Source organism: Psammomys obesus, unplaced genomic scaffold (assembly GCF_907164565.1).
Source record: "Psammomys obesus unplaced genomic scaffold, mPsaObe1.curated_primary_1811, whole genome shotgun sequence".
Taxonomy (NCBI): Eukaryota; Metazoa; Chordata; class Mammalia; order Rodentia; family Muridae; genus Psammomys; species Psammomys obesus.
In genome coordinates, this window is record NW_026585895.1 from 54,900,872 (window position 1) to 54,969,848 (window position 68,977).

Below are 68,977 nucleotides of genomic sequence, written 5' to 3' on the forward strand. Positions count from 1 at the left end.
TGAGTTTCTGGGTGGTCTGTGTGTGTTTAAACCTCAGGCTCCTCAGCCAACCCGGATGTGGCACATGTGGCAGGGTGATGTTCTGCAGGTGACCCTGGCCAATCAGATTGCAGACGGCAAGCTGGACTCCGGGAGAGCAGAGGCATCTGCTGTGGCTGGGTTAGTGTCCCCGTGGCCTGTCCTGGGGCCCCAGGCTCTGTCTGAACAGTGGTGCTAAGCTGCATTATCATCATCATCATCTGCATTAGTACTTAGCCCCTCATCTTTGACATCACTGTTCCTGTTCAAAGCTTCTTTAAGATGGTCCCTTGAGAGCCTGCTGTGGAAGTACACTGCACTCGGTGACCTCAGCAGCAGACTCGGGGACTGGGAAGAATGGAGGTTTACTTGGCTCTTCTGCTCTGTGGGGTCTGAACTCCTTAGTGTCTTATACTTTTTCAGGGTGCAGGAGCCCCCATGCTGTGCGATGCTGAGTGTAGACCAGAACCAAGCCATGGAGAGAGTGTCAGAGCTGCAGGAGAGACCATCCTCCTGCCCTGGTAAGCTCCAGAGCACACTGCCATTCAGTGAGCCAGGTGTCCTGTGACCTGGAAGTCCTGCTGCCCTTCTCATGCCCAGGGTCTAGAACAGCTGGCTGTCTCACCTCTGCTGAAACAGGGTGACTCCGAGGCCTGCAGCCTTTCCAGCTATACCTCCAGGGTGTGGGGTCTTGTCCCATAATCCACCCCACCCTGTGCCAAGTCCTGGTCAGTAGGTGCCAGTAAGTCACCAGGTGAGGTGCCTCTCATGCCAGTGGGCACTTTGCTTTCTTGACTGTTTTGTCTCCCATCATGTACATTTGCCATGTCTAGAGGTCTCAGCTGGCTGGACAGGGCTTCTAAGCAGCCACATATATAGCTCCATGGGGACAGGCAGCCTGTCTGAGGGAGGAGCTCAAGGTCAGGAGGAACTCCTGGTGTGAGCCCACTCGAGTGACCCAGGGCCTAGGGACTGCCCGTCTCCAGGAACCTGACCTCACTCAGGTTTGGACACTCCCCTGCTTGCTCACCTGTTGCTAAGGACTTCTGGCTTTCATATGTGCACAGTGTAGGACAGAACCTGGCCTACCCCAGGTGGGCTAACTTTCTTCTCCCTGATAGAGCCTTCCAGCATGTGTCCTGGGCTTCCACTCTGGCTTCCTCACCCATGGCAGTCAGCCACCCCCCAGAGCAGCGACACTGTATCTGGTGGGTTGCACCAGGTGGGATCCCTGGCTAGGGACACTGAATCTCCAGGTGTGCTGGCTGAGGAGGCCAGCTTGGTCTTGACATCTGTGCCTGATGCCAGGTGGGTGCTTCTGAGTATGTGTGTCAGTGGTAGCCGTTACCCATCTGCTTTCAGCCCAGCGCTGGTCTGTGCCTTTCTCTACTTCTGGAAGCTTCTGTTCCTGACTTTTACACCACATTGAGAGGAGGCCCAGGCAATAGGCCCAAGCCAGACTCACCATGTGGCTCTCTGATAAGTGTTTCTAAAACATTTTTGTCTCCTAATTGTCTTTTGTTTGGGCTGATGGTGAAATAATTTTGTGTTTGGGGAACACACACCAGCTGGGGTGTGGGAGGCAAAGGGAGGGATGAGGCTGTGGCTGGAGAAGCCAGCATGGATCTCTGTTCATCAGAGCTCTATGGCTATGGCCTGTGCCCTGTGGCTGTGGTTTCTAGACTTGGTCCTGTCGGGGTGAGCCTCCATGGAATTGAGGGTTCCTTGTAGGATTGGGTTTCTGTTGAGTTTCTAGTATCTAGTTTCTTGTGGTCACTAGGGGATCTTCTCATCTCCAGGTATGACACAGGGACAGGGTCTGACGTGGTGGATGGAACATCCTTTCTGCTGACCACCAATCCTGATTGGTGGTTGGGTGAGTGGGGCTGTGAGCCCAGGCTGTCTTTTCCCACACTGGCCCTGGCTCTGGGGCCTGTGTCCAATCTAACAGGACCAGGAAAACTACCTAGACCCAGCTTGCTCTCTGACCCAAGGTCCCCAGGTCATCTCTTCTCCTGTCTGGCAATGATCAGAATGACTGGCAGGGACAGAGGTAAAGTTTGACCACGCATGACTGCATGAGCACATAATGTATGGAAATGGCTCTGTGAGTCCTGGGTGTTTTTGGTAATGTTCCCAGGTCAGCCCCACTGGGGCACCAGGACATCTGGTGAACAAGTCATATGTTGTGTCTCCACAGCCTTTAGGATCCAGGGTTGAGGGAACACTGCTGTGGTTCTGGCATGAAGTGGATCTCCTAAGCATGAGAGCAGGGCCACCAGGGTTGGGTTCATCCTACCTTACTGCTGGCAGAGAAATGGGGTTCACATTCCCTGTGGTAGAAGCATGGGAGACCCCACCACCATGCTGTGACCAGCCTGCTGCCAGCGCCTGGGATACATGCCTGCCTTACTGGTGTTCCCTTTTCTTCCAGGGTCAGTGGAGGGCAGAGGAGGCCCAGCTCTTGCCAGGAGCAGCCCAATGGACGAGGCAGAGCCAAGCTTCATGGGGGATCCTGAGCCCTGCTCCCAAGAGCTCCAGGCTGGTCCCCTAGAGCTGTGGGGCTTAGATTTTGGCAGCCCTGGCCTGGCCCTGAAGGATGAAGCAGACAGCATCTTCCCTGACTTTTTCCCCTGCTAGTTTAGTTATGTCAGTTTGGTGGGGAAGCAGGACAGCATGGAGCACGGGGATAGCTTGTGCCCCTGCCCCTTGCCTGGGTGTTGTATTTTGGGTTTGGTTTGCAGCTGCAGCCTAATTTGAGGGAGGCTGGCAGGGCTGTGAGTGGAGTTTGTATTAAAGAGGAAAGGTTTTTCTGGCAGAAGCACATTTCTCTGGCTTTTGAGTAATTAATCCAATTCATTGGGCACATCACCCTAACACCATTCAGAGCACAGACAGCTGCTGGGATCTTTTCTGAGAGGTTCTCAGCTTGGTGGGATCCCTGAATAACCTAGTTCTATGCCTTGCTCCCAGAGAGGTGCTAGAGACTAGGTGCCTTCCTTTTCCTTGTTCCTGGGATCAGGTGTTTGGATTGGGTGGGACCTTTCTGGGAGAACCCAGTATCCTCTCCCTCTTGGAGGGATGGTCTGGTTCCCTTTTTACTTGCTCTTTGGGACCCTCAGGGTCTGGTGCACACTCTTAAACACTGGGCCGCTGTGGGCAGACTGAAGATTAGTATTAATCTTTCAACTGTTCTAGCCAGGCTGAGTGCTTGTCCTGCTGTCAGCATCTGGAGATGGCCCAGGTTCCTGGGATTCCCTCCCCCACATCAGTCCCTGTTCTGGGGCTAGAGCAGCCTAGCCAGATTCTTCCAAGAACCTTGAGATGAGAGCACCCACCAGGCTGCTCCCACAGTAGTGGAATGTTCCGTTCACTCCCATGAGTCACTGCAGACAAAAGCTCAGGAGCAGGTGGCGTGGGATGAAGCACTTGGGGGCTGTGAGTGCTGAGATCATCACACATCGCAGGAGCTGAGAGGGTCACATGGTCCCAGAGGGCCTGAGCACTGTACCACTGTGGTCCATGTGGGTGATGAGCAGAGCTGTCCACCACCCCAGGACCTTGACACCATGGTTTACAGGACTGAAGACCTTGGTCAGAGGAGGGGCTGACTTCCAGGTTCCTGGCTACCAGTGTGCTAAACCCATATTATTTGAGCACGGGAATAGTCACCTCACTTTGGTTGTCTGATGTTTGAGCTTATCAGTCAACTCCAACTGCCTGAATTCACATGTTTTCTAGAAGATTCCCACGTCTGTATGTGTGCATCTCTATGTTGGAGTGCTTGTGTGCATACTATTTATGCTAAGGTAGGCAGGCGTGTGTTTATACACCCATATAGTTGTGTATGCATTTGTGAGTCCATGAATGTTAGTGTGTGTATGCATATATGTTAGGGTATGCATGTATACTTATGCCCATGTATTGGTGCATGCATGTTGCAGGCCTTAGGAGGGTGGGTATGGAAGGCACAACATCCATACTTACACTGCTGTGTGACTGCTCCCCTGTCCTTGGACATGTCTCCCTGGTCACAAGCATGTGGCCTTAGACTGAGCCAGGGGCCCAGCTTGCTCTTTGTGGTCTTGTCAGGCAGGTCATGGAAGAATTAGAAGCTGTCTTGGTCTTTCTCCTCCCAGCAGGTAGGCTGAGCGTATTCAGTCATCTCTGCAGCTGCCATCCCTAGGACCTCTTAAATCCTGGGTGTCTCTTTGGTCAGGTGTGTGACCTTACCTGTGGCACCTGAGAGGGAGAGGCAGGGAACTTAACTTGGCTCATTCAAAATGAGGCTTAAGTCCTAGTGACATGGAAGAAATGTCCAGAGACATCAGGGGGTAGAGCCTATGCCGGGAGGCAGGTGGCTTGTTCCTGAATCAGTGCTAAGAATGAACCTGGCCTGTGGACAGGAGCAGTAACAGGTCATGGACTGATCAGGTCATAGGAACCCCCAGGGTCCTGAGACTGAGGTCAGTCTTTTCCCAGGAGTACTTCAGTCCAGGAGAAAAGGACTTCAGGCCCTACTCCACATAGAAGCAAAGGAAAAGGGCTGCCTGGCCAGGGCTTGGCCATGGTGTCTGCTCCTGTTAGGCTCTGTGGGTGCAGGTGTGGTTCCTTGGTCTGGCTAGCTGAGATTGCAGTGGGTCCCTGTCCAGCTGAGTTTTGGAGGCTGTAAACAGCTGCTCCAGATACTGGTGGTTATGGGCCTCAGCCCATGTGGACTGCTCCGATGCTGCTCCATGATCCATTTCCCCCTGCAGAACCCTAGAATTTCCCACTCGGCTCCTCCTGGGACACACTGTTTGAGAATCAGCCCCTCCTCTGTGTTGACCACCCTGAAGCCATAACTGCCTGGGGAAAAAAGGGCTCACCTGCCTAAAAGCTGGATTCTGGAATGTTACAGCTGTACTTTCTCCCTACCAGTATTATCTCCCAATACCCTGAAGCTACAGTACCCCAAAGCCTGGGGGCATGCAGTCTAATGGCATGAAGGGCACACAGCAGTGCTGCCTGCTCTGTGGTATTTCCTCAGAGTGGTGTGTCAGGGTGGGAATCCTGGTGGGGTGGGCAGGAGGCCAGCACTGGAATCCCACTTTGCAGGGGAGCCAGGTGTTAATCAGCAGGCACTGTTCATGATCACCCATCAGGCCTTGCATGAGGCTTTCTCTGGAACATTTCAGATTGCTGGATTCTTTTGGAACCCCCAGTGCTCAGGCTATGATTTGAGCAGCAATGCCTAAGTGTGTCCTCTTTTGAGAACTTAATGCCCAGAGATTATGACAGAGGACTGGGGAGGGGTTTTAACCTCTTTGTCCATGGGACCTCAAAAAAAGGTTTTGAAGAAAGCCTATAAGCGTTGTTTCAGGTGAGGGGAACTGGGATATGTGACAGCACTCTGGGTATCAGAGGCTCTTCTGCAGGGTCTTTGCAGTTGTGGCCTTCAGGGATGGTTGTGGGAAGGGGATTTAGGGTAGTTCGAAGTGGGTCTCATTCCTCTCCAAACCTCTCCAGCAACTTCACACAGTTCTGTGACACCGTACACCCATGCTTTCGTGAGGCCAGCGTTCCCCCTGTGCACACATACTGAGTTCATATTGGAGCCCGGAACAAAAGGGATGTTTTGCCTATGTTCCCTACCTTCAGTTTACCCCTGGGGTCATCCTCCAGTGTCCTTGCCCCAGTGCTCCCCATGCTGTTTGCAGATCCTCCAGCAGCCAGGTGGGACTCGGGTTGCTTGAAGAATGTCCAGGGGCTGGTGGCATTCACAGCAGTTTTCAGGGGGCCCTAGCTGAAGTGAAGGATGGCCTCCAGAGGTCAGCAGTCACAGCAGCTCAGGGAATGACACTTCCAGCTGCAGTGTGACTTCCAATGTGGTAACTCTCTGGATTCTTTCTGGTTTTTACAGATAATGGTATCAGGTGATGTGGCCAGCCCTCAGCAAGTCAGTGGTTGTGCCTCTTTTGAGGCCTTGGCCTTCATGGGTTGGGGTCTCCACATCTCTGCCTCTTTCCCCAGTATTCCCCTAGCCTTTTCCTGATATGTGACCCTGTTTTTAGCTCCCCCTGCCAAGGGAGGGCAGCTATAAGTGTGGACAGTGACAGTGATGCCCTGGAGCTCAGCTGGCCTTGGCTCCTTCTTCATTCAGGACTCTTGAGTCAGACTCTGGAAGCTGAATGGTTGCAGTCTGAGGGGAAGCAGGCGGCTGTACTTTGTCCTGACAGATGCAATGGTCCCTGAGTTCTCCATGCACACCAGTAACTCTGGCAAATACTGCACCCCAGAAGGCCCCTCCCTTAGCTTGACTGTCACCACCCACCGTGGACAACAGTAACCAGCACCTTGGCATCTACTTAAATGGGTTTCTGCACCTCCAGCTCCCAAGAACAAAATCTAACAGCTGCTAGAGTGGACAGTCTGTCTAGCCCAGGACTAGCCGGCCACCATCTTATAGCTGGAGCAGAAAATGGCATTGCCGTCCCTGTGTGGATGGACTTTTGTGCTTTGCCACCTAAGTAGGGTTTGCTTCACTTCACCTACCACAAAGTTTCATGGAAACCTCAGGGCAGAAGACAAGAGCTTTAAAGATGGCAAACTTGGTTCTGAAACAGGGAGTGCCTGACCATAGCAGGCGCTCAGTGAGGGCCACCCACACTTGAGGCAAGAGGTCCCCTGGGGTCCAGCCCACATCCTCACTAGCTGTCACTCAAGGCGGATGATTGTTGTAGTGGCCCTGCACTTTTCCCTCAGAGCGCTGGTCCCCCGGCTCCAGCATGGGCTCTTCCTGACACGACTTTGGCTCTTGAAACCCTGCAGCACTGTGATGAACAGCAGGAACATCAGCCTCACACAATAGACTTATGGGCCTTCAGGTGGCTCTTGTCTTACTCTAGATAACGCCAGGGGTGCTCTCCCTCTCATTCCCGCCCCCCCCATGTGTGTTTGCCTGTACACATGTGTCCTAGGCATTTGTACACATGTGTCCTAGGCTCAACTATGAGTGATGTGTGGCCTGAGCCGAGCATCACCAGCCTGTAGGTGGCAGTCACACTTGGCCCTGCAGCTGCTGCGCAAAGGGCAGAGATTTCAGGTCTGCCCAGCCCTCAGCATCTGCAACTCAGCCTGCTCACACAGTACTTGCTGGCAAGTGCAGCCGGGCAGTTTCTGCCACACTCCTGGTCACACCCCTCTTCCTCTATAGGAGCCATAATTTGTGTTCTTAAACACTTTTGTTCTGTTTTTGAAATTACATAAACATCATATGGGGCAAATCTGAATCTGGGATTCCAGCGATTTTCTTGTTTGTCCAGCCCTCCTTCCCTCCCTTACTTTCTCCTTCTATTTGCCTGAATGCTTGCTTTTCCTCTTTTGAGAGTGTTGTCTTATCTTCAAGCTCTCAAGCGCCCTCAAGCTCACTCTATTACTGAGGATGACCTTTGCTGACCTTTCTGCACCCACCCTCTCCATTTCGGAGCTTATACACACTCTACAATGTTGGGAATCAAACCTAGGGCCTTGACAATGCTAGTCAAGAACCTTGCCAACTGAGCGGTCTCCAGCCAGCCTACACTTAAGTTTTCAAGTTTCTGAATTTGGGTTTTGTGAAGGCTGTAATAATGTCTTCAGGCTTTATCCATGTTGGACCATGTGTCAGAATTTTGTTATTTTGGTTTTTGTGTTTTGCCTGCCTGCATGTGTATATGTGGTGGTTGTGATCGGCCACGTGGGTTGTTCTGGGTAGCAACCCTTATCAGATATGATTTGCAAAGAATCTTTCCTATTCTGTGGGTTGTGTTTTAATTTAGTGTGTGTGTGTGTGTGTGTGTGTGTGTGTGAGAGAGAGAGAGAGAGAGAGAGAGAGAGAGAGACCACAGAAGAACTCACAGGAGTTGGTTCTTTCCTTCCACTCGTGGGTCCCAGGGATAGAACTCAAATTGTCAGGTTTGCAGCAAGCTCCTTCATCCACTGAGCCATCGTGGCCCTAGGCTGTTGCCTTTCCTGTGTTGTCAGGATTCTTTGAAGCCCTGAGCTTTCCGTTGTGTGATGCAGCTTGTCTCTCCCATTGCCTGTCCATTTGCTGTCCACCTGCATGAGGGTGTTCACGCCTACATCTACTGACCTGCTGTTTGGAGACAGGGCTTCTCTGTATGGCCCTGGCTGTCCTGGACTCACTTTGTAGACAGGCTGGCCTCAAACTCAGAGATCCACCTCTCCCTGCCTCCCAAGTGCTGGGATTAAAGACATGCACCACTACCACTTGGCATTTACTCACTTTAAATCTAAACTCTACCGTTGTCTACAGGGCTAAATCATGGAGCCAGAGAACCAAGTCTAGATGGATAGCACTCTGAAAATGTGGCTTTGTATGTAAAAGCAGCTGAAGTTGACTAAATCAGGGCCTTGAGATGCTCTCAGATGTCCTGGATGGGTCCTAGATGTGATCAGAGATGTGCCTGTTGGCAAGTGGAGGGTGGGGTTCGTGCTCATAAGTGTGCATATGTTAATTTCTAGAGGCTCATAGTAATACTGAAGAGTATCGAGAGAATAGGCTGGCCCATTTGTTCCCATCTATGAGCCTACATTGGCATGTCATTGTCACCCATGTCTTCGCTCAGTCTTGTACTTCTTGTAGGTTCCACAGATGTGTAGTTAAGACATGCCTGCCATTCTGGTATGATGTAGAGCTGCAAAGGTGCACAGTAACTGCACGGGGGACTTGTGTGGCTGAGACATAGTGGGGCATGGGTTGGCCCCCACAACCTCTCTCTAATCTTGAGCATATTGGCCCTCACACTGGACCCATGACACAGGGAAGCAGGTTGCCAGTCTTCACACTCAAGAGACTAGATGGAGCCAGATAACCCAGACCTGATCAGACTAGACTGTTGGAGGCCAGTGCCACCTTGTGGCAGCCCCCAGAGCTGCAGGTGTCTAAGGGGCCCTGATGACCTTTTGGAAGGCACTGCTCCACATCTCCTCCTATACCCACGTTGGCTCCTGCTGTTTCCTAGACTGTGACCAGGGGCACCCAAGTGCTGGCCAGGATATTGGACCTGCTCTCCCAGGCCCTGTTGGAGCTCTTTGCTGTATCACCTCTAAACTGGAACTCTATCTCCAGTTCCTTGGACAGCTTTTCCTCTGCCACAGAAGAATGCCAGGTCCATCCTCAGCAGGAGGGGCAGCATCCTCACTGTCCCAGGTTCTGGGGACAGCTGGGATTTGCTGGCCCAGAGCTTCTGCCTGTGATGGCTTTTCTTGGTTGTCAACTTGACTAAAACACCTATGAGAGATCTTTTCCTTCCTTCTTTCTTTCTTTCCTTCCTCCCTCCCTCCCTCCCTTCCTCTCTCCCTCCCTCCCTCCCTCCCTCTCTCCCTCCCTCCCTCCCTCCCTCCCAGGCTTTCTTTGTGTAGCCTTGGTTGTTCTAGAACTCGCTCTGTAGACTAGGCTGGCCTCAAACTCAGAGATCTGCCTGCCTCCTGAGTGCTGGGATTAAAGGCATATGCCACCATCACCTAGTGGGAAGACTCACTTTTAGTCCAGATCTTTTGAAGTTTGAAGATCCACCTTTAATCTGAGCCCCATCTTTGCTGGCAACCTACATAAAGGACATAGAAGCAGGAAGATTGTTCTCTCTTTGCCTGCTTGCTCTCACTCTCATTAGTAAGTCCATTTTTTTCCACTGGCATCGGAACCTACACTTCTTCAGGATTCTAGCATACACTGAAGACTAGCTGAGACATCCAGTTGCAGGATCACTGGACACTTTGAACCTTCCTTGGTAGACAATCACAGACTACAAGCCATTATAAGAAATGTCATATATATGTTCCTCTAGAGGACCCAGACTAATACAGATGTTGGTGCTAGGAGTGGTTCTAGAGCAACAGAGTAGAAGGGTGAATCTTTTAAGTATCTGGAATAGGCTTCCAGCTTGCCAACACCTACAGTTACTGAAGCCTCTTCAGTTACTGAAACCTCTCCTGGGAGCTCAGAGAGAACTGAAATCCTATGATGTGAACTATTTTACAAACTTGAGACAAATGCATTTAATTCTCTTGACTCACCAATTGTGAGAGGCAATGTATTTTTGTGACTTTGTATATAAAACTCTGACAATTTTTGGAAAAATAAGGAAAACGATGATGCTGGTTGGTTGCTCCTAACATCTCCAGATAAATTGAAAAAGGAAAAAAAAGAGCTCCATGATAAAATTAACCAATTTCTAGCATCTCAGAATATGGTGAAGGAGAACAATGAACAGTTTTATCAGTGATAGATAAAACTGACCCGCTTGAGATTTGCTTAAACAGAGTGTACCATAGAAGAGACTCTTTTCTTCCAAAGCTACAGAGCTCAAGTTGTGGAAACTCAAACCAAAGTTTTTATTATGAGGTTGGATGAATTACAGTGAAAATTCAAGTCCCAGCCTCTGAGGGTGTTGGTAGTTAAAGTAAGGACATTAATTGGTAAAGAATGGGATCTGGTAACTTTGGTTGGGGATGTGTGGGAGGACCCTAGTGAAGCTGAGAGGTTTGAACTCTCAGATTCCCAAGGGCTTATTTCACCAAGGAAGTAGTCTGTCCACTCTCTGACATCCCCAACCCCTGAAATGTTGCATTTTCACCTTTGAGGAAATTAATCCTTTATTGTCTGCTAAACCAGCAGTGACCTTCTTTGAAGGTAATGCCAGGCATAGCCGTAGGGCCCACCAGTAGTTGCCTCTAGACCTATAATCAAACTCAGGGCAAAGCAGGCTCCTAGATGGGAGGTAGAAAGCATAGTCCATGAGGTGGTGCCACACCACCAGAGAGCTTAATGAGTTGCCAGTTCATTGAAGCAGAAGCCAAGCAGAGTATGTGTGGGATGGATTTTAAGGGAGTTAATGGTGATGGTTGTGGGGTACTCACCAGAGAAAACTGCTGGGACATGTGTTTAATAAAAGTTTATTTTCTGGCTAGTGACTACACTGGGTGTTCAGGATCCCAGAGCAGCACCGAGCCTTTCTCAGGGTGAGCTTTTAAGCATAAAAACCATGTTCTGTGTTGACATACTTCAACAGTTAGCCAGAAGCAGAACTATAGAAGCCAAAAAGAACAAGGTTAGTCCATTTAGAGACTTTACAAAAAAAGACTTTTGTAGGTTAGGCCTTTGTTTAAGTGTGGGCAGGTGGTGCTGTCTACATGTTGAGTTTTCAGCCTGAGTGGTATGTTGATCATGGAGTCAGTTGTGCTAAGGTCTAGGGCCCTGTTATAGTTAGTGATGTTCGGGGGCTCCCACCACAGAAGACTGCTCAGAGACAGAGCCTATTGAAAGTCTCTATTCCAGGTGACTATGTCCGAGTACTCAGGACCCAAGGACAGTAGTGAGCCTTTCTCAGGGTCCATATTTAAGCAAGAAAATAATATCCTGGCTGGAAAGTCCCTAAGGGTCCCTTCCCATAGCTGCAAACTAAGCAAATAGTGAGCCAAAATGTGAGATTAGCTAAAATAGTGACATCAGGCTGACTGTTGCACAGAGCCCACATCCTTGAGTTGTTTTTCCTCCCAGAATTGATTTCTTAGGCTTCTGTATAGTTACTGGCACTTTATTCAGCAAGACACATTTCATCCAAGGTGCCAAAATAGAAACACCATAGTCAACTTGCAGCCCTTGTCACAGTGGAAGGAACATAAACTAATCAGGCTGTTTATTGATATGGGCCTTCTGAGTGGAGACTCTAGGTTTAGTATGGAAGCTGCACAGTCCAAAAAAGGTGTCAAGGGTTTGTTTGAATGATTGGCTGAAGTATCTGTCAAAAGATGGCCAGCTGGAAAGGAGTTGAAGATGCCTGAAATCTCTCCAGTTAGTGTTGATGAAGGGATTTTAAGGCTCAGGGAAATTGCAGTACCGGAGTGGGGACGCTGTGTAAAACCGTATCCTCTGCAATGGGAATGCCCTGAAGACAAGCCCTTCACTATCCTATAAGATGAAAAATGGTGAGAGGGGTACCAGCACATTTGAAGAGCTTTGTCACCCTTTTTCTCGTGAGAGATCTTAGGGTTGGAGATGCTGCTGCACAGTTGAATGAACTAGATGCAGTGGGTTTAATTGGGCCCCAAGGTACCAGGGGCCAGGTGACAGTGAATCTCTAAAGACAAGGTGATTGTAGGTATTGTAATGGGCAACACGGACAAAGCAATGTCTGTAATGGCCTGACCTATGCTAGTCAATACAAGCAAAGTGATTTTTATGGTGGCATGACTTATCTGGACCTTTGACACTAGCTAATCGATCATGGCATTTCGAGGTGTGAAATAGATGAGAAGCCTGCTGTATTTTTGTTTGATCTGTATAAACAGAAAAATTTTCAAACAAATGAAAGAAAGCCTACATTGGAGAGTGGCAAAAGTTAGAATCTAAGTCTTTGAATCAATTTCCAGACTTGAGCCAGTTTGCAGACCCAGAATACCTTGAATGAAGGGACACCCAGATTCCCCTGAGGAAAGACCTTGATAAATTGCAAAGAGTTTTAGTGTTAGCCTGTCCCCAGTCTTTCCCCAGAGGAACCCACAGCCTTTTACAAGGGTCACTGTACACTGGGGGAATGGAAACGATCAGACTCTCTGGGCTTTACTGGATACTGGCTTTGAGGGAGAACCCAAGAAGCACTGTTAATTAACTGGTGGCCCTCCAGTTAATGTAGGGGCTTATGGAGGTCAGGTGATTAGTGGAGTTTTGGCTGAAGTCACTCACAGTAGGTCCAGTGGGTTCCTGAGCTCATCCTATAATTATTTTCCAAGTCCCAGAATGTATAATTGGGATAGTTATGCTTAGAAGTTGCCAGAATTCTCACATTGGTTCCCTGACATGTGGAGTGATGGAAAGGCTAGATAGAAGCCTTTAGAGTTGCCTCTGCCAAGGAAAATAGTGAATCAAAAACAGTATTGCATTCGTGGAGGAATTTTAGAAGTTAGGGCCACCATTAAGGACCTGAAGGATGTAGGGGTGGTTCCCACCACATCTCCCTTTAACCTTCTTATTTTGCCAGTACAGAAGACAGATGGGCCATGGAGAATGACAGTTGACTACCTAAAACTCAAGAAGTGGGTCTGATTGCAGCTGCTGTACTAGATGTAGTGTCTTTACTTGAGCAGATTAACATGTCTCCTGATACATGCTATGCAGCTGTTGATCGGGCAAATGCCTTTTTCTTGGTACCTGTCCCTAAGAACCACCAAGAGCAATTTACTTTCAGTTGGCAAGGCCAGCAGTATACATTTTACATTTACCTCAAGGATCTATAAACTCCCCAGCCCTGTGTCATAACTTAGAAGTGTTTGATTGGCTGTCTCTTCCACAAAATGTCACATTGGTGCACTGTATTGATGACCTTATGCTGATTGGACCAAGTGAGCAGGAGGCAGCAACAGCTTTGGACTCATTGGTAACACATGTTTGCATCAGTGGATGGGAAATAAATCCAACCAAAATTTAAAGGCTCCCTACCTCATTGGAATTGTTAGGAGTCCAGTGATGTGGGGCATGCAGAGATATTCTTGTGCTGTTTCCTTATCCACAGGGAGGCTATGGGGCAAGAGCCCAATAGGGCAAACCCAGCCCTAGGGTGTGCAGAAGGCAACACGGGCACCTGGCACACTTGGCTATGGCTCATCTCCTTCTCTAGGAGGGGACAGCGGTCTGAGAGTCTCTGCATGTGCTGCTGAGCTACTTCCTACTGTTCTTCAGGACAGCCACTATTCTGATCCTCAATTGTAATAGTCAGTGTTGTCAATCTGTAATCCTGGAAACAAGCCTTGACTCTTGAGCCCTCTGTCATAACTTAGGAGGGATTTGATCATCTGCTTCTTTAACAAAATATCACACTGGTGCACTAGATTGGTGACCTTATACTGATTGGACCAAGTGAGCAGGAGGCAGCAGGTAGAGTAAGCATGCCTGTGAGGGAGTTTCTGTGAGCTCGCTGAGACGGAAGACCCACCCTACCTACTCATGGTAGCGTTCCATGGACCGGGTCACAGGATGAAGAAAAAAGAGCGAGGTTGTCCAGCACCATTACCCATCTCTCTCTGCTTTCTGAGTGTGGGTGTGGTGTGACAGCTGCCCTTGCTGTCACTCCCTTTCCACCTCAAGGAACTCCGCCTTTGTGAGCTAAAATAAGCTCTTTCTTCCTTAGACTGATTTAGCTACAGGTACAAGAAAAATTAACAAATTACCAATGCTCTCTCTCCAGCAGGCCACGGTCATGTGGGCAGCTCCTTGCATATCTAGCCTTGCTGGGGTTTGGCAGGCTGTGCCGAAAGATCCAGAGGCTGGTCTGTCTGCCTGGGAGTGCTGGGTACCTTCCACTCACCCAACAGAGCCATTCTGCCTGCTGGTCAGTCCTTCAGAACATGGCTAAGCACCACCTGGTCCCACTTCCTGACAGCTGGCATGCTCTAGGGACAGACTGCCTCCTAAACAGTATCTTGAAGTAGGCTGCTGGGCTTCTAGCCCAGCAACCACTAATGTTGAGGACTCAGCAGTGTGGCTGCAGGGAAGTCCTGCATTCACCACAGAGCACGGTCAGTGCCGACAGCAGCCAGGCCTACCCAGCCAGTCTCCCAGTGTGGGCACTCCTCACTCTCACCAGGCTGGTGAGAGGCCTGGAGCCCTTGCTCCTCCTCCAGGCTGCTCTACCCTTGCTGCTCAGCAGTTAGGGGAGCATTTACCAGAATGTGCCAGGAAGTGTGATCCTTGTCTCAGGGGACTTGGGGACCTGGGAGAAACCGAATTTTTAGCAAAGAAGCAGAAGTGAGGTTGATGATAAGGGCCTGGGTCAGGCTGTGGGAAGCCTGACCCAGGTACATTACAGGTAAGGGTATGTCAGTTGAGTTGCATGGAGAGGATTGAGATCCACATGCAGTCAGGAGAAGGAACTCAGAGGAGTCCCCAGCAAAGGCCAGGAACCCTCGTGGTAACACTCGTCAACACCAAGATCTTCAAGTCCCACAAGACACAGGTTGGTCAATCCTGCCCTGAAAGGTTTTTCCTGTTTCCTCTGATAGAGGAGTGAGCGTGTGTGCAAGTACATACATGTGTGCGTATGAGACTATGTATGCTGGTGTGAGCATGTATGTGCATGTGCACACATGGGTGAGCATATGTGTTTGTGCGTATATGTGGCTGTGTGTGCATGTGTGAGTGGGCATGTGTCTGACCATGTTTGCATATGTGGTGTGGGCATTTTATACATGAGTGTATGTATGTGAGCACATGCGCATGTGTATGTATATGTGAGTGATCCTGCATATATGCATCATTGCGTACAGGTGCATATGACTGGACGAGTGTATGAACACATGAGCTTGCACATGTTCATGGATGCCTGTATATGCATGTGAGAGTGTGTGTTCCTGTGTGTGTTTGTGCTGAGCATTTTATCAATTGTGTAGGGCTGTGTCTGTACCGCCTCTGAGGGACAGCACTGCTTGGCACAGCTGGGATCATCTTGCTGCCCTTGCAGCCGCATTCTCTTCTTTTTCCTGACTCTATGTCCTCTAATCTGTCCCCTTTCCTATAGTTTTGCCATTGTTCCTTTTTATGTGGACCCAAGACCCTGGCCTCGGGTTGTGGTTGTGATTGAAGCTGCTGTGAGCATCTTTGAAGACCACTTGTGTGGATACAGTGTTCACATTTCTGGTACAAGCCCAGAAGGTCCACTTTCAGCCCAGAAAGCACTGTAACTTGCCTTCTATCTCTTGTGTGTTCACCAACACATGGGACAGATTCTTAACCCAGCTGGGCTGCTGTCATTGATTCCCCAGGGAGCGTAGTCCTAGGGGTGGTCAGACAGGGGCTTAGCCCCCACATCTGCACACTATCAGGCATTACAGGTCCTTGGTCTCCACAGAACCTCGTGGGCCTGTGTGCAGGGCCCTTGAAGGGGTGATTCTGGGCCAGTCTCTGGGATGCTCTGATGTTCATCTTTACTACTGTGGAGCCCCATTCCTGAGAAAGGACCTCAGAGTCCAAATGCTATGTCCCCAAACACATGCCTGTCTTCATGCTGAGACCAAAAGAGGGACTTTATTTGGCAAGACTCTTCAGATGTCAGGTGAGATCAGTTTGGATGCCTGGGTGGCTTAAATTTAATGTCGGAGGAGGAGATGCAGACATAGAAAGCCGTGTGAGGCTAGAGGCAGAGAGTAGGTAGGTATGACCACAGGCCAGCATCAGGAAGAGGATGCCCAGTTCTGGCTCCACACTGCCTGGATCTCAGGTCTCTGGGCTGCAAAGCTGTGAGACAATAAACCCCAAGCTCTATATTTTGCTGCATATAGCATCCAGGATAGTTCCACAGGGCAGGGTTTACTGCTCTGCTGAGACACTATGTAAGGCCCTAGTACATCCTGATTCTGGGAGCGCTCTTCTACAAAGAGATGTGTGTCCCTTTGCTTCTGCAGGACAACGCAGCAACAGGCACAGATGAGCTTTGAGATGCTGCTCCTGGTCACTCTGAGGTGAACTTCCCCCAGCTTCTGATACTGGCTCTATGCTATTCTGTCCAATTCCTGACAGCCTCAGCTATCTTGTCTTGCAAGAAGATTGAAATTCACATACTATAACTGGGTGTGGTGGCCTACACCTTTAATCCCAGCACTAGGGAGACAGAGGCAGGGGTATCACTTCGAGTTCAAGGCCATCTGTTCTACAAAGCAAGTCCAGGACAGCAAGGGCCTTATCTCAAAAAGCCAAAAGAAAAAAGAAAAAAGAAATCACATACCAGAAGGCCTGGTGGCTCCTCTACCTTCTAGTGTGGCAATTGTCTGGGGAGACAAGAGGATGTCAAATGGCTTGCTGACCCCACCCTGACCCCAGTGTTAAGGCGCCTGTGCTAGGCATACCAGGCTGTAATGCTGCCTCCTCTGGGCTCTTTCTAGGCCCGAGCAGGGAGTCCTACCTTCCTTTGACAGGTTGATGACATTTTGTGGGCCCAGCCCATATTTTTTGCAGACGTTTACAAATCTTTTCAGGTAAGTCTTGCTAAGATCTGGAAGGCGCCCTGAGGACAAATTTGGGACTTTGTATTGGGGGAGGGCTCCCAAGGCACCATCATATAATGTGTCTAGGGCTGGGATTCCTAAGCAGACAAGGGTCAGGGTACCGAAGAGTGCCAGCACGTGGGTCTTGGTCCCATTCTTGATGTTCTGCATGTAGAAGGTGACATACGTGTTGTAGTCAGTCTCCGAGAGCAGCACCTTGTTTTCCCCGTCATCTGCACAGACATATAGCTCAGCATACCCTCTGCCCTGGCACTGGGGTACCGCCCCCTTCTGGGATGTGTGCCACGTGACTTAGATAGCTTTGTTAGGCTTGGGAAGGAGTGGGAGTTTGGATGCCGAGCACTGGCTCGGGAGACTGTATTATGAAGTGTGGATATCAGGGTATCATGGCCTCTATTTGCCTGGAGATGGGCCTTTGTGTGCTGCCTCAGTAGTATTCCGCCTGTTTGGTAGCTCCAGAGAGAGGGCCAGGCTGCAGCCTTTGAGTTGCCCCAAGGCTGGGGTGCTCTTGCTTTAGGGTTGTGTGCGTGCTCACCAGAGTGGGCAAGGCCTCAGCAGAAAAGGTCCCTGGCTGTCAGACCAGGAGCAGCAGGGCCCAACTTACAGGTGACAGAATACTCCCCATTATTCTCAGTCTTTTCGCAGACCATGGTCACAGCTACACATTCTCCTTGCACCCTGGAGGACAGTGAGGGGAGGGGCTAGAGCAAGCATCTGCTCCTTCCCCCTGCCTGGCTCATGGCAGGAGGTCATCGAGCCCCCTGGTACCTTGGCTTCCATGTCTGATCCAAAAGGGGCCTTTTAGCACATCTCACTGGGAGGAGCACAGAGCACAGCAACAGGCGCCCCCTGATCCCATCACACTGATTCCCAGGGAAGAGCTGGTGACAGTCCACACACTGCCCGAGTGTGCAGTATGTGAGTGTATCATGTGACCATGGGTGTGGGGACATAGTCTCCCCTAGGTTCAGTTTAGGGGACAGTACATACATGAAGAGGAAGTTAAACTGCAGGCTGCCATTCTTCAAGAGGTGAATGTTCTCAATGAAGACCCTCAGGTCTCCATTTGCTCCAATGCGCGTCATGTTATCTGAGGCCATGAACATAGGGAACCAGATCCCAGAAAGCTGGAAGAAAAGGCTGAGTAGAGGGAGTCTTGTAACACTGCTGGGGCTGCTTGGCCCTCATAGCCATAATCCTGGGCGAGTCCCTGAACGCTATCTCCAAGCTGGGACCTCCTCCTGCCTTCCCAGCTCTCCCTCTACCCCCCATTCCTCTCCAAAACCCCTCTGCACCCTCTGGCTGCCATTATGGCTGGGGAAGGGATAGGAGGGGCTTTCATGGCCCAGACATCCTTTTTTCACATCAGCCTCACCCCCCCCCCCCTGCCAGTCAAGGATAGGCACTCTTCATGAAAGCTGGCCTAGCCTCAGAAGGCTTGACCCACCCTGGCCATGTTGTAGTGCCTCTGACCGACAATCTGCAGGTTGTCCTGTGCAGCAGCGAGGCTCAGCCCCAGCCCCAGCCCCAGCACCAGCAGAAGTACCATTCTCTCTGCTGGACACTGTGGCCTGCACCTCACTCCCTTATGGCCCTTCTTCTCTGTGGTTGACAGTCTGTGTGGACACCCTGTCCACACACATCCTGTGCCCTGCTGGAAGGCAGCCAAAGGCCCCCAGTGAACTGTTCACATTTGAGAGCAGGCCACAACACCCACCTGATCTGATGTGTCGCTGGGTCAGAAAGTGGCAGGGGAAGTCAGGGCCGGTAGGGTTTGGCCATTAGGTTCCTGGACCCAGGCCAGCTTGCTGAGCTGGTGCTCCGTGTCTCTAAGTTGGGGAGGAAGAACTCAGAGCCTAGATGTTTGAGTCTTGTCATCTGGCATCAGTGTTTGTGTTTGAGGGAGTTTGGCTCCTCAGCTACATCTGCATGGCATGTAGCTCAGGCATGCAGCCACCCTGCAAGGAGGATGTCACTGAATTTAGGATGCGGCTTCAAAACTCCAGGAGAAGAACCTGAGTCGGGGAGTATTCATGAAATCAGCCCCCGAGGGATAGCTGAGGGGTCCTGAAAAAACAGTACTCTAGAGTTTGATGGTTCAAGAACACGGACACAGGGTCAGATGTGTTTCCATTTTGGCTGGAGATGGGCCGTGGGAGGTGGTGATGAAATGCATCCTGGAAATGTCTGCTCAGCTCCTACAGGTTTGTCACAGGACACTGGCTTCCACTGCCTCCGGGCACAGGTTCATTGGAGGAAAGACTATTCCTTTGAAAGAATAAGGCTAAGCAGGCCTTAGTGGCAGCAGGGCCGGAAGAGCTCATCCCTCCCTCTCCACCAGGTAATCCAGAGGCCAGACACCCACTGGCTGCCACTTCCCTGCATGAGAAAATCTGCCATCTATCTGCCCATGCTGATGTGGTTCTGAGATGGAGGAAGGAAGCCTGACTGTCCCTGGGTACCAGGCAGGCATCAACCATTATAAACTGTTAAAATCACACATGGTTAATGACAATGGCTGTCCTTTGGCGTCTGAGAACCCTTTCTGCTGATCATTTTCCTATAAGGGCAAAGCTGTTGGGGTGGGCAGTACTGCTGTAGCGCTGCTGAACTCTCCTTTGCTTCCCCCGCTGCTTTGAGCAATAGAACTGTCCTGTCTGTCCAACCACCTGATATATTCCACACTAGCTGTGGAGCCCTTTCCTGCTCTAGCCCCTGAGCTCAACCCAGGACTGTCTCAAGTCATGCTGGATCTTTTCCTGTCACAAGCCTTGGGGAACTCCAGGTGATCCCATAATCATTTCTGCTGAGGCCAGAGATGGCCCACGTGCCCTGGTGGCCTAGCAGGGGGACTGCTTTGAGTGGTAGAAAGTAAACAATGCTGTGCTAACACAAGCTTTCATTTGCACAACAAGTTGGCTTTGACTGAAACACTCCAATCTCTGGTTTGATGCGTTCTCTGACACACAACCCTCGTATTGCACCATTGGACCCAATAAAAACCTTCTCTTGAATGTGACTTTTGTTGTCGTATGTAAGTTTGTTTGAGACAAGATTTCATGTAGCCAAAGATGACCTGGAATCCTTGACCATTGTGTCTCCATTTCCAAACTGCTGGCATTTTTAGGTATATGCCACTATGTTCAGGTTGACTGGTTTTGCCTATATTCAGTGAGACAAGCTCAGTCTCTCTCTCTCTCTCTCTCTCTCTCTCTCTCTCTCTCACACACACACACACACACACCATCAAGAGAGACAGTGGGGCAGCAGCAACCCCAGAGGCAGCAGAGCTGGCATGCCAAATTGCAGAAGCAGCAGAGTGGCCAGCTGCTTGACAGCTGACAGTGAGTGCTGCTGAGCAATGGGCAGACAAAAACACCAGAGCCTCTGGCTGCATAGAACCTGCAGAGCAGAGCATTGCCAAGTAGTAGCCGGAAGCAACAGCAGCTTCTCCGGGGCAACAGCTGTGACAGTGGCCATGGTAACAGGATGCCCTGAACTATTTGAGGGATCAAACTAGTTAGAAACGCGAAGAGGTGAAAGCTAAAAGAGGGCAGAGAGCTGAAGCTGAAGGACAGAAAGCTGTAAAGAATCAGAGAATTACCACTGTCCATGGGCATATCTATAAGCTGTTAAGACTACAGGACCAAGGACCTCAGACTCCCAGGGCTGGGCGCTATAACACTGCCCATTGTCAAGAGCTGACAAATCCTTGCTTCACAGGCTGCACAAAGCTATCATGATGGAAGGATTGAACGGTCTTGGCTACCGAAAGCTACCCAAAAGCTGAGACACTAGAGGGCGCCACCTGCTTTTGCTCCTATCTGACATTTGCTGTCTCTCACTATGGCAGAACACCCACAAAAACAAAAATTGCCAAGGTCGGCTCCTGAGCTATACAGGTAGAGCAAAAAGACTCCAATTAGATGATTAACTTGTCTGGAAGTCCCAGAAGAGGTGCTTGCTGTAGCCCATCTTGAGGGAAAGAAGGTAAATGGGACTGGGCCATGGCTTGTGGGCACCACTTTTTCTGTTTACATAGCCATAGATGCTCCATGAGTATGTGAATGTCCATATCCCACTCTGCAAGGCTCATAGCTACCCGTGGTATCCTGTGTCTACTTTAGGCTGAAAGCAGATAGGGGACAGGCCCAGCCGTGCAGTGATATGTGTAGGATCCAAAAGTGCCAGGTGGGAGGTCTTGACACACGCCAGGCAATAGGTGACCTATGTAAGACAGGGATATTCCCCCTCATTGTAGAACGTTCTCTTGCCCTGTTCCATGAAGGCACAGCTATGGTCCCTATCACCAAACACTGGTGAGAAACTCCTAAGACTTAGAGTATTCAGGGCTCCTAACACAAGGAAGACATTGCTGTAAAATGATGCATGTCAGAGCAAGCAGGTTTTGTCTAGGTAGGAGAGAATGGCTGATCTTGTGTGTGTATGTGTGTGTGTGTGTTTGTATGCCCATGAGGGCTAAAAGAGGGTGTAAAATCTTGAGCTGGAAGTGACAGGTGATTGTGAACCACTGACATGGGTGCTGGGAAACAGATGTCCCCTGGAAAGGCAGCTAGTGCTCTTAGCTGTGAAGAATCCAGCCCTGCATGATGCTTTAGTGTCACTCTTCCCTTAACAGTTGAAGAAGGAAAACTATAACCATTTCTAAAATGTCAAATGACATGAGTAAAACTCACCCAGCACCCAAGGAAATACTTGGCATTGCTATTAGTGTCAGGAAGATTTGAAGTAAAGGGCCCACCTCTTGGGGGACAGAGGCAGCGCCCGCACATTGACAACAGAGAGAGGTCATACGCTGCTGTAAGAGAGACACAGACTGGGAAACATGGGTACAGACATATCTAGAAATTTTTCTCCTAGATGATTGTAGATCCTGCCAAGTGTTCAGCACTGAACTTCACAAGTTCCTGAGGAGTTTGGAGAGAGGGAGCTATACCCATGCTACTGGGCAGAAGTGGCTCAATCGGATGGAAACAAAGTTCGCTATAAGCAAATCAAACACATTCTAATTGGCATCCTATGAGACCATGACTCCCTGATGTTTTGAGAAATGGGGCAAATGTTTCAGTCTTTGTTACTATAAGGCAGGCTGATTTTTATAAAGAAAAAAAGTATTGTTTTGGCTCATGGTTCTGGAGGTGCAAGATCAAAGGGTCATATCTGGGGATGGAGGTTTTGCTGGCAGAGTCCCAAGACTCAATTAAACACTTGCAAACTGAATCCAAGAACACATCAACATGATCACCATGATCAAGTAGGCTTTATCCCAGGGATGCAGGAATGGTGCAACATACAAAAATCAGTCAATGTAATCAACTATATAAATAAACTAAAGGGAGAAAAACACTTAATCATTTCACTAGATGCTGAAAAAGTCTTTCACAAAATCCAACACCCCTTCATGACTAAAGTTTTGGAGAGATCAGGGATACAAGATGCATACCTAAGCACAATAAAGGCAAGTTACATAAAGCCTATAGCAAACATTTTGATGTTAAATGGAAACTCAAAGCAATTCCACTAAAATCAGGAACAAAACAAGGCTGTCCATTCTCCCCATATCTATTCAATATAGTACTTGAAGCCCTAGCTAAAGCAGTAAGACAACTGGAAGAGATCAAGGGGATACAAATTGGAAAGGAAGAAGTCAAAAGTTTGCTATTTGAAGATGATATAATAGTATACATAAGCAGCCTCAAAAATTTTACCAGGGAACTCCTACAGCTGATAAACACCTTCAGTGTAGTGGCTAGATAAAAAATTAACTAAAAAAAAAATGGGACCTGTTTTATATACAAATGGCAAAGGAACTAAGAAAAAAAACAAAACCCCAGGATAGATAAAACAATCCTGAACAATAAAAGACTTCCAGAGGTATCACCATCCCTGATTTCAAGAAGTACTACAGAACTATAGTAATAAAAATCACATGGTATTAGCATAAACACAGACATGTTGATCAATGAAATGGAATCAAAGATCCAGACATAAATCCACATTCCAATGGACACCCCATTTTTCGATAAAATAAAAAAAAACCAGAAATATACAATGGGGAAAAAAAAAGCATCTTCAACAAATGGTGCTGATCTAACTGGGTGTTTGCATGTAGAGGAATACAAATAGATCAATCTTTATTACCCTGCACAAAACTCAAGTCCAAGTGAATCAAAGACCTCAACACAAAACCAGACATATTGAACCTGATAGAAGAGAAAGTGAGGAAGAGCCTTTGGGAAGGGGAAATAAAGTAGGTTTTGTATGTGGACTAGGGACTGGCAGGGATGGGAACAGGAGGATTAGGCAGGGGAGGAACAGAGTGCTGGGAGAGATGACGGAAACTGAGGGCATTTGGGGGTGTTGTGGAAACCTGGTACACTGGAAACTTCCTGGAACCTATGAAGGTGGCCTTAGCGAGGAGTCCTGGTAATGGAGGGTATGGAGCCTGAAGCAGCCATCTTCTGTAACCAGACAGCGCTTTCAGTGTTGGGACCAGGACACCAACCCAGCTACAAAATCTGTCCTGCCTGCGAAATGTGCTGGGACACATGCTCAGGGCATGTGGGAGTTGCCATCCAGTGACTGCTCTAACTTGAGGCCCATGCCACAAAAGGGAACTCGTGTCCCTCACTGCCTGGATGAGCAGAAACCAGAGCCGAATAGCCCAGTGACCTATGGTAGAACTACACAGGACTGGAGGAAAAAGTCAGTGAAATTATTTCTGTGCTATTCTGTTATACTCATATATTGGTGCCTAGCCCAATTCTCATCAGTGAAGCTTCTTCCAGCAGCTGATGGGAGTAGATGCAGAGACCCACAACCAAAAATTAGACAGAGCTCTGGGAACCCCAAGAAGAGGGGGAGGAAGGACTGTAGGAGCCAGAGGGGTTGAGGACACCAGGAGAATATGGCCCACAGGATCAACTAAGCAGGGCTCATAGGGTCTCGCAGAGACTGAAGTGGCAATGGAAAAGCTTGCGTGGGTTTTTTTTTAGGTCCTTTGCATATATGTTGTGGTTGTGTAGCTTGGGGTTTATGTGGGACTCCAAACAGTGGGAGTGTGTCTGACTCATTCACCTGCTCTTGGAATACTTTTTTTACTACTAGGTTGCCTTGTTCAGCTCAGACATGAAGGTTTTTGAGTAGTCTTATTATTGTATCTTGTTATGCTGTATTTGGTTGATATCCCTGGGAGGATGCTATTTTCTGAAGGGAAATGGAGAAGCAGTGGATTTGGATTTGGGGGTACAGGGAGGTAGGGGATGGAACTGGGAGGAGTGGAAGGAGAAGAAGCTGTGGTCAGGATGTATTGTATAACAGACTAACAACAACAACAACAACAACAACAACAATAATAATAATAATGTATGTGTGTTCGTTCATTCTGGACTGGGCACAGTGCCTGGCTTATTATTCCAGCCACTCAAGAGAGTAAAATGGGAGAATGGCTTACATTCAGGAGTTGGATTTCAGCTTAGGCAGCTTGAAATGACAACCTTGAAGCAAAGCAAGCGAAGTCACTGGCAGTCTGGGATGTGGCTCAGCTGGTAGAGTACTTGCCTGGGTCCTATCCCCAGTGGGCATTGTGGAATATGCCTGTAATTCTAGCATTTGGGAGGTGGGCACAGAAGAATCAGAAGTTCAAGTCATTTTCTGCTACATAGCAAGTTGGATGCCAGCCTGGGCAACACAGAGACATAACTTTACCCAAATACAAAGACCCCAGGATTGAGCCATGGAGCTGCACCCTCATGACTAACCTAACCTATCATCCCCCTCAGGCTATAAGCACCATAGCTAGATTCTTTTCACCCTTAGAATTTGGCTGACTACCTTGTGGATTAAATTACAAACAGCAAACCATAACTGACAGGAAGTCTGTCAGACGGGTATTAGTGCACCTGGCTGTTGGAAGCAGCTGAATTTGGAGTAATGGAGCTGACACATTGCTGTGGCTGGAGATCTGGGGGTGAACAGCCTGTGCAGGAAGGTGTGGGCCTCAGCCATCCCTGCTAGAAGAGTGTCCTTGTAGAGGGAAGGGAGCGTGAGAGATGCCTGGGCTACATGCAGCAGCTAAGCTCAGACAGAGACTGGCATGGATGTGCCAACCTTCCTGAGGATTGGGTGTTAAGTGGGGTTTGGCATCCACCTCCATTTTCTGACTTCAGACACAATTGTAACGGATTGTAACGGATGGAATCTACCTCTAGGTGGAGTCACCTCTGGTCTCCTCCTTCAAGTTTTGATTTAGTGGGCAAGTCAGGAACCTGGCTAGGAACTGCCCTTAGGAATGTGGGCTCACCTTAGAATATAGTGCCTTTTCTTCCCAGAATTCTCTCCTGCTAGTGTCTGCCTACCGTTCTGAGTCCTGACTCAGAAGCATTCTTTTTTCTTCTCTTCTTTTTCTTTTGGATGCTGGCCAGAGCCCAAGGATGTGTTTAACTGTCCTCACTTACACTTTGTTTCCTAATTTTTCCAAAATAGAACAAACAAATAAATACAGGGTTATGTTCTAATCATACACAACTGTGTGTTGGTAGGTTCATATGATGCCTACAGTGAAAACTTGCTCTTGTGTCAGTAAACAGAGAACACATAAACAAAAGTCTGAGAAGGTAGAAGGGGTCCACTCTCTAGGTTAATGAGTAGTGTCTACAGCAAGATGGGAGAGTGAGGGAGGGCATACAGCACCATGCCATCCAAAACTTCACTACCAGGAGCCACTTGTAATGTCCCATTTGTCCTTAGAACAAATGCTACAACAAAAGAAGCAACAGGATATTCTCAGAAGTCCTTTCATGTTTCCAGTGGGACCAACTCATGTCCTCTGATCATGAAGGGAACCAACTAGAGAGGCACCATTGTGATGCTGGTGACATCACCATTAACAGAAGTCACCCACCACAAAAGCAGTAGATACAACCAGGTACTTCACTTGGCAAAGTCCTTGAGATATTCTTCCTGGGGAACACTTGTCCTCAGGGATGTTTTTGGCTATCTCCTAACACTGCCCTGATTCAAGGTAAGGGGCCTTTGAAGGAGAGATGTTGGGGCTTTGGACAGTTGTATCTGCTAGCTAGGCTTGCTGGTGCACATCTGTAATCCTAGCATTTGGGAAACATGAGGCAGGAAGATTGTGAGTTCAAGGCCAGCCTGGACAACAGAATGAGACCCTGTTTCAGCATACAAAAAAAAAAATAATATTGTGTGTAGGGGTCATCTCCTCACCTTGGCCTCTGAATTTGTTGACAAGATATCACTGGGGTGGGGTGGGGGGAGTTGGAGGAATGACTCAGTGGTTAAGAGCACTGACTGCTCTTCCAGAGGTCCTGAGTTCAGTTCCCAGAAACCACATGATAGCTCATAACCATTTACAATGGAATTTGATGCTCTCTTCTGTCATGCAGTGATAATGCAAATAGAGCACTCATAGGTATAAATAAATAAATCTTTAAAAAAGATATCACTGGGATCCATTTGGAGACAGAACAGCTGGCTGGCTGGACCACAGCTGACCTGTCCATGTATTCCCAATGGTAGTGAGCTTAAAAGATGTCAAATTTCAAATAGCGAGGCGAGGGCATCTCCGAGCAGGGAAACATTTCATGAAAATTGCCCAGGGGAGTAAGGATGTGAGCCACTTGTAATGTCCTATTTTCTGATAACCATGTGACAGAGGGCAAAAGAAGTAGGTGACTTTATTTTACACATTTGTTTCATGAGTTTCTACATCTGGATTGCAACACCCAGACTGTTATCCCATAAATGAATAAGCAATATAAAAACACAAAAGAGACCTTCAAGCTTCCATGTTTTCATGCTGTGCTTGGCTGCCAAAGCTGGCGTGTTCTGTGCACTTAGAGTGCAGTCAACTCAGGGCTCTCCCCAAACCTCCTGCAACCCCTGCCCCAGCAGCTTATCGAGTGAATCTCAGCAGTGAATCTTATCAGAGTCCTCTTCACACTGGCATGCTGCCATATGGCAGGCTGGACACAGTATTCAAACAGATCCACGTGAAGCCTCCAACCTAGGCTCCATGCTGACTACAGCAGAGATTAAGCTATGGAACCTCCTGCCTTTAATGTGGCCGCTGATCCTCTTTGCAAGTCTCTGCTTAAATGGCTCCGGTTGGTCTGCCTCACTCTGCCTGCTAGCGAAGAAATGGTAAGGTCAACTTTGAGGGCACAGTCTATCAGCTCAGGAAGACCTCATCATCTTGATCCACTCTGTTGTCACAACCCCACGGTAGGGATTCATGGCAGTTATTTCATGGGAACAAGATGGATTTGCAGGCTGGGGAGATGGCTCAGTGGGGAAAGTGGTTGCTGCTCAAGCATGAGAACCTGAGTTTGATCCTGGCACCCTGTAAAGGCTGGGTGGTACCTGCTGGAGTCCCAGCACAAACGGGGCTGAAATGTGTGAATCCCAGAGCTTTCTGGCCAGCTGGCTTAGGGGAGATGAAAAGCTCCACACTCAGAGAGACCCTGTCTCAAGAAATAAGGTGGAGGGCAATTGAAGATACCTGTGTGTAAAACAAGACACACACACACACACACACACACACACACACACACACACAGAGAGAGAGAGAGAGAGAGAGAGAGAGAGAGAGAGAGAGAGAGGAGAGAGACTTGCTTCGCCAGGGAACACAAGGAGAGTCAGCCCGTTCCACATCTTTGAGGATCATTCCAAAGGCACTTCAAGCAGAATAGAGACAACCTCTGATTATTCTAGAAGAAGCTGATGGGTTGGCGTCCAAGTGTGTACAGACACTAACCCACTGTTAGGGATGTTGGGATGCATGGGTTTAACCCACACTTAGAACCTCCTTCTTCCCTCCTGCAGGAAGGAATGAAAGCTAAAAAGAGAATGCTATTGTTGATCTCGTGCCTCTTCCTGCTGCTGATGGCTAAAATCTACTTCAGGTAAATACTGATAAGTCATGACCTTCAGGCAGCCTAAGGTGGTTTAAATGCTAAATCTCATCCAAAGATGCCATTAGCACTTTACTGAACCGGAAGTTACCTCCTCTCTGGGGACACCATGTGCACATGTTAATTCTTTTACTTTCAGATGCCAGATGGATATTTGTTGAGTATCTTGTCCCAGGCTCCATTCCAGATGCTGGAAAATAGCAGACCTATCCACAGGGGGTATTTCATACACACTGGAATTTCATATGTCATATGATAATGTCATGAAAATGGAGCCAGGCAGACGAGAGTTCTTGATTATTAATATTGTTAAGATTATTAATATTGTTCTACTGGGGATAGAACCAGGACCTCCAGCATGCCGAGCAAGTTCTCAGCCACCAGGCCACGTGAACTATAATCACCCCAAAGTTCCAAACTTGTGTCTTAAATACACAAGACTACTGTTAGAGTAGTATCAGTTAACCTGCCAATTTTTTTTCTAGAAACTTCTAACTCCTATCTCCTCTATGCCTCTTCCTGGATCTATTTATAAGTCACACTGTGTTTTAGTGTCACTGGAAAAGCAGACATAGCCAGGAATTGTGGCAAATGTCCTTAGTCCCATAACTTGGGAGGCAAAGGCTTGCCTGGAACTACACAGGAAGTATGTAGTTACATAGTGAGACACTCTCTCTATTTCTTTCTCCTTTTGGTTTTCAAGACAGGGTTTCTTTGTGTAGCCGTGGCTGTCCTAGAACTAACTCTGTAAACAAGGCCTGCCTCTGCTTCCCTAGTGCTGAGACTAAAGGTGTGTGCCGACACTGCCTAGAAAGAAAGAAGGAAGGAAGATAGGGGACGAGGGGAGAGAAAGAAAGATTTAATTATTTTAAGCTAAGTGTATGTGTGTGTGACTATATGTGGGTGCAGGTGCCTGTGGCTCTGGACTTGGATGCCCTGAAGTCACAGACAGTTGTGAGCCACTTGACATGGATTCTGGGAACTGAACTTCGGTTCTCTAGAAGAACAAGTGCCTTTAACCACTGAGCCATCTCTCTAGCACCCCCAACTCAGTGGGTTTAAGCAAGTTCCCCACTTGTCATGAATTGTCTGATGAGGGTCTTCTTGTGCTGTGGACTTCTGACTGTCTGTCTTGGGAGGCAGTCTGTTAGGTAATGGGATATCTGTGCTAAGGCCATGTCAGATCACATCAGAAAAGGATGGATTGTGGAAGTCAGTGCTGTTAGAGAACACCCTGGGTAGTACACCGAAAGCTGCCAAGCTGGTGGTTACACTAGTTAACCTGAGTGACTCTTCACCTGTGGTAGGCAAGTGCTCCTGAGCAGTCATCTGATTCAGGAAGCCCATAAATCCCTCATCACTTTCTAACATGGAAGTCTGAGTGTGGGCGACTTTGCTTGGTTGTAGGCATCCGACTGCTCTGAGCTCATTGAAAGTGGGCTAAGCTAAGTCACCAACGTTGGTTTTTCAAACAGACACTATCTCCCCTCACAGTGTGCCTGTCTGGATGTCACCCCATTAGCTAGAAGCAGCTGCACTTAAAAGGATCGAGGTAGCCAGGTGTAGTGGACACACCTTTAATCCCAACACCCTGGAGGCAGAGAAGGTGGATCTCTGTGAGCTCAAGACCATCGTGGTCTACATTGTGAATTCCAGGCAATCCAGGGCTACATAGTGAAACCCTAGCTCATAGAAAAAGGGGTGGGAATCAAAGGCAAGCACATGGGCTCCTCCCAACTTCTTTACACTATGTAAATGACCCTTTAATGAGTACACATCCTCTGGTAACATTTTCCTTCTCCCACCAAGGTACCTTTTTCTTCGTCCCACTTTTTTTCTGACCTGTTCCCCAACCCCCTTATCTGAGAACCTCCTCTCCCAGCTGCTTCCTTGGCCCCCATCTGTGTCCCTAGCAATCTACCACCACCCTGTCCGAAAGCTGCTGGAGGATGAGGCTAGGCAGTGAGGCAGAGAGCAGCAGAGCTGAGACTGCCTTGTGTGGGCTCAGTGGGCAAGGGATGAACCAATGGATGCCACAATAACCTGTTGCACTCTGTACCAGGAAGCAGCAGAAAGGAGAACTTCGGCTCTCAGTCTGGTTTCACCCCAGGTAAGAGCAAAGACACAGGTCACTTTATGGTTTCTGTACAACCCTCTGCTAGGGCACCTGGCATTAGGAGTTTGTTCCCACCATTCTGCCATAAGGCCAAAGGGTGTCCCCGTGACAGGCTGTCTTGGTGCTGTGGAGGAAGCAGACTTGGACTGGGTTCATGGTTAACCTTCCTGCTTCTTCAGGGGAAGAGATATGATGTAGCTTCTTGACCCTGACTCTGCAGGGCAGCCATGGCTGGGAGGACAGCGTTTGGAAGAGCAAGAGTGTGTTCACTAGGCATTGGTGTGTGGAGATGGAGAGCCAGTCTCAAATCTTCGTCTTCTGTCCAGGGTTGATGGGCCTTGTGGCTGATGGCAGGGAAGCAGGGGTAAGGTCATAAGGCAGCTGGCGTTTGAACATGCATAATCAACTCATATTACCTAGACTGCGTATCTACGACTCCATCACTGTGCCTTAATCTAAGCAACCAGGGGCTAACAGTGGGTGAAATAGTCAGGTCCAGACTTATCCAGGTTTCCCTCAGGTTCATTCGGAAGCAACAGGAAAAGGCAACTGCTGACGCTCCCAGCAGCCCCTGCCTGCCCTTGCGGAACGGGAAAGGTTAACCATACCTGCAGGTCCAGAATTGGTGTGGGTGCCTCCCGCAATGAAGTGGCTGCTTCTCTACTTGTGTGTGTCTTTCTTTTCCTTTCTCCTCTGTATGTATAAAGGCCAGAGTTGATATCAGGTGTCTGCCCTGTTTACCCTTCACCCTGGTTTCTGAGAATGGGTCTCTCACTGGACCTCGGGGTCACTGATTGGCTAGATTGGCTGGCCAGTAAGCTTGACCTGTTGCTGCCTTCCAGGGATTAGAATTTTTAGACAAGTGACACTACACCTATTGTTTTGTTTACATTTATTTGTCTGTGTGTTTGTGTACACCCATATCTGAGCTGTGGCACACATGCAGAGGTCAGAGTCCATCTTGCAGGAATCAGTTCTCTCCTTCATCATGTAGCTCCTGGGGATCAAACTCAGACCATCAGGTTTTGCAGCAAGCACCTTTGCCCACTGAGCCATCCTGCTGGTCCCACATCTTTTTTTTTTTTTCTTCTTCTTTTTAATGTGTTGGGAATTCAAGTCATGCTTGGTGGTTGGCAAACACTTATCAACAGCCATCTCCTCAGCCCTTGCTTTAAACAGAAGCCAGGCTGGCCTTGAATTCTCTGTCCTTCTGTTGCTTCTGCCCTGGCCTCCAGCACTGGGAGTGTGTGTGTGTGAGTGTGTGTGTGTGTGTGTGTGTGTGTGTGTGACTCACTCTTTTCTACAGCAGCTTGTTAACCAGGTCCTCGTGGGTACCATTCTCCTGTGCAGCCATAACAAATGAAGGACCCTGGACGGAGTATGCACTGACTAGGTTTATCCACAGAATACATTTCTAAAATGGAGTCTTTAGAGCAGACACCACAGCATTTAAAATTTGCTATAAAGTTGCTGCTTCCCTTTAACAACTGTACAACTTTATTTTTTCTTTTCATTATTATTATTAGTTAGTTTTATTTTATGTGCATTGGTGTTTTGACATGTATGTCTGTGTGAGGGTGCTGGATCCCCTGGAACTGGAGTTACAGACAGTTCTGAGCTGCCATGTGGGTGCTGGGAATTGAACCTGGGTCCTCTGGAAGGGCAGCCAGTGCTGTTAACAATTGTCCCACCTCCCCAGCCCCGTTTTTTTATTTGCACAAAGAACTAGCGACTCTTCTGTTCTTGGTGAAACAGCTTGTTAAATGCTGTCACTTCAGTCTGTTTTCACAGTTGTGATGTGAACACTTTTTAAACGCTGTTCATTCTTGAGGAGTTGCTTTTACATGAGTGTGTTGAGTGTACCTCAGATGCAGACAGAGACTAGCTTTTATCATGGCAGCTCTCATCATTGTCCCATACAACTCCACTCAAATCGTGTGTTCACATGTGTGCTCGTGCACGTGTGTGCTGATGTGTGGAGAGGCTGGAAGACAACCTTGAGTGCTGTTCCCCAGGAGCTGTTTTCACACCTGTCACTGCAAGCCTGTTGCCTTGCCTAGACTACCTGGCTTCCCAGCTCCAGGGATCCTCCTGTCTCTGATTTCCTGGTCTGGGTCTATAAGCATGAGTCCTGGGCTTGGATTTTTGTGTGGCTACTGGAGATTGAACTCTGGTCCTCATGCTTGGAAGACTAGTAATTTACCCATGATGCCTGCTCCCTATCCTTTAATTTGCTTTTTAAAAAAAAAAAAACAAAAGAAGAACTACAGTTTCCTATCATTGTGTCTGGCTTTTTGCCCTTCCTGTTCCCTTGGCCTGCCCTCATCTCTGACATAATCACCATCTTGAGTCCTAAAGCCCAATCATGTGACCCTGTTTGATCAGAATTTCATTTCTCTTTTTATTTAAATTTAATTTCATATCCAGAATATGAGTACATATTCTGAAAAAGCCCATTTTAGTGGTTTGTTGGGGGTCCCAGGAACTGTGGGGCTGGGGGAGCCAGCCAGAACAAGAGTGGCGTTGAGGCACATCCAAACCCTGGAAATATTGTCCTGAGATCTTAAGGAATAGGATTGCTTTCCCCTACTAACTCAGGCCTGTGAGCCCTGGTGTTGTAACCCTGTGCCCCCACCTTTGTCACCCCTTCTAAGGTCCTGTCCTGCAGCATCTGGAATTTCTCCTTAGCCAGATGAGGTATCCCCAGCGCCCTCTCCTGGGTCAATGAGGTACACTCATCTTTAAAGTCCCTATCCACCCCCAAAGGTTTAAGTAGCCTTTGTTCTCCCATTAAAGGGGCTGCCTCAAGTCTCCTGAGGTCTCTTCCACCTGGGTGTTCCTTCCCCCTCTCAGGATCCCATTGGTTGCTATCACAGCTATTTGTGGAATGAGGAGGTAGGAACTTTAGAAAGAGGATATGCCATACTTGCAATATTCTGGACTTCTTCCCCAAAGCCATGTTATGATTACCTAAAATTTTTTATCACTGTAATCCATTTTCCTGGCCTGTGTGACCATCCGTGCCTGTGGTTAAAACAGCCAGTCTATCCACTTGCCAAACTGCTCATGGCCCTGGGTGGTTCTTGCCATTGGGACCAATGCTCCTGGGCCTCCACCACCTGCCTCCTGGATAGAATGTTGGGTAAAATGGAACCAAGGAGATAGGACTGGTGTTGGGCCACTCTGGCTGCCATAACTGGGAGGCTTAAGCAGAGAGAATTCATTTTTCATGGAAAGCTTAGTCCCATGGCTAGACAACAGCACAATTAGGATCCAGAGAGGCCTCTTCCTGACTTGCAGATGGCTCTCACAGTATCCCTCTGCTGCCAAAACAGGAAGCAGAGCAAGCCTGCTGTCTTCTTTTTTCAAAAGGACACAAACCTCACCCTCATGACTCAACAACTCATAAGACCTCACCTCCAAATACCATCATATGCAAAGATTAAGCCTTTGACATACAACTTTCAGAGATATAATTTGTATATAGTTTCCCAAGGCAATATCCTATATAAATTCTCAAAGATCTTCCTGCTCTTTGGTACTTGCCAATAGAGCGAATGTGTAAACTGTCTCTTAGGTGATATCAGCAGAGATGAAAGGTATAAGGCTCTTTCCTCCACATAAAACCAATGAGTTAAATGGAAGAACAGATTTCTCTTTCCTGGACCTGTGGGAGGACAATGATGTTTGGGGTATTTAATTAATGTCCTGGTCCCAGTGCCAAGCTCCTGCTTCATGATACCCTTAGAAGACAACAGTCTTCACATCGCAAGGAAGACAGGAAGCATGAAGTCCTTCAATCCTCAAGCTCAGATAACCCATTGTCTCATCTGTCTGGTAGCTCCCACCTGGCAGGCTCTGTACTGACCTAAGCATGATCATCATAATATATGCAGAAAAAAGCATTTGATAAAGTTCAACACTTTTTTTTTTTTTTTTAGTATAGACACCAGTGCTCTAGAAGGGGACCAATTTTCTTAGCCTGGCACAAACAGAGGGAAATACAGATAATGTGGATTTAATAGGAACTAAAAACATTGTATACTATATGAGAAAGTGAAGCCAGGAGAAACCCTGTCTTGAAAAACAAAACGAAAGTGAAGAGGCAATCTGTACAATAAAGAAAATATTTTCAAGTTACCTATATGATAAAAACCTAGTATTTTGGACTGATAAACAGTTGTAACTGTGAAACAACAAATAGTAGTAAAATAGACCTCTGTCAAATATAAATGGTTATTATTGACTTTTAGTTAAACAGTGGTTATTCCTAAACCAGTTGTATACCCAAATTACCACACAGTAGGATTTATTTAATTTACCTAGAGCACAATGCTGGGCAATAGTTACTCCATCCTAAACCTCCAAGCCTGCATAGTTTCCTCCCATTCAGATTTCCCACATTATACTTGCTTTTAGTCATATCTTAGTTCATCTCTTCTCATGGTTCCAAGTCCTGTCCTGCCAATCTCTCCTCTCTGACTCCTCCCATTCGCTTCTTTCTCCTCCCCTCCGGACCAGGATGTCCCACCCTGTTCTCTCCACTGTGCAGCACTAGCTGATTGTTTTATTGAAATTTCGGAGAATAAATGGTGGCATGTTTACACAGACTTAAGACAGGTGATGCTTAGAATAAACATCACAATGCAATGTCCAGATTGAAACCAGATAGTGAAGTAGAGGAAGCAGCATTTGAATGAACAAGGGTAAATTGTATACATTCCCCAAGAACATTATACCAACAAAAGACCAAAGATCTGAACAAGCATTTCTTTCAAGGAAGATATATTTAATGCCCAAGGAAGACACAGAATACACTTAACAACATCAGTCATCAGGGGAATGCAAATCAAAACCACATCAAGTTACTAGTTCAAATCCGACATCATGGGAAGAGTACAAGATGGATAGAGTACAAGATGGATAGAGTGTAAAAGAAGTGTTAGGATGGAGAGAAATTTGAAGTTTCAGATCCAGCTGTGACATTGTGAGGCCACTTGTCAGCTATAGAATTCGAACAGGGCACAGTGATTTCACTTGTAGATCCATCCCCTCGGTTCTGTGAACTAAGGTATATTCACTAGGCATCATCCCTAGTGTATAGAAGGTAAATTATCTTGATGTGCCTCTACTGATGGACAAGCAAGCAAAATGTGGTGTAGTGACAGGGTGGAGCAGCATTCAGCAATCTCCTCACATTAGGCAAATATACAGGGACAGAAAGCATGCCAGAGTTGGCAAGGAGGCAGGTGGCTGATATCTGGTACTGTGACATGCTACAGTATTTCACTTTCTTTGGGACAACTGTAAATAGTGCTGTATTTTAAATATAGATCTACACACACACACACACACACACACACGCTAGATTATTAAGTGTAGCTGATTGTATTATGGTCAGTATTATTTTTTTTTTCATTTCCAGTTTGATACCTTGGTCTCCTTTTCTTGCCTCGCTGTAATGGTCACAGCTTCTGTCACTGTTGAAGAGCAGGGTGAGGTACAGCCTTGTCATGCTCTTGATCTTAGGGAGGAAGAAGCCAGATGTTCACTATTAATCATGTTAGCTGTAGGACTTTTGTAGATTTTTTTTTTGAGACAGGGTCTCACGATGTAGTCTTGGCTAGGCTGGACACATATGTAAACCAGGCTACTTTCTAATTCATACAGATCCACCTGTCTCTGCTTCCCAAGATTAAACGTGTGCACTTACCACACCCATGGGGCATGTAGAATTTTTCAAAGTCAAGAGGAGGTAATTTTTCCCATTGCCATATTTTTCTGGAAATTTCTTTTTTAAATCATGAATAGATATAAGATTTTATCATGGTTTTTTTTTTTCAGTATTGAGTGATTTGGGCACGTGGTTTTTCTTCAGCTTCTGATATAGTGACTTACATTGATTTTTAAATGCTTTACTTCTTTTTGGCATGTTCTAATCCTTCGATGATCTTGTGGTGAATACAAGTCTAATCTGTCTCACTCTTGTTTGATGACACAACTGGCTTTAACCATGTGTTTAGAACACCACAGGGTTCACACAGCAAGAAAAGGAGCGGGGAGGGGGCTTAGTAGGCCAGGGTCCTGCCCACAGTGCTGCCTTCAGACAAAACCAAGACTATGCCAGGGTTCTGACCCAACGATGTCCACTTTTTTAATTGGTTAAACTATATCAACAATCATGATAAGTAGTCCCAAGCTTGGGAGGAAGAGAACACAAAGTCTAAGGCTAGACTGGCTGGACATGCTGTGGCTTTGCCTGCTCAGTCACTCAGTAGTGTGCCCACAGGAAGAACCAGAAGAAAACTAGCACTCACCTGGAGAGAGTCATTTCCAGGGTCACATGAGCAAGGTAGGGCTTACCAAATCTGACTGTCACTTAGTCAGTGCCATCTTAGGCTTAACATCTGCTACCAGGCAGTAACATCCAACATGTGGCTGTTCTTTGGCTTTTGACATGGTGGCTAGTGTCAGTTTTGATTATTGAACCAACCTGTTGTATTTTATTTCTGCTTTTATGCATCCCATAGGAGACGCCTAGATGTCATCACGACCACTGATTGGCAGGCCCCAGTCATATGGGAAGGCACCTTCGACAGACTGGCCCTAGATAAATATTACAGGAAGCAGAACATCACCGTGGGCTTGGCTGTGTGTGCTGTTGGCCGGTAGATACTGTGAAGCACTTCCCTTTTTATTTTGAGAAACGTGGTTCAGCGTCTATAGAGGTTTCCCCCACAGAGAGCTGTGTAACCTCTACTTCTGTGTGACCACTACTTCTGAGCACACTAGATAGAAGTCTGCGTGATTAGTACCAAGGCTAGGTCCATAAGGCCACTGGGAGTTCTTTTTTAAAATTTTAATTATAGTTTATTCCCTTTGTATCCCACCTGTAGCCCCCTCCTCCTTCCCCTCCCAACCCCACCCTCCCTTCCTCTTCTCCACCCATGCCCCTTTCTCAGTCCACTGATAGGGGAGGTCCTCTTCCTCTTCCATCTGATGCTAGTCTTTCAGGTCTCATCAGGACTGGATTCATTGTCTTTCTCTGTGGCCTGGTAAGGCTACACTCCCCTGAGGGGGAGGTGATCAAAAAGCAGGCTAATCAGGAGGACTGTGAGTAAGATGCTCAATCCTCATTCAGAAAGGCAAAGAGGATGAACATCTGAAGAGGGGGAAAACAGAGAACAGAACAGGTGCTTACCACAGATGGCCTCTGAAAGACTGTACCCTGCAGAGTATCAAAGCAGATGCTGAGACTTACAGCAAAACTTTGGGCAGAGTGCAGGGAATCTTATGAAAGAAGGAGATAGAAAGACCTGGAAGGGGCAGGAGCTCACAAGGAGAGCAACAGAACTAAAAAATCTGGACACAGAGGTGTTTTCTGAGACTGATACTCCAACCAAGGACCATTCATGGAGATAACCTAGAACCCCTGCACAAATGTAGTTCATGGCAGCTCAGTGTCCGAGTGGGTTCCCTAGTAATGGGAACAGGAAATGTCTCTGACACTTGGGAGTTCTTAACTGATGCTCCACTCAGCTCTGACTCAGTACTTCTAAAATGCATGGCCATTTTCAGGCCTATGGATTTGATAACCAGTTTGGTGTATTTTCAGGCTCAACATCTCTACCTTGACCTATTGGGGTTTTTTTTAGTGTCAAGGACATTTCTCTTGACAGCACATTCAAGGGTATCAATTCCATTTAGTAACATGTTTCTTGTCCTATGTGTTCTCAGTCTCTCTGACCAGTACCTGGACCCGTTCTTGCAATCAGCCAGTAAGTTCTTCATGCCTGGCTATAGGATGATCTTCTACATCATGGTGGATAGGTACCTGAAGGTCCCTGCAATGGGGCGCAACCCTCTGCAATCCTTCCAAATACTCAGGATAAGTGAGGAGAGCTGGTGGAACAACAACTTTGACTTCGTATGCATGAAAACCTTGGCTGAGCACATCCAGGAACGCATCAGATACGAAGTGGATTTCCTCTTCAGCATGAGCACCAACATGGTCTTCCAGAATACATTTGGGGTGGAGACCCTGAGCACATCTGTAGCTCAGCTCCATGCTTGGTGGTATTTCCGAAAGACGAAGGATCTCCCCTATGAGAGGAGACCCATGTCAGCAGCCTACATTCCCTTTGGACTGGGGGACTTCTATTATGCTGGCACTATTTTTGGTGGAGTGCCCTTTCAGGTTTTGAATTTCACTCAGGAATACTTGAAAAGTGTCATCTTGGATAAAAAAAAAGGCCTTATAAGTACCTACGAAAAGTACCTCAACAAACATTTTTTCTTCAACAAACCCACCAAACTTCTATCCCCAGAATACAACTGGGACCCCACCTTCAACATCCCTCAGGAAGTGTGGTATGTTAAGATTGCTCAGTATCCCACAGACAGCTTGTGATGCACCAGTGTTTATGGAGTACCAAGCAAGTTGCAGCAGTTCCTTACAGACACAGCACGCCTAGTTAAAAACCAACATTTGAGAGAGCCCACCAATGTATACTGTTTCCAAATCAATTGTTTTTGTAATTTTGAATCATACCATTTGGGTGAATCTAGGACGAATGTGCATACACATGTCCATACACATAATGCTCTTAGCCCTGTGTTGCAGAAATGAGACATGGAGCACACTTTATTGAAATGGAGAAAGACTTTAAAAATAAAAATCTATTCACAAAATGCAAATCTATTCACATGCATGTGTGAGTGTGTGTGAGTGTGAGTGTGTGTGTAAGTGTGTGCGCAGGTATTCATTGGCTTGTGGGAGGACCAGAGAACAACCTTTGGTGTCATTATTCCAGACTCAGCCACTTTGTGTTCTGAGTCAGGGTCTCTGGATTCGCCTAGAACTTGCTGTGTGGGTTAACGGCTGGCTGGCTGGGAGCTCCAGGGACCCACCTGCCTCACCTTCCTCCCTGCTGGGATTCTAAGTGTGCACCACCATGCCCAGCTTTTTCTCATGGGTTTTAAGGATCAATTTCAAATCCTCATACCTGTATGGCAACCTCTTTACCAAATGAAACATTTTTAGATCTGTGCTTTGTGTTGTCTGGGGGTGGGTTAAAATATTTCACTTCTTTTTGGTTATATGTGTGTGGGAAATAATGTGCACATGGGTGAAGATGACAGCAGAGGCAAAAGGGGTTAGACCCCCTGGAACTAGAGTTCTCCACGGTTGTGAGCCGTCTGATGTGGGTGCTAGGAATTGAACTTAGTTTCTCTGAAAGAGCAGCCTGTATTCTGAACCGTTGAGCCATCTCTCTGACCCTTGTTCATTGGAAACAAGTTCTCATTACTCGTCAGATCTGGCCCTAAACTTTCCTTCATCCTGCCTCGACCTTGAAGAGACAGTACTCCAGGTGTGCGGCACCATGCCTGGCTTACTTCATGGGGCTCCTAGGCTGTAGGGGAGCTGTGCCCTTAGCAGCCTTGCTGGTCAGTCGCTGTGGTGGGCAGGAGCTGCAGCACTGATCCTGCATACTCGAGCATACTTCAGAGTAGCAAGGAAGACATGGGCAGCCAGATCCTGAGGCCAGGGAGCTTCCACAAAGGGTGGTGCCGCCACACAGGTTAGCCCAGCACTCAGTGGGGAGTCACAGGGACTTAAAACATGCAGGGAAGTATTGCAAGCCTATTGTGTCCTCAGCATTCATCCGCTGCTGAGGATGCAACCCTGTTGGAGACAGGATCTCTACAGAGCTTATACAGTGAAAATGAGACTTGTAGAGTGTGGAGGAACAAATCTAATCTGCCTGGTGACCTTATAAAATGATTAGAACATGAGCATACACAGAAGGAAGACCTTATGAGCATAAGGAGCAAGCCAAGGAGAGCAGCCTTGGAGAGCCCAGACACGCAGGACCTGGGGCAGAAAGCAAACTGTTGTGTACATCCAGCTCAGGTCATGTAACTAAATGCCTGAGTCAGGTAAAAAAATAAAAATAAAAATAAAAATAAAATAAAAAAAGACTCCTGAAGAGATGTAATGACCAGAAAATCACATTAAGTCACATCCCGACATGAGGTGCTCTGGCACTCTCGGCCACATGACTTCCCTGCAGCCTTGGTTCTGAACATGCATGTACTCTGATGTGTGCCTGTACACCGCCCACAGCAGTCAACTAAGGCAGAGACCCCTCAGCTGGCCACCGCATGTTATGAACTGCAGGGCTCTTGTACACACCATGTTCTCTGCTCTTAAAGAAACATAATAGTTTTGACTTTATGAAACAAAGACCTTATTTTTCTATATTTCTCAACATGAAGTATCAAACTGTACCATTAAAATATCTGACTTTTAAAGCTGCTGTGTGAGCTGCTTTACTTGAATTTCTTTTACAATTTTTGTTAAATGAACTTTGGTTTGAGAGTAAGACAGAATTTCCAACACTTTCTAAAATGGCCTCAGACACACTTGTGCTGCTGCACGCTCTTAGTACAATGTGGCATTTTCAGGGATGATTAAAAATCAAAATCCAGACTCTGGAAAATGCTGAAGATTCTGTTTCACAGAAGCAAATACTGAGCCCAGCTTTAATCTCTGTGTAAAAATAAACCAGTATCCATCTCATTAGTATGCAAATTTGCTCTAAATAGTAAATTTAAAATAGTAAAATGGTATATAAACCAAATAATTGTTTTTAAATGTTTTCTTTATTATTTGCTGTCAATAAATGTTTGGTGTGTGAACTTAATTTATCTATTTTGTATACATCTATCTATCTAATCTCTATCCATATATACATGCACATATCATATACATATACTATATACACACACATAGACACATACATATACATAAACCTGAAGTTGTGGAAATATATCTCTGGTAATCAGGTGTAGAGGGCACATGCTTTTGATCCTATGACTTGGGAGACAGAGGTAGATGGATCTCTGTGGGTTCAACACCAACCTGTTGTACATGGCAAGTTCTAAGCCAGCCAGAGCTACAGTGAAATCTCATCTTTAAATACATAAATAAAATCTCAAGTAAAAATGGCCACAAGCAGAAAAATTGTGGTCTAGACCACCCTGTATTTGGTCTCTTATTACCAAAACTCTGATGAACAAATACAGTTTTTATAGTGGCCCTCTTTTCCCTTGAGTTTTATATTCTGGTGTCACCACCTTGCCCCCAATCTATAGTATTTATTTTATGGTCATTTCCGAATTTCTTTTCTTTCTGTCTTTTTTATTTTTTTCTTTTAAGAAAGTAATGTTAACCTTCTGGCTCCTGCACTTTCCTCTCCTTCTTCCAACAGGAATCACTGAGTTCCACCTAATGTTTGGCTGAGGGTCTATGCATCTGTTTCCATCAGTTGCTGGATGGAACCTCTCTGATGGTGATTAAGTCTTACTTTTTTCCGGGCATGTCTGGTTTATCCTGGATTCCTTGGCCGTCTGGCCCTTTTACAGAGAAGTATATAAAACAGCTGCTTCACTTTCCCAGGCTTTATTTATTACAGAGTGAGGGTCACGCTTCCCCAAATATTGAAGGTCACATAGGAATGTCAGGCCTCTATGTATTCTAGTTGGAGTTTTTGCTTGTTACCAAAGATGGATGGAGGCCAAGTCTTGAGTGTGCTGGGCAAGCACCCTGCCCTGCAAAACTCTTCATCCCACATGTGAAATTCTCTGTGCCCAAGAACAGGAGTTTTCTGTCAGAGCACCTAGATTTGCTCACCTTCTTTCAAGCTCATAGCTCATAAGTCTCCTGAATGATTCTTCAGCCACAGGCCAGGCTGGGAGCTTTGGCAGTCCATATGAACTTTTTGATGGGACTTGGTTACTGCAGAGAGGAAGGGGATGAGGCAAGACCAAGCAGGCAGGGGTTAGCTCTGGGCTCCAGGTGCCAGGCCCCTAGGAGGTGTAGAGGGACGTCCAGAGCTGTTGGGCCATGGTGAGGCCCAGGAAAAGGAAGGAAAGCTGAAACAGTGGGAGATGGGGGGCTGGGCATGTGGGAAGTCTCAAGCCATCGCCTCATCTAGGCCACATCTCAGGAACACTGGCCTGTGCAGAGGGAGAGAAAGGATGGGATGAAAGACTTCTCTTGATTGCCTTTAAATCAGTCAGCTAAGAAATGAATTACAATATGAAAATGTTGATTATGAAAGACTGCCCTGCCTCCTTGTCCTTCAGACCCCATGATGGTCACATAACCTGTGCTCCTTTAATGGCTCATCGCCCATATCCTCAGCATGTTCCCTCTTCCAGGGAACCTTGACTTTCCCTTCCTGACTTCTGCACGTGCAAGGAGGCCCCTGCAGCCTTTGCTCCTGACAAATGGTTCAACCCCAGCCTCACTCATGCTCTGCTGCTGTCTGCTTAGGTGTGGCCTGAATTGGGGTACACTTGTCTCATTCCATGTGTTGCCAAATTCTCAGAACAGACATGGCTGTGTGTTTGTTGATCACCCTAAATGGTGGCGCAAAAGGGCTCAATGCTGAGGACAGGGGACTCCTAGATCTGGACCACACCCTGGCCTTCTTCCTGGTTGTGCCCTCTCCCTTACCCTGGGCTGTCTCTGAACCACATCCATGGCATGGAGTCAGCAATTGCCAGCCTGACAGGGGAGCCACCCAGGACAGGTCAGTCCAGAAAAGCAACGTCATCAAGGTTGTTGTTGTGTTGTTACTGCACAATGGAGAGGATGGGGAGGGGAGGCACTCCTTAGCAGCTGCGAAACAGCCAGAGGCAGCTCTTACCAGCTGTGTTGAAGATGGGGGCCTTTTGAAGGTGGAATCTGTCTACAAACACAAGGTATTTCTCCAACCATGTAGGGTCTTCATCCATTCTTCTAGCTGAAATTAGAGGGCTGAGTGACGATGAAGCTCTCTGAGCTCTTAGCTGTACTTCTGGGTAAGCAGGAAGAGGTCAGAGCCCCGGCAGGGTGGCAGGGTGACAGGGTGGCAGGGTGGCAGGGTGGCAGGGTACAGAGACCCTGAGCGTCGGCTGCCTGACACTGATCTTCTTTTGAAGGGCAGGGTATATGTCGAGGTGGGACTGATGGCAGTGCCACCCCCCAGTTACCTCCCAGACTCAGAACCTCCCCAGCAATCATGGCAGTCCCTTTGCTGTCTCCCCCCAAAGCAAGTCCGAGGCTGCCAATGTGACTTAATTGGTAGAGCACATGCCCAGGATGCAGAAGCCACAAATTCTATCCCCAACTCAAAAAAAAAAAAAAAAAAAAAAAAAAAAAGAAAGAAAGAAAGAAAGAAAGAAAGAAAAGGAAAAGTGGGACAGGGACAGGTCTGACTCTAGCACAGTCTAATGCCTTCTCTAACAAAGAAGTGAGGCCTGTATCCTCAATGTGAAGACCCAGGGAGCCCCAACTGAACATCTACTCTCACATCTGTGCTCTTCCTCCACACCCCACCCCATCCTTCTCAGAGCTTGAGGCTCTCGGCTACACTCAGGATCACCCAGGACCCTGGCTGTGGCCAATCCCACCTACTCCAGTCTTCAAGATGCAACAGCTGCATGGCAACCTCTCATAAGCTCCCCAGGTCTCTCTCCCCTGACACATTCCTTTTGGGGACCCTGAAAGGACCCTGTTACTACCCCAACACCAAAGACAGTTCCAGACTGTAACACCAGCCACTTGATGCTTGGGGGCTGAAGAAGAGAGTGAATGGGTAACCGAGTGAGCAATGAGTGTGTGAAACAGTGTGTTGTGCCTGGATGGCGGAATGCCTGGTTACAGCTTTGTGAAGAGTCATCATGAGACTCCCCTTCCAGATACAAAGTCTCTGGTCAGACTAGAGTGATCAAGACCTATCCAGGACCTAGACCCAGAATCCAGCGCTAGGGAGAGCCATCACCTACCCAGAAGTGCCCACAGGTTGATGACTTCGTAGTCCTCAAAGCGTACAAAAAGAATGAGGTTGTTGTAGTCAGTGCTGACGAAGTGGACGTGCATGCTGCCCCCTTCAACTGTGGAGAACCGGGTGTGACTCGTCATGCTCTGTCTTTGTCTCCAGGACTCCATCTCCCCACAGAGAATGTGACAGCCTGTCCAAGGCTGGCAGGTCCCCCTGGTGTTTTTCTCTGTGAAGGATACCTGGACTCCCCAGCTTGATCCCCTCTCATGCACACAGGGCCCAGGGTTCCCCATGAAGTACTCACTGGTTCCTTGGTACTGGCCTTGGAGCCCAGTTGGATGGACAGTGACATTTAATCCTGCGCAAACCCCCTCTCCTCTAGAAAGAAGAGTGGCTAGCTCAGGGCACAGAGAAACATTGGAGGTGACCCTGGCTGAAAGCCTGGAAGTCCTCCCCAGGGTGCTCAACTCCCAGTGTTTGGGAGCAGCCTTCATTAGGGTTAGACAGATGGAGAGAGATGCTGGTAGCCACAGGTGCTGGTTGTAGTTGGATGAAACCAGACCTTCCAGAAGATACTGAGCTCAGACTGTCCTCAGAGTTGGATATTGGAATCAAGACCCTGACCTCTTTTTCTCCCCATGGTTCCTGCTCTAGACAAAGCCCATGTTTCCTGGGGCTCAGCCTGTTCTTGGACTCCTTATCTAGCTATGACCTTAATTCACGATCATCCTACTTCTACTTCAAAACTTCTGGGATTAAATACATATACCTCCAAGCCTGGGAAACTTTACCACTTTTAAGTAGAAAGAATTGCACATAAAAGAACCAGATATGAGATTCCCTCTATGGCGAGAGGCAGGGCCACATTCTCTGCCCTTTGGAGCAGGTCATTCAGGTCTTGCAGCTGACCATGTGCCTCTTCTGTTAGCTATTTCTCTTAAGCCTTGGGTCCCACACATTGCAAGCTATAGCCTTTAGCCTGGCACAGTACCGTGGTCCCTCTGGCCACCTGTGCTAACTCCTCAGGGCTCCGGGCATGAAATAAGAGTTACCACAGAGACTCACATCTCAAACAGCACAAATTCCACATCCCCACTGCCTCTGGTCCAAATGGAGTGGAGAGAAAGTCTCAGAGGGTCAGTGGGCAAGACCAGGTGCCTGAGGTTAGTGGCCATCCGGATGGTAAGCCAACGTCCTTCCACCTGCAGTGGTATGGGCATGGGAGATAGATAGTTCTGAGCTTCTAGTCTCAATGTAAGGCACTATAACTCTAAGCCTGGTCAGCATATGGGCACAGGCCCCCAGGATGTATACATGGCCACCCCAGCCCCCAACATCAGTGAACTTAGGGTTCCCAGGTCAGAGCTGTGACTTCCTACTTGGAAATATTCACCCCCATTCTCTTCCAGCTTTTCTTCCCCCTCTGTCCTTTCCTCAATATCCTCCCCTCATTTCTCCTATCCCTCCTTCCTCTCTCTGATATGGACTTTCCTCCCCAGAGCCATGGTGGCTTGGAATTGCTTCCACTAACCCTCCCTGCCTGGTGGTATCCAGAGTTACATCTGATTCTGAGCACCAAGACTCAGAGATGGACAGGCAGGACAGACAGGGCAGACAGGACACTGGGACATACTTTGTGCTACATGTTACCCTAGTGGGGACTTTTCACCCCAACTCTGGCTCTGCTTTCACATCCAAGGCATAAAATTCAATTACCCAGGAAAGAACCCCAGAGTTAACTAAAGGGCCCCACGTCTGCCAGAGGTCCTGGGAGGCTGGGCTGCCCAAGCCTCTGCTCCTGGCTGGAGCACACCCTCAGTGTGACCCCGCACCCAGTCCTTATCACAGCCCTGAGCCAGTCAGGCCATGACACTCACCTTATGCACATCAAAGTCTGGCTGCACCGGCACCTCTTCCAGATTCTTCTGGGCCATCTCTGTATTGATGGCCAGCATCAGTAGCAACCCCCTCACCAGTGTCATGGCCCCTGGAGCTAAGAGCAGTAGGTCCAGGCAGCTCCCCATTTCTGAGAATAGCCCAAGCATCCCACTTCTAAGCAGTTGATGGCCAGCCTTGCAGTCCTCCAAGCCCTTCACATTTTAGTCTTCCCTAGGACTGACAACAGAGCTTGGTGACACTCAAGTCAGTGAAGCAAAAACATGGCAAGCCTGCTGGGGCAGCTTAACTGCATTGCAAGTCTGTCCTAGGGACCCAGGGAGAGATTTGTGGCTAGGTTACAAAAGGTCACAGGTGTGTCTATTACCCTCTAAGGTGTAGCCTCTTGTCCCCAGATCTGCTGTTCTCCTGGTGTGTTCATGCACTGCCATAGAAGCAGGAGTGGAAGGACCCTCCCACATCCTTGCTCACCTCACACCCAAACAGCTCCTTCCCTGAAATATGGAGGAGGCACAGGCAAATACAGAGAGTGTCTCAGACAGAATTGAGGAATGTGAGTGCCCAGCCACTACCTGTTTATTATCAGTGCCTCTCACCAACCCTCGCTCCTAGCCTCATGTCCACTCTGTCCCATGTATCCAGGACAGCACCAGGTGGCCACTTTTCTAGTGTCTCCCTTTGCCTTAGAGTCATTCCCCAGGATTGTTCACTCCTTAATGCTACTCACCTTATGTGCGTCAAAGTTTGGCTGCACTGGCACCTCTTTCAGAATCTTCTGGGCCAGGTTTATATTGATGACCAACATCAGTAGAAACCCACTCTCCAGTGCCATGACCCCTTGGGCCAAGAGCAGCAGGTCCCAGCAGCTTCCTGTCCAGCTCACACCAAATGTGACACCTTCTCTGGGCCTTTTCCCAGCCCCTGACCTCTTGTGTTCTGTGGGGACCTGGCTCAGGGACAGGGGCAGCCCCATCTTTGGGTTTGGTGCAGGATTATCTTGTCACAGCATAATCAGGGGTCTGGCTTCCCACAGGGGTTGAGTTAGCTGACGTTAGCCAGGCGCTTGTCTGCTCCTTAACTTCATAGTTAAGTTGAATTACAGCTGATGCCTTCTAAGGCAGGAAATGGTCACTTGTCAGGAAAGGTTAGAAGCCCAGCTAGGGAGGATTTGGCCTGACCTGCAAGATCTTTTTGACTTAGCTTGCTTGGGTGAAGTCCTACCCTCCACTCCAGGACACAGATAAAATGACCTGGGCTGTGAGAGACCTCGTGATGTGTTCTTCGTGTCCTAGAAGACAGGACATCCTTGCCCATGGCTGCCACACCCACTCCAGCGTCTGGTGTAGCATATCAATAGATAGCACTACTCAGACTAAGAGGTATGTGTCCTTCAGGATTATGCTCTCTGGAGGTCCCTGGCAGACCCCCCGCCTGGCAAAGAGACGCGTTCTACGCTTTTTCGGTTGCAGTTGTGGGGCTGGATTAATGAGTTTTTTTGATCTTTCTTTATGACTCCTAAAACAGCACAACTAACTCTATAAAGAAATTTATCATTAGTAAATTATTAAAGGCTTTAATAAGAATAAAATGTAAAAAGAATAAGCTTAAGAAAAGTAATAAATCAGATTTAGTATCAATAGACATTATAAGAATAGTAAAAAAATAATAGGTTCCTTTTTAAGAAAAAATAGCATGAGAAGAACAGCTGGCGGGAGTTTCCCCTCCCTTCAGTGCCTTGTTCCTAGGGAAGATCGTAAATCTTTAGCAGGACATATGGGAGTATGGTTGACAAAGGTGTGTTTAGACTTTGGCAGGCATTTGACTTAGCTCCTGACTTTCCTCTTCATTGGTTAGCAATAATGAAACTGCATTTGAGGTTTCTTTCCCTTTGTCTGCTTTGATCAAAAGTTTTTAGGCCAAGATTTTTTGTGGGCACTCCCCTATGTTAAAATGTAAATTTTGTATTCTTGGTAAAAGTCTAAATGTTCTGGGAAGTATGCCAACTTTAAGGTGCCTTTTTGTAAGATCATTATAAAAATATCAGCTTGACTTCAGTAAAATTGCAGCAGATTCCAAAGCCTCACTGGTCTCTGTCTGTCAATTCGCCAAATCCGTGTTTTCCTGTCCAAAGCCTTGTTCTCCCGAGGACGCCGGGAGCCCGACTGGGCTGGTCCATAGCACATGGCTGACCTGGCCTTGGCTGATCTTATAAGGCTGTTATAGGTTCTGGAAGGGAAGGGGGGGGCAAGGACTGTAGAAAGGTGGCAAATGTTCGTCTTTGGACTATTCAAGTTTGCTTGCTCAGATATACACCGATGGGTCCTCCGCAGAGCAGGCCTGGAGAGCTCAGCTTCAGGAATCCCAAACTCCCTGAGTCCCTCAGAGCCCAGCTTGCTGCCCTGGGCATGAGACTGCTACCTGAAGACACCTTCCCTGCCCAACCTTGTCAGAATCTAGGCGGGTGCCACTCCTCCCTTGGGGAGCTCCCTCTGAGCGTAGGGATTCTGTGGCCTTTGGGTGCAGAGAAGAAGTCACTGGAGGCAGATGTTGAGTTTATTTATCACATGGGAAAGGGTAGGTCAGCACTGAAGGTCAAAAGCTTCAAGAGATGGAGCCCATCAAAATGCTGATTCTGGTGTTGCACAGACCTGGTCTAGGAGAAAGCAGATGCTCTGTGGATGACCTCAAACCACAGGAACTTTCACAATCTAGGCGAGCTTATGGCTGCAGATCAGTACCCTCGAGTTTCTCTCTGTCCTTTCCTCCCAGGGACAGCCTCCTTCCTTCCACCTCCATGTTGTCTTTATCTCTTAGGTCTCACACACCTGGGAGAGAGCAATGTGGTCACCAAGCTCTCCACCAGGGTCATAATTCCCCAGATCCACCAAACCCTGAGCCCTTGTCCCCATCTTACAGTGTAATTCTTAGGGTGAGGGTTTTAAGAGACCTATGGAGTCTCTCCACACTCTGCTCTGCTATGGTGGACAGGGGTGATCCTGCTTTCTTGAGGGTATGAAGAGGAAGTCTGGGAAGCCAGGAGACAGAACTGAGAGGAGAGCCTGGACCCAGGAGTGCTGGGAAAGGGAGTGTTCCTTTGCTCAGCAGAGCCATGCAAAGATTTGTGCCTAGCAGGGGTTCTGAGCAAAGCATGGTGAGCATGACTGCACAGGAGTAGTTAGGAATAGAGTATACACACTCAAGATGCATTCAGAGGCATGTGTGCATGCACAAGATGCATGCAAGGGTACATCTGGGGTGCATATACCCTGAAGAGAGCCTGCGTCCTCCTGGGCCCACCTGATGTTCTAATCCAGGCTGGGCCCTGGGTGCAGCATCGTTCACAAGCCCTGACTGCTATACTGGCTGGGGTGTTATACTTTGCAGCATGCTCCCTGGAAAAGTCTATCTGCCAGAATATGGGGGATGAAGACAGGAAGGAGTCTAGCTACTTACAGACCTCAAGAGCCACATCTTGTTGTGGGCCAAAGAGGAAGCATAGGTCAGAGACTTGAGTCCCCTTCTCCCTCCAGGGCTCCTCTTCAGATCAGCCCTAGCTCTGCTAAGGAGCAGACAGACTCCTCATCCTGTCACCCGCCCTCAGCACTGTGGCCTACAACATAGATTTCCAGCCACTGTGGCTGAGCTCCTACAGAGAAAAAGATGAAGGAAGGGAAACCTACCTACAAAGGGCTATAATTACCACAATGTTCTCTGGTAAGATGCCTCTTCTGGATGTGTGCTTTTTATAGTGTTCCAACAGATTAATCAGACCTTCGGACAGAGTCCTGCCTAGAACCAGCAGGATTGAAGGCATAGTTGAACGGAGACACTCGTAGTGAGGGTACTTGGGGTAGGGAGAGTAGCTCTAGCCCCTAGTCTCCCCACCCTCCCCACCCGTCTCTCCACCTCAAGTCCTGCCATTTCCTGAAGTCTTTGAGGCTGTGGGTGCAGATAGCACCCACCATGAAGGTCAGCCACAATGAGAGTGCCTCCTTTGTCCTGGCTTTCCAAGTCCATGATGATCTAGTCATCCATCAGTAATATCCTCAAAAGTTAGATACATTTTGACTTGGTCTGTGACAAGAAACTAAATGGTCATGAAGCCTTCTGGGACCCATGTGTTTCCTGGAATCCTGAGCTTCCCATGACTGATCTGTCCTCTCTGGCAATGGCCCAGCCTGACTCCATATCCACATGTTCAGCCCACAGTAGCCAGCATAGCCAGGGGTACAAAGCCCAGCCAGCAGCCACTCTGTCTCCTGCCTCTGCTTCACCAACCTTCTCTCGCCTCATGTCTTGATCTGGGTCTTTTCTTGGCCAGAAAGAGGGTTGGAATGTTCAGCAAAGGGGAAGGGCTCAAGGGTCTCCCACTCTGTCTTCTGTTATCTGGATTCCTGCTCCTCCCCCCAACACTGCCTGAGCAACATCTGTTCCAAAGAGAAACCCTTACACAGCAGTGCAGAGCTTCAGCTGGGTGAGCTTAGCTCCTGATCCCTTCTCCCTGCCAGCCTCCCTGTCACACTGCCTGCCATCTGAAGATGGGTCATCTCTGTGCTGAGTTTCAGAAGGATTATGGGGGCCCTGGCATTGCAAGGGAACACAGCTGGAGCCCTTGTTTATTGGATTTTGAGTTTCTAAAGACATAGCTGTGAGGTCTATGGGGTTGCCCTTCCCTGACCTCCCTGTTCAGTCGCATCTACACTGCAGCCCATCGTTACAGCCTGCCCGAGCCACCCAGGGAGGGGGCAGCAGCTACTTTCACTCACACTCAAAGATGTAGGATCCAGGTTTGTCAGTCTTCTCTGCAGTGTAGAACTCCTCCATGTACTTTCCATCTATTCTAAGAGGAAAATGGCCTTCCTGAGCCAGGTCTGTGGGAGCTGTGTCCTGGTGGCCACCTGGCTCACCCAGATGGCGCCCCAAAGGTTTCCCAACTTCTAGAGAGCAGCCCAGAGGATCAGAATCATTGAGATCCTCTCAGGCCTGAGTGGTGAATAGCTGGGGATCTGGGAGGTGATGATGACAGTGCACCTCCCAGAACCTGGTCAGAGGTCTAGGCATGCCAGACTACCTTCAGAAGTAGGTGACATTCAGGTTGCCGTTGTCCAGAAGGTCATGAAGTTCAGGTAGGCACCTCCTTCCTCTCTGACAGGCAGGTCAGAAGAAGCCAGCCTGAGGGTGGGCCAGCCTGTCAACTGCAGAGTCAGGTTCTGTCCTGGCCACAGAGTCCTGGGGACCCATCTCCCTGGGCAGAGGATCACAACAGAGAGGAGCCAGGCATGTCCCGCAGAGGTGCTGAGAAGGAACCTTGGGGGCTACTGACTCTGCTCTGCTTCCAGCCAGACAGGCCAGCGCAGTGTACCCACTGGCCATGGAGAAGGCTCTTAGAACGTGGTGGCTCTCTCTCCACATCCCTAAAGAGAGAGGGTGTCCCTACCATATGTTCTCTATACAATAAGATACATACATAGCAGGGGGCCTGGCACCCTGTCTCCTATTTGGTCCCTAGGTTCAGGTTCCTCCTGGGCCTTGGCAGCTGTAGTGGGCTTTAAGGTGCCCCACACTGTAGGAGACCTGGCAGAGTGTCCTCAAGTTCTGGGCCTCAAGTAGAATGCCACTCCTTTGATCCCCGTTGCTGCGAGTGGCTGTCAAGACACTGTAAGGTGATAGACCTGGAAAAATAAGTGGAGATATGGGGTGACTCCCTGCTTTATCCATCAGCTGCTCAATGGGGAAGCACAGCCACAGAGGAATCTGAATTTCATCCTGCACGGTCCAGGCCAGGCTCAGCCCCATACTCAGCAGCAGTAGAAGCTTTATTCCTCTACCGTGTCTTCTTTGGATGCACAGAGGCCCCAGCTGGCTGCATATATACTGTTCCAAGGCAGGAAGTTCCCTCCACCCACTGGAATCAACAAGTTTAGAACAGCATGGAGTTCAGGGAAGAATGCTGTCATCCCTGTGGCTAAGAGATGCTTTCACTGTAAGGTCAGGGTGCAGGCCAGGACTGGAACACTATGTGGCTTGGCTTCTGGACTGAGATGCCTTTGTGGGTGGGCCTAGATGTGGCACCTCACTGGCTTGGAGTGATGTCCAAGGGCTAAGCCCTAAAGTCTCTACAGAGGAAGGCTGGGCAGGTTGTACGTGTTTTTCTGGGGAGAAGCCATGAGTCATGGCTTCACTGGACCCTTGAGGCCAACACTCTAGAGCTGAGCTTCCATAGGACATGAGGTGCACTTCTTCCCATAGGGTCTTGGATGCTGCCTTTTGGTCTCTGAGTGGCTTATTATTTGTTGCCTTGGAATCATATGTGGACTTTGGTCCCTGAGGGAACTGGGCCTCTAGGTCTCTGTGTGACATGGTGGTAGAGCAGCTGAGTCTGGCTGTGCTGTGTACTTAGAGGAGGATCAGTCTTCGTCATGACTCTACTGCCAACTTTAAGCTATAGCCTAATCCTCTTTGCAAGAAGCTCCAGGCTCTAGAAGGTTTCATGAGGCACAGATACCAGGGGTTCAGACACAAGCAGGGCTAAGCCACAGGGAGGACACCCCTCAGGGACCCTCTGTGCCCTTCCCATATGCCCATGGAAGCTTCATATGGCGGAAGCTTGCCTGCTCTCTCAGCCCCAGCTCCAGTGTTGGACTGGAAGCCAGGCCATTCAGCCAGAAAGACCAAAAGGATTATGGCCCTAAAGGTCAGAGAATTTGATCACACATGTAGAAGGGCTCAAGGCCATTCACTTGGGGGTTGGCTTGGAGATCTGAGTTCCTGGTCTCTAGGCCTTTCCCCTCCTTAGATGACAGAAAGGCCACAGTGGGCCAGGGAAACCCCAGGTCCTCAGAGGAAGGATCACTGTGCTCCATGATGGAACCTGGGGCTAGCTTTTTGCTCTGATTTAGGTTTTCTGTCATTCTGCTACTGCTGTTTGGATCAGGTGGTGCGTGCATGCTCACATGCATGTGTGAATATTCATAAGTTCATGGTTGTTACATATTATGATCGAGTGTAGGTGTGTGTGTAGCCCCCCTTCCCTGAGGGGTGTCCTCCCTGTGGCTCAGCCCTGCAGTATGATTGTGAGCCTGTAAGCCTATGTACCTCACCTGTAAATGTGCTTGCATATGTGGGTAAGCATCCATGTCTGTGTGTACACACATGTGCACTGTCAACACTTTTCTCCTTTTCATATTTACAATTGCCTCTTTCAGGAAACTCATGACTCTTGGAATGTTGTAGAAATTTTCACAATTACCCTGAGGTACCATGGACTCAGATATGCCCTGTATAGTTTCCACCAAAGTATGCTGGGGGCCTGGCAGAGCTAAGCACAGCCTGGAGCTAGCACTGGTTCTAGGAAAAGAGTGGAAATCTTCAGTCTGAGCCCACTGAGACAGGAGCCAGCAAAAGAGGCATGGAGTGGGGTGGGCCTGAAATATCATGGAGGGCCTAGGTGAGGACAGATGTTGCTCTTCACACCATAGACAACAATGAGCAGGAGCGCTGTGGGAGGGACCATGTTCATCTAATTGTTGAATGCAGGACACCCAGCTTCCTGTATGCAGAAACTCCACAATGGACAGTGTTCATCACAGACTCAGTGTCAGCATCATCTGGCCCTTCGCACAGGTCATGTGCCTGTGGGGTGGTAGCTGACGAGGTTCATGGAGCCTTCAGAAACTTATAGCTCATCTAGGGGCTCTCATTTAGCCTCATTTGACAGGATTTGACCTATATTCACTTCCTGCTTTTGGGTGAGGTGAGATGAGGTGAAGGGGTCGGAAGAACGGTGTTCTAGGGGATGGGCCAGCACAGACAAGGATCCGTGTAGCAAGCACTGCTGGATGGGTACCAAGGTATGAAGTAAAGCTTGGAGAGTGTGCACATCACTCTGTAAGATCACAGAGGCCAGGCTGGGCTAGGTTCTTGTGTCCATTTGTCCAAGACCGTGAGATGCTCTGGGTCTGCTCAGGACACACCCTGAGCCACTTGTTCCTGTGGCTACCACGAAATGTCCAGGCTCATCTCTGAGCCATAGGTCATTATGTGCCCTCCTAATATGTGTCTGAGCATGAAGTCACATTCAAAGCCCTCCTTAGAGAACACTGAAAGTCCAGCTCATGGGAATGCCCTTACCTTGGGCCTAGCCCACAGGGCATCACCAGAGGCCCCTCCCATTACCTGCCTTGTTAGAACAGAGTGACCCCTTCCATGGCGAAGGGTGGTTTCTGTTGCTCCCATATATATATGAATGGGAAATTCATATGTATGCATGTATGCGTGTGTATATAATTTTAATGATTTTATTTATTTTTATTTTATGTGCACTGGTGTTTTGCCTGCATGTGTGTCTGTGTGAGGGTGTCAGAACTCCTGGAACTGGAATTACAGACAGGTGTATGTTGCCATGTGGATGCTGGGAATGAACCCTGGTCCTCTGGCAGACCAGTCAATGCTCTTAACCACTGAGTCATCTCGCCAGCCCGAAAATTTGATATTTGTTTGTTTCTGACACCAGCAGTCCAATCCAAAGGCTAACACAAAGCAGCCAAAAGACTCAGTTGGATTGCCTGGAGAAGCTCTCTGAAATGTTTCTCTCTCTGTGAAGTCAAGTGTAGAAGCATGAAGATTAGCATAGCGATGTTGATCCAAAAAGCGATGTCTCACTCTGCCTGGGCCTCTATATATGTCCTCTCCTCAAAGTTCACCCACAGATGTTCTCAGCTGGCCAAAGTCATGCCCCTTGCATGAGTTAGCGAAACATCATGTTTCCTCTCACAAGCCAACCTGGACAAAACGTCACATGCCCAGCTTGCAGCAAAATATCACATGACCAAACCAAGTCCAGGAACTTCCACTTCAGCTGAGGGTTGTAGGATTAAACACTTGTCCTATGGCAGGTATGATGGACAGAGTTCTGAGGGCGTCTGCTATAACTTATTCTTAGTCTCTTAACCATGGGCTGGCTTCACAGTGTCCTTCACTGTGCTTACTTTGGTGGTCAGCTTAGTGGATGCAGGGACTTCAAGCTTAGTGACTGCCAAAACAAGCTGGGAGGCATTTGTCTTCGTTCCTGGGGATCATCAGATCCTATGTTGAATGTTCTTGAACAATGTTTTAAGCCTGGAAAGGTTCCCTTGTGAAAGTGTATGTGTTCTTGTCCCTGACATTCTGAGACTGGCCAAAGTCCTGTGGTTGAGTCATCCCCCAAAGAAGGTTTTCACACAAGCCTGCATCCAAGTTCTGTAGCCACACAGAGAAACACAAGCTGGGCTAAGGACCACTGTGATGCCTGAACCAGTTTTGCTTATTTAAAAAAAAAAGATTTATTTATTTATTGTATGAGTATGAATACTTTGTTTTCATGCACACCAGAAGAGGGAAGGAACCAGATCTCATTACAGATGGTTGTGAGCCATCACGTGGTTGCTGGGAATTGACCTCAGGATGTCTAGAACAGCAATGTTCTAAACTGCCGGCCATCTCTCTAGCCCCTGAACCAGTTTCTATCTATGAAATGGCCACCTGGGGACACTAACATAGGGACTACAGTGTTAGAATCTAGCTGCTGCTCAGGCCACAATACCTTGCAGCAGCCTTTAAGATATCATTAGGCACCCTGCAAAGACATTATCTGTGAATCTTTTGCTAGCAAACTTTCTGGTGCTGGGATCTCTCGCTGGGGTATTGGTTGCCACACAACCTCTCGCTATCCTGTTTCTTGCCTCCTGACTAGGAATCAGAGAGCTTGGCTGCAGGCTTGTGTGAAAACCTTCAAGCCTCCTTAGAAAGGTATAAGAGAAAACTCCCACCCTGTGCAAATGGACTCTGATTCCCTCTCTTCAGGGCCCTTGTTGCCACCTGTCTTTTTGCCCATGGTAGTAAGTAAATCTTGTGACTTCAAGGAATAATTTCTGCCTTGGTGCCTCTATCGTATCTGAGTCCTTTCAAGGGGCAGGCCTCTGTTGCAGTTGAACCCATCTTTGCAATTATAAAATCCAAGTGCAGTACTTGGGTGGACGGGATGTGTCCCCTTTGTGAGGCTCTGGCAGCTCCTAAGGAATATTCTGTGGATATTGGATGGCTGCCTATGAACCATGTGTGAAGCTCCCTTCTATGGACTGCAAGCAGGATTGGAAGATCCCTCTACTTCTGAGACAAAATTGCAAAATTTTAACTATTTCCATAGGGTTGTAGTTTTCCCTTGTATTTCCTAATTGTCACTGATTACACTTATGTGGTGATATACTTATTCAGATCTGTTCATGTTAGAGACAGACTTTGTTTTGGGATAACTTTATGATCAAGGAGGGGTCAATAAGATGGCTCAATGGGTAAAGGTATATGCTTCACAAGCCTGGTGACCTGAGTTAGATATCTATAGTCTGCGTAAAGGTGGACGGAGAGAATCAAGTCCACACATATGCACTGTGACATGTTCATCTTGCATACACATATACACAATAATAAATTAATTACTTAGTAATAAACACAACCAGAGAGTTGTGAATAGCAGAGATGTCTGCCCTTCTTCCAGAGTTCACATCCCACAGGAACATAGAGTAGATACTTCATCACCAAGAGTCACCTGCAATCCTCTGGAAGCCTGTTCAGTAGAGGACACTGGGACAGAGAATATTCTTTGAGGGTACAAGATTTATTTAATAGCACGGTCAGAAATATAGACAGCAGCATGACAGGGGCTTTGAGCAGAGGAAATCAGGGCCCATTTGGCTCAAGTGGGTTCTCGTCATATGCCTCTGGAACAGATGGTGAACAGGTTGTGTGGCCATCAATATATCATCTTTGATGTAAATTTACATCCCAGATAAGAGATCCTAGCACCTGGGAGTCTGTTAGCTAGGTACTGACACTGTCTCATCAGGAGCCTGTTCTTATCTGTGAAAAGGGAAGGACAACTGCAGACACTATGGTCTGAATAGGAGCTGGAGTCTAACATTCCATTCCTATGCTTTCTGTTCCACACAGCATTACTTCTGACCAAGGACCTTACTTCACAGTGAAAAAACTACAGCAGGAACTGTGGAGAATGCTGCCTGCTAGCTTGCTGTCTCAAGGCTAGCTTACACTCAACTAGCTTTCTGCTTAGGGAGTGGTGCCACCCCACAATGGCTGGGCTCTCCTACATCAATTAATATCCAAGATGACCTCCACATACACAAGTCCACAGACCAGTCTGGTCTAGGCAGTTCCCCAGCTAAGGATTTCCTGTTAGATGACTGTGTCAACTTGATAGTTTAAGCTAACCAGGAAAGGGCCTCATCAGGGCTTTATCACAATCTGGCCCTCACCACAAACCCATCCAGAAGGGTTCCACACTGCCAGCGGTGGTTCTTGTGGAGGGAAGGAAGGAAGGAAACCTACACGAAGACCAATTAGAGAAAACTCCGTCCTTTAGTGGTTTTTTTTTTTTAATTAGCCACTGGGGAGTGGGAAGGAGAGACATGTGGTGGTCCCCCAGTATCCAGGAGGAGTCTAGGGGTTTGCTTTGTCTTCAAGTAAAGGATCAGGATTTAAAAAATGCTCCTCCATGTTTTTTACATTCATTTATGGTATAAATGACTATAAAGAGGATAACAGTTCTCTGCTACACATAGGAAAATGTCAGTGTGCCTTCTGTGGAAACCTATGTCCCATGAGGATGTTCAGATAATGATCTGGAATTTGTCTGCCCTGGAGGAGCCTGTCACAAAGGCAGAAAGGAAAAGCTAGAGTCTGAGCTGAACACAATGCTTTCTCTGAAAGTACCGGAAATAGGATGAGGTCAGCTATCTTGCAAAAGGCCACTTTAAAGCCCATTGCAGGTGGCTGCAGCTGAGCCAACTGGAGGAGGTGGTGGGGGCCTTGTAAGGTATGAAGTGCTGAGGCCCTTGGTGCTTTCTAGTGCCTTTCAGGTGCAAAGTGACAAAGCATCTGTTGCTGTCATTGTCACCACACTCTGCTGTTTGGCTCTGCTAGACGAACATGCTAATGAAATTTCAAGGCACAGAATCTGCTTCAAGGGGCTGCACCTAACTCTGAAAAAGGGCCCAGAGAAATACCTGAGCAAGCCCAGTCAGGGAGTCAAGGGACAGGGCATGGGACACGGGGGGAGTAATCACAGAGTGTGTATTTCAAGCTGCGGCTTCCCTATTTAACTTATCACAGAGCTAGAGGGGAGGTAAGTATTCATATTGCAGTTTCAAAAAAAAAAAAAAAGTGGCTACAGGCCAGTGATTATACACTGTTTTCTGAAAAAAACCTATGGAGGAAAAGGGGACTGTAATTAGTTCTTCAGCAGAAAGGAAGAAAGAAAGGAGGGGAAAGAAAGGAAAGAAAAAGAACAAAGAGCTGAATAGAGGTGTGACAAAACTGGTCAATATCCAAGCAAGATGATCATAGCTAGGAAAATAGAGTGGGGGTTGTGGATGAATTATGGGAGGAGATTATGAATAATGTGTGAGAAAGGGCCTGTGAGGAAAACAGGTTTTGAAAGAATTTTGTTTTAAAGACAGACTCAGCCTGATGGCCCTAGCCTTGCCACTTTCTCCTATGATTCCCAGAGGTCAGTACTGATGAGAAATGTACACGAATTTTAAGAGTGAATGTGGCCCTATCACACTAAGAAGAGGATTAATGAGTCTATCAAGAGAAAAATCCAAGAAGGTTCTGGAACCTGATCAGCACTGGACATTCATTGAGACTGAAACAGGAAAGGGGGCAAGAAAACTATAAGTGAGCGGGGAGAAAGCATGCAGAGTTCACAGTGATGGGTCTGAAGCATAACTGCGTCCACGTTTGTTTGATCAGTACTGGGCTTCTGTCTATCGTCTTCCAATTTGCCTATCCATTCATTCACCCAAACACCTAACTATCCATCCATTTATCTTTTCTTACATCTATTCCCCTTCCATCCATTCATTCACCACTAGTTTTCATCCCCTGATCACTCTCTAATTCACCAACTCTCCCATCCATCCATCCATCCATCCATTAAATGACCAAACAACATGGGATGGAGATTATTATGACTATGTGATCACACCGGTATTTTCCCAAATGACACTAAAAATTTAGTGTTTCACCCATTACTGTTTATAAAGGAGCTTAAAATAGTGAAGTTCCTTCTAAACAGTGGCTTTACCTCTGAGAATTTTAGAAAGACTATGTAATGTGACATGATGTTACCATGTATGTGGGTTTGGGGGACCCTCGTCAATGCTGACGGAAAGCTGTATCATGTCTTGAGTCCCACACACTGGGCAGGAAGGCTCCACACTGTTCCATCGGGTGTGACTGCCTGCGCACCACGTGGGTCTCCCGTTCTATCAGGCAGAAGTCTGGGAAACACAAGAGAGGAGTCCCGCTGACCTCTACCCACAGCTCTGCTCACTAGGGTCTGACCTCAGCAGAACCCCCAACCCCCTTTTGATTCTCACCTCTTCTCAGGTGGCCTGTTCTTGCTCTTGCCCCACTGGCTCTCCTTAGAATGTGCTGCACAGAGATGCAGGCTCAGCACTGTGGCCGGCAGGAGCCCACATATGCTTTTCACGGCCGCTTTGCTTCTGAGTCTGTTTAACTCATGAAGGAGACCTTAGGGCAGCACCCTACCCTCCCTCACCCACACAGAGGCTCCAGCCATCTGTACTGGAGGCCTGGCCTCACTGTTTTGCTTGGACCTTGTGATTAAACAGACCTCATCCTGTCAGAGAGAGAATGGTATCAGTGTGGGAAGTGCTGCCTTAGGACCTGGAGCCAAGAGCTGCTGTGCTCCTGCCTACGTCATGCCCTGCTCCACAAGAAACAGGGTTCCACCACCTGCCTGTCCTTCCAGACCTTCCAACTCCAGCCACAGCATTTAGGCCCTTTCTAGACCCTTTCCTTGATGCCAGACAGCATTCCATAGCTGTCCACATGTGTGGTCATGTGAGCGTGTACATGTGTGTCTGGGTACTTATATGTTCACATCTATGGATCAATATGCTCACAATGTGTCTGTGTTCCCACATTTATATGTCTATGGGTGAGTGTGACTCTGTGTACACATGTGTCTGTGTACACACCAATGTGTAAAGTCAATTTTCTGAGAATCGCCATAAAGCTGGTGTTTCAGAACAACAGGTTGTTGTTCAACACTGCAGTGAGTGGACACTCCCTGCCAATGGAGGACACTGAGCACATCTTCCACAGGAAAACCATAAGACTGTATGAACCCCAACAGTCTGTATTAGAGGCCTTCTGTGCTGTGTAGAGGCCTTGGGATGCTGGTAATCTCAATCAGTGACAATGTACCTGGGACTGGGGAGGTTTGAGCAGGAGGGTCCATAGGTTACAGAAAACTTGCTGGGTTCACATTCCCCCATGAGAAAACAAGGCTTGACCTTAGCTGGCCTCTCTGGATGCTCAGGGCAAAGTCGTGGAATGATCTAAGAGGTAGCACTGTTTAGCAAGGCTGCTTCTGGAGCTGGGTGCTTCTCCACAGGCAGCCCCTACATTTGTTCAGCCTGCAGAGAGAGGTCACAACACTGTCTCCTGCCTTGGAAACAAATTCTCAGTGTCCTATTGTCTGTCCTGATGGACCTGAGAACCTAGCCACAGGCCTGGTCTCATTCCTACCTCAGTTTTCACCTGCACACAGATTCTGTTGGTCCTTACCCTGTCATTGTCAAGGTCTCTTCCTCATCACATTCACTGCTTAGGACCTGGGTTTTGGGGTGACACCTACAGAAGGGCCCCAGGTCTTCAGCTTCCATGCCTGCACCAAATAGGGCTGGGTGCTTCCATCTCTCCTACACACTTCTCACCCAACCTCCTTTCATCAGACCACAAAGGGGTGGAGCCACGAGACCACCTAAGCGGCCACATACTCAGGCAGAGTCACCAGGTACTGCTCAAGCTCTTTATTGAGAAGCAGGGGAGGAGGATGAGGGAAGAAAGATGAGAAGATGGCTGGGCTAGCAGGGCACTCTTTCCATGTCCCACAGGGCAGACATTCTGGTGCTGCTGCCTTGGCTTCTTTGTAGCCTTGGCTCACCATGCTCTAAAAAGGAGGGTAGAGTAAGTGACAGGTTATGGTGGAGGAGGAATGATGGGTGCTTTGGGGCAGCATCACAGGCTCTCAGAGATGCAGAGCTAGCCTGCACTGAATAAGGAATTCCTTTCAACTGAGTCCTCAGGAAAGCTCTGTCCATGCAGTGGTGACCAGGCAAGGGTGTGACTAAGTGGGGGCCTTAAAGGGCTCTGTGACCCTACTTTCCCAGACCTTTCTCAGATAGACCCAGGATTTTCTGCTTCATTATCCAAGTGCTCTCATGGCATCCAGAGAGTGCTCATGGACACAGGAGACAGTGTCCATGACACATGACACTGTGACAGCAGCACGTGGGAAGCCTAGAAAGAGGCTCACAAGGGCGAGGCACTTGCTGGATGGTGGCAGTTGGGGAGCTTCATCTGCCTACCAGTAGCCACACCACCAGCCTATCTCACTGATGGAATGAGGAGGATAAAGAAACCTTAAATGATCCAGGAAGGAAGCTGAACACACACGAGCCTTGGGACATAGAAACTGGGTAATTCCTGGCTGCAACTGAAGGCTTCCAGGTGGATGTTGAGGCCCTGTTGAATCCCAAGGCTCTTGTTTCCTTCAAGGGTCACTTACCCTAATCATTCTCCGGTTCACATTTTTCTGTAGAAAGCAGAAAACCCAGAGATGAGAATGAGACCTGGACAAGAGCCCATCATGTCTATGGCTCATATCCTCCCATGACCAAGATCTGGAGCAGTGAATGCAGTGTCCATGTTAGGGACAGGGGACATGAGAATGACAGAGTTACAGGGACATGGGACAGAGAGGGGAACATGGTTTGTATGCTTTTTTACCCATCTGCTCAGGTATGATCAGGTTCTCTGGTACAAGTCTCTTTTGCTGTGTGAACTCCTTAAATTCCTCCAAGGCCTCCAGGTTTTCCTCCGGGTCCCTCCCTGTGAAAGAGGGTTGGGTGAGCAGAGGGAGGTGTCTGCACATGTTTGTAAGGAGCCAGTGCCGCAAAGACAGGGGCACCGCCCTGCACCAGTGGCTTCATCATGGAATAGCCAAGAGCAGGAGAAGAGGAAATATGGAGGGTTGTCAGTGAACTTGGGAGACAGCTGGCCCTGGAAACTGAAAGTGTTCCAGTGGAGGCCTGTAGCATTTTGCCCCTGACCTGAAAGGTCCTCATGTTTCAGAGGCACTGGGCTGAGAAGACTTCTACTGTCCTCATGTTATAAGCCTTGCCTGACACCCTGAGACCCCACAAAGAAGCAAGGACAGCCTCTGTTAAGAGGCATATCTACCTCTGTTCTGACTGGCCCCTGCCAGACCCGTTGGTCACTACAGTGGAAGCTCAGCAAGGTGAGCCTGGCCAGCCAGCAACATGTACCCAGCTATCACCTGCATGAGAGGAAATGCTATTCCTTCATATGTGGGGCCTAGAGGAACAGTGGGACTAGGCATGGCTGTGTTGAGTGTGGGGGCAGAGGGTTACCTATGAGCTGGGTCACTGTGAAGCTCATTCCGTCCACCTCCCCGTCACAGTAGAGCATGCAGTGGTTCTTCACAGAAGACAGCTGCACCTGCACATGGCTCTTCCCCTCAACTGTGGAAGCCCAGGAAAGATCAAGGTTAGCTCCACCCTGCAATCATCCACATTCCCCTTCTGACTGTCACCCTAGCCTCTAGTCACAGATTCTATGTGACCACCCTGGCCTGAGTGTCAAGGACTAGGGTTCCTAGGACTCATCTGTGATCCCTCCTGGGGCTTTCCAGGAAACTCTCCCTTCCAGAGGCTGCAGCCCCCCATCCCTGGGCTGATGGTACTCACAGGCAGTGTACTGGCCCGGCACATCAGTTTTCTTCAAGATGGTGGTCACTTCAAGACACTGGCCATAGATCCTGGAATCAGAAACTGTTTTGCAGTGGCCCTCTTAAACAGAACCCTCATGCTGACTGGGGTCCACCTTTCTCATCCCACCTCTGGAGCTCTTCTTTCCAAGTCAGGGCGATTTTTAAAAACTGCCCGTTGAGAAGTAAGAGGCCAGGCAAGAGACCAACCAACCATGGGAGCCACAGACACTCACATATGTGTGAGAGAGAGCTCCATGTCCCCGTTGCTCAGCTTTAAGACAAGTAAGGGAGAGACCTTCTCTATCGGGATCTCATCTTTCATCGCCAAGGCCTTCACGAACCACTTCCCAGAAGACTAAAAAGAAGAATTCCCAATTTGCCAGATGCCTGCCCACCCTCCCTGTGGGATATGTGCCCTCTACTGTCTGACTATCCATCCCACCACCAAAACACAGAAAGCTCACATGATGGACACCTGCTTACTCCCTGGGTCCTAAGACCTTCTAGTATATTTTCTCAGTCTCCACCCCTGAGCCCAGGGAGGCCTGAACATGCACTGGGGATCCCTTAACTCCAAATTGGTCTACTCTCTTTAGTTACAACCTGTGATACAGGTCAGATTGGGGTCCTCCCTGAATTCAGAACACTGGCCTTCCTGCACCAGTAAGGGCTGAGACTACCCTGTGCTCCAGCCCTGACTCACGTTCTCATTATTCAAAGTAAGGGGCGAGACGTCCTGGGCCTGCAGGGCAGCAACAAGACAGAAGCTGACAGTCAGGAAGAGCGTCGTCATCTCAAGGGTCTGCAGTCACAGCCAATCCACAGGTCACTGGGGCTGGAGAGGCTGCACTGGCCCCTCACTCAACTGCCCTTTATACAGCCCCATGCAGTGTCCTTGGGGAACTTGGCAAAGAGAAAGCAGGTCCTTCCGAGTTATGTCCACAGCCAGCTGGCAAGGGGGATGTCAGTGTCTTGTATAACAGCTTGTTAAGACTTCAAGAGATCAGCAGGACACAGGCCACTCCAAAGTGGAGGCCACTGTTTGGAGTCCAAACAAGCTGAGGGAGAATTGGGAATTCAGAGGAAAGGCCACATGAAAAGCCTCCACATAGTTTGAGATTCTTGTGGACAAAATTAGAAGAGTCCTATGTCCTTTCCCAATCCTCCCCACAGTCACCTTTTATCTCTTGTCTGAATCTGGAGAACTGCAAGGTCGGTCCACCCAGCAGTTAAGGGGAAGGAGGTCAGAATGGAGAGAGAGCAGGATTTCAGACCCATTCAATCATGTGTGCATCAACTCAGCCCCATGAGCCACGAACCTGCTGTCCTGTTGGGAACTTTGCCCACGGGTGTCCAGCAGGACCCAGCTTTTGACTCAGGGCTCAGCCTGGTCACTCCCCATGCTCTCCCATTCCTGACCTTCTCCTCCTCAGAGCACTGGCAGGAGCCGCCTGAGGCTGCTATAACAAATCCCCTCCAACCAGGTCTTCAACACCTCACATCTGCTCCCCTCAGCCATGAAGGCCGGAAGTTGCGTATGAAGACTAGGCCAGAACAACACTCCTCTAGGCTCTGGGTAGGCTCTTGGATGACTGACAGCTCCCCATGACACTCACTCTGTGGTTTCCTTACCCAAGTTCTGCCTGTATCTACCTAGCCTCTCCTTAGCCTCAAATGCCCCTCTGACTGCCCGTGACAAGAATTTAATGATTATGTATACAGTATTGTGTCTGCATGTATGCCAGCACTCCAGAAGAAGGCACCACCAGATCTCATTATAGATGCTTGTGAGCCACTATATGGTTGCTGGGAATTGAACTCAGGACTGCTGGAAGAGCAGCAAGTGCTCTTAATTTCTGAGCCATCTCTCCAGCCCAACAAGGAACTTGTCAGGAGATTTAGGCCACCACAATTCTTGATGATCTCATTCAAATTGTTAATCTCTGCAACAAGACCCCATTGTCCAAAAAAAAAGACACAGTCACATGTCACTGGACCACACTGTCTTATGAGGCCGGTACTCAGCCTATCAGTACCTGGACCTCTCATGATAGTTCTTAGTGGTTTCTTCTTGTCCTTGGATATTGGTAGGACATAGGCTCTGAGAGAGAGGACCAGGCCATAGTCACCGTTGCACCCCAAAGGCTGCTCTCACCTGGTCCTGATCCTTTCAGTCATGCAACACCCATGCCCCAGACTGTTCCTACTGTCTATGCCTGTGTAAGAGCCTCAGTTACCATGCTAGTTTTAGGTGGCATTCACTGTGTGCTCTCTGCCCTGAAGCTGTCCTGCTCTCTGGGAAGGCAGTTGTGTTCTCTTAACTTGAACAATGAAGGATCCTAGCTTGGCCACCTGTCCTGAGACCCGAGACTGACCCAGCAACCAGCAGAGGATGCAACATCCTCCCAGTGGTGTCTTTGTGCCCCTGGGCCCAGGGCTTGATCTCTACATGCTGTCATTGACCTTGGGGAACAGACTACAAGGTGGTAGCTTTACCTAGTCATTATCTGGTGGAAAGTTCAACTGTGCAGCCCTTCCAGGTAGGAAGGCACAGGGCCAACACCTGTCATCTTCGGGACGAAGAGGCAGGCCCCAGCTTCTGAGTGGCAGCCTTGGTATTCCTTTTGCACTGACCTTCTCCTGGTGACAGACAGGCACCTGCCAATTTCTAGAACTTGAGAGTACCAGGTGTTGTTCTGGAATCTGAAAGCTATCCACGGCTGCCCAACTGTCATGAGCCAAAATACTCAAAGACATCAGAGGGGAACATGACACAGTTGTGTTCATTGCTCAGTAGGGTTAATGTGAGGGAAGCTTGGGTTAAGACCCAGCAGGTCACAGAGGGACAGGCAATGTTGTAATGTCCCTTGCATACACAGTGAAGGCAGGAACACTAGAAAGCTGTAGACACTTTTGTCCCCCACCAGTCTCATCCTTTAAAGCCCATAAAGGAACCAGAACTGCAGGTTTCAGAGTAGAAAGGAGATTTGGAGCAATGTGGGGCTGATGTCACAGATTCCTGGTGCCTCTAAATTCCTGTCATGGATAGTGGCCTTCGTCAAGTCCCAGTGTAGGTGGGGACTTCAGAGCCTTACCAGTTCTGTGGACCCCACACTGACTGGGGTGGATCCAAGTTTTCCATGACGTAGACCACCATAGGTCTGTCTTTTGCATGGATCAACACAGCTCCATGGCCACCATGAGGTTTAGCCAACTCCAGACTCAGATCTAAGCTGAATCAAGTATGGCTTCAGAGATATTGAAACAGATTAGGGGATGCTTGTTAGGTGCTAAGTACTGCTAAATATTGTTTGAATATTAATGTTAATGGTAGATTACTAATATAAGCACTCTTTCTGATGTTAATTTCCCTTTGAAAATGTTGGTGCAGGAAATGTTGGTGGGGGAGATTTGATTCCCTAAACAGTTGTTAGACTCTTCCCTGATATCCTCGCTGCCTTGAACAAAGGATTATCAATCAAGCAGCCAACCAGATGTCATGTGGAACCTACTCAACAATTGCAGCTGCTTGTTGCTGAAGCACAACTCTGGTTCCAGAAGGTGAGGGCCCAGCCATGCCTGTTTGATGCCAGACTTTCCTCCAACGATGTCCACCCCAACCAAAGGAAAAGCAACTAGGAGGGGGAGAGTTATAACTGGTAGAGAGGAATAGTGTCTTGCCTGGGACACTATGATCCTTCGTGTGCATGAATGTTTGCTGTGATGGTACAAACCCTCCTTTTCCAGATACATTGGTGGATTGTTGAGCTCCTTTTGTGAACTGACTAAGAGGTCCCTTACTGTGCTGCCCTGATGTGGCCGCTGCCTTATGTTTCTATACTGGGTCCAATAAAAATCTTCTTGAGGGGCTATCAGGATGACTCAATGGGTAAATGCATTTGCCATTAACCCAACAACCAGAGTGTGATCCATGGAGACACATGGGAGGCAAGAACTGATTGCCAAAAGTTGTCTTCTGACCTCCACAGGTGTAACATGGTACATGTACAAACCCCTACACAACAAATATAATGAAATAAAATAATGAGAAAGGCAAGCAGAGATATGGGGAGATGTCTCATTGGGTAAAGTACTTGCCTCTAGGTACAGAGACCTGAGGTCAGTTCCCAGAACTCATGTAGAGGCAAGGCAGAGTGGGCAGGTGACAATCACCTGTATTCCCTCTATTCCGGATCCCTGGAGATCACTGGTCAGCTGACCTAGCCTTCTTAGCAAAGTTTCAGGTCATTGACAAGCTTTTTCTCAAATAAAAGATGAAGGGCACCTAAGGAATGATACCCAGTGCAGTCCTCTGGCCTACACACACAGAAATACACTCACAGACACACAGAAACACACTCAGACATACATGCACAGAGACGCACATGCAGAAACACATACACACAGAGACATACTTACAGACACACACAGACACATGCATACACACTTGCAGACCATACACACGCACAAATAAACAAAAACCCAAACAGACGACCACTTAGGCTCCTCCCCATCACTAGCAGAAAGGATGAGATGCAAAAGAAGGAATAGCCAGCAGCTTTGAGGGTTGCCAGACAAAGCCATGGCAGCTGAGAAGCAATGAAGAGGCAGCGAAAACAGGAACTGGAGCCACAGCAGAGATGACAGCCAAACCTAAGACATTGATGATGACAGCAGGAGCCAAAGCCAAAAAGGAACGGCTGCCATCCCAGGTAGCAACAGTGACGGTGGCCATGCAAACAAGAAGAAAATATAAGGTGCTGGTAGATGGCCAGGACAGAACCAAGGCTGTAAAAGGAAAGATGAGTCAATAGAGAGCTTCGGTTGAAGGACACAGAGCTATAAAAGCTGGAGAAAAGAGACTGAAGACACTGGGGACAAGCAGAGTTCTGAGAACGGATGGACTTTCAAGGAGAAGGGTACCAGGGACACAGCTCTCGAACCACTGTCAACAGATGGAGAATCCCGTATTTCTGGGCCTACACAAAGCTGTCACACATCACTGTAGGGCCCAGGGTCCCAGTAGCCAAGACCAGCATGAGAGCTCTAACATTGGACAGTGCCACTCGCTCCTGGGCCCAGCCATCTGCAGCTGCCACCCACTGCCTTCTGAAGCTGAGAAATGAAATATTGCCCAAGGACCAGCTTAGAAGAGTTTCTTGACATCCACAATTTCTATCCACACAAAGCTAAAGGACCCCAGCCAGATGACAGGTGACATTACCAGACCCAGGGACAACCTTGGCAGCTCCTGACCTCAAGGAGGATTCTTGGATACACAGGAGTCAGGCAAGTATATTGGGACTACAAGTTAAAGAAGCCAAAGGACATGACTCACACCAACACAGCCTTGAAGCCTTGGCCTGGAGATCATCTAGTCATCTCGGCATGCCTGTGTTCTAGTAAGATGCAGGGGTCTGCTGCTGGGGTCCTCAGGCTCCTACAGTCTCAGTTCTTTCCAGGCCCCTCTAGGCCGTCTTCCTGGATTAGAATCATCTAAATAGGGGCTACAGTTTGTGCATGGGACAGGTTTCCTGTTGCTGTGAAGAGAACATTTCCAATGAAGTGACCAGAAGCCACATGGAGACATCATTTCAGCCTCCTCCTGCTGACACACTGCCTGTTGTCAGATGTCCACGCACGTTAGAGCTATAAGTTGTGCTATGTTCTACACTGTACTCTTAAAATATAAAATACACTGGCACAGACTGTCGATAGTAAACCTGTCTAAAACTCCCAACACGTGTGGAGAGGTTCCCACAGTTACTCTGTTCAGTCTGCTATCGATGATACAGGTAGTTTGATAATTTTTGTGTCAAACTAACCTTGCATAGCAGGTAGAATGTTTTCTTTTTAAAGAAACATTTCTTTTATTTTTAATTATGTGTGTATCTGTGTGGAGGTATGTGAATGTGTGGGGGTCCTCAGAGCCTAGAAGAGAGTATCAGGTCCCTTATAGCTGGAGTTACCTGTAGTTGTACACTGCCAAACATGGGTGCTGGGAACACTCAGGTCCTCAGGAGGAGCAGTGCAGGCCCTTGACCACAGAGTGAGCTTTCCAGGCCGCTACAGTGCTTTCTACCTCCATGTACTGTGACTTCAGTCTGCTCAGATTTTTATAGAAGGTTTTATGTCTACCCTCACAGTGAAAATTGTCCTGCAGCTTTTTAATACTACTAATGTCCTTGTCAGGCTTTTAATTATCATTATTCTGACCCCATTAAAAAACAAAACAAGTCCTTTCAAT

At 48.1% G+C, this 68,977-nt stretch overlaps 5 protein-coding genes across 7 annotated transcripts in view; 2 read left to right on the forward strand and 3 right to left on the reverse strand.

Moving 5' to 3' along the window:
• Sohlh1 (spermatogenesis and oogenesis specific basic helix-loop-helix 1) overlaps positions 1-2,658 on the forward strand; it is a 4,143-nt gene extending 1,485 nt beyond the window's left edge. Inside the window, exons 4-8 of the mRNA XM_055599747.1 lie at positions 38-159; positions 442-539; positions 1,140-1,326; positions 1,818-1,894; positions 2,453-2,658. Coding sequence (XP_055455722.1) covers positions 38-159; positions 442-539; positions 1,140-1,326; positions 1,818-1,894; positions 2,453-2,658 — 690 coding nt within the window. The remainder of the gene's footprint in view (positions 1-37; positions 160-441; positions 540-1,139; positions 1,327-1,817; positions 1,895-2,452) is intronic.
• Positions 2,659-11,065: 8,407 nt separating this feature from the next.
• On the reverse strand, positions 11,066-18,604 carry Lcn9 (lipocalin 9). The gene is made up of 6 exons (XM_055599748.1): positions 18,503-18,604; positions 18,046-18,182; positions 17,660-17,733; positions 17,157-17,267; positions 16,953-17,054; positions 11,066-11,088 (listed from the first exon to the last, which is right to left on the reverse strand). Exons 1-6 carry the CDS (start codon positions 18,602-18,604, stop codon positions 11,066-11,068), a joined length of 549 nt encoding a protein of 182 aa, XP_055455723.1.
• An 8,566-nt stretch (positions 18,605-27,170) lies between these two features.
• On the forward strand, positions 27,171-38,776 carry Glt6d1 (glycosyltransferase 6 domain containing 1). 3 transcript variants are annotated; one of them, XM_055600770.1, is made up of 5 exons: positions 27,171-27,321; positions 27,922-28,001; positions 30,073-30,120; positions 36,657-36,794; positions 37,864-38,776. In XM_055600770.1, exons 1-5 carry the CDS (start codon positions 27,238-27,240, stop codon positions 38,534-38,536), a joined length of 1,023 nt encoding a protein of 340 aa, XP_055456745.1. In that variant the 5' UTR covers positions 27,171-27,237; the 3' UTR covers positions 38,537-38,776. The 3 variants fall into 3 exon arrangements, with proteins under 3 accessions (XP_055456745.1, XP_055456747.1, XP_055456746.1); XM_055600771.1 differs by having other exon boundaries at positions 27,175-27,240; XM_055600772.1 differs by lacking the exon at positions 36,657-36,794.
• Positions 38,777-42,547: 3,771 nt separating this feature from the next.
• LOC129671129 (lipocalin Can f 6.0101) lies at positions 42,548-46,686 on the reverse strand. The gene is made up of 6 exons (XM_055599749.1): positions 46,582-46,686; positions 45,024-45,160; positions 44,263-44,336; positions 43,963-44,070; positions 42,843-42,938; positions 42,548-42,552 (listed from the first exon to the last, which is right to left on the reverse strand). The coding sequence occupies exons 1-6, from the start codon at positions 46,684-46,686 to the stop codon at positions 42,548-42,550; spliced, it is 525 nt and encodes a 174-aa protein (XP_055455724.1).
• Positions 46,687-60,788: 14,102 nt separating this feature from the next.
• LOC129671117 (vomeronasal secretory protein 1-like) lies at positions 60,789-63,532 on the reverse strand. The gene is made up of 7 exons (XM_055599740.1): positions 63,434-63,532; positions 62,964-63,085; positions 62,708-62,778; positions 62,372-62,482; positions 61,728-61,829; positions 61,507-61,533; positions 60,789-60,888 (listed from the first exon to the last, which is right to left on the reverse strand). Exons 1-6 carry the CDS (start codon positions 63,521-63,523, stop codon positions 61,508-61,510), a joined length of 522 nt encoding a protein of 173 aa, XP_055455715.1. The 5' UTR covers positions 63,524-63,532; the 3' UTR covers positions 60,789-60,888; position 61,507.
• Positions 63,533-68,977: the final 5,445 nt, after the last annotated feature.

What these genes read in the sequence shown, in the direction of transcription:
- Lcn9 (XM_055599748.1), bottom strand. Translation starts at nt 18,604, where the DNA reads ATGGTACTTCTGCTGGTGCTGGGGCTGGGGCTGGGGCTGAGCCTCGCT. An exon ending in GGCACTACAACATGGCCAGG is followed by an intron (nt 18,183 to 18,502) that starts GTGGGTCAAGCC and finishes CTTTTCTTCCAG; the next exon opens with CTTTCTGGGATCTGGTTCCC. An exon ending in CATCAACCTGTCAAAGGAAG is followed by an intron (nt 11,089 to 16,952) that starts GTAGGACTCCCT and finishes TGGCTTCTATAG; the next exon opens with TTCTGCTTCTGGCTAACTGT.
- LOC129671129 (XM_055599749.1), bottom strand. Translation starts at nt 46,686, where the DNA reads ATGGCACTGGAGAGTGGGTTTCTACTGATGTTGGTCATCAATATAAAC. An exon ending in CAAACTTTGACGCACATAAG is followed by an intron (nt 45,161 to 46,581) that starts GTGAGTAGCATT and finishes ATACCACTGCAG; the next exon opens with GTGGAAGGACGTTGGCTTAC. An exon ending in GAATTTGTGCTGTTTGAGAT is followed by an intron (nt 44,337 to 45,023) that starts GTGAGTCTCTGT and finishes TCTTCTTTCTAG; the next exon opens with AGGAGAGGGGGTTTGCGCAG.
- LOC129671117 (XM_055599740.1), bottom strand. Translation starts at nt 63,523, where the DNA reads ATGACGACGCTCTTCCTGACTGTCAGCTTCTGTCTTGTTGCTGCCCTG. An exon ending in CACAGTGACCCAGCTCATAG is followed by an intron (nt 61,830 to 62,371) that starts GTAACCCTCTGC and finishes CCTCTTTCACAG; the next exon opens with GGAGGGACCCGGAGGAAAAC. An exon ending in GATCATACCTGAGCAGATGG is followed by an intron (nt 61,534 to 61,727) that starts GTAAAAAAGCAT and finishes TGCTTTCTACAG; the next exon opens with AAAAATGTGAACCGGAGAAT.
- Glt6d1 (XM_055600770.1), top strand. Translation starts at nt 27,238, where the DNA reads ATGGTAAGGTCAACTTTGAGGGCACAGTCTATCAGCTCAGGAAGACCT. An exon ending in TCAGTCTGGTTTCACCCCAG is followed by an intron (nt 30,121 to 36,656) that starts GTAAGAGCAAAG and finishes TGCATCCCATAG; the next exon opens with GAGACGCCTAGATGTCATCA. An exon ending in GCTGTGTGTGCTGTTGGCCG is followed by an intron (nt 36,795 to 37,863) that starts GTAGATACTGTG and finishes ATGTGTTCTCAG; the next exon opens with TCTCTCTGACCAGTACCTGG.